General features: G+C 42.1%; 5 protein-coding genes, 1 long non-coding RNA gene, 1 other non-coding gene and 1 pseudogene across 13 annotated transcripts in view; 7 read left to right on the top strand and 1 right to left on the bottom strand.

The window, feature by feature from the left end:
* LOC110500707 (RNA-binding protein 4.1) overlaps window positions 1-8,189 on the top strand; it is an 8,946-nt gene extending 757 nt beyond the window's left edge. Inside the window, exons 2-4 of one of the 6 annotated variants that reach the window (XM_036958156.1) lie at window positions 289-724; window positions 6,194-7,040; window positions 7,509-8,189. In XM_036958156.1, the coding sequence (XP_036814051.1) occupies window positions 313-724; window positions 6,194-7,020 (1,239 nt within the window). In that variant the 5' untranslated portion in view covers window positions 289-312 and the 3' untranslated portion in view covers window positions 7,021-7,040; window positions 7,509-8,189. Of the gene's footprint in view, window positions 1-288; window positions 725-1,043; window positions 1,860-2,099; window positions 4,119-4,904; window positions 5,330-6,193 lie in introns of those variants that run through there. The other 5 variants (XM_021578214.2, XM_021578217.2, XM_021578218.2 and 2 more) reach the window with 5 other exon arrangements.
* A 9,716-nt stretch (window positions 8,190-17,905) lies between these two features.
* On the top strand, window positions 17,906-30,434 carry sf1 (splicing factor 1). Of its 2 annotated transcripts, XM_036958153.1 has the most exons (12): window positions 17,906-18,316; window positions 18,742-18,873; window positions 20,953-21,028; window positions 23,413-23,565; window positions 24,022-24,111; window positions 25,181-25,364; window positions 25,692-25,807; window positions 25,911-26,018; window positions 26,377-26,560; window positions 26,784-27,042; window positions 28,747-28,905; window positions 28,983-30,434. In XM_036958153.1, exons 1-12 carry the CDS (start codon window positions 18,061-18,063, stop codon window positions 29,312-29,314), a joined length of 2,049 nt encoding a protein of 682 aa, XP_036814048.1. In that variant the 5' UTR covers window positions 17,906-18,060; the 3' UTR covers window positions 29,315-30,434. The 2 variants fall into 2 exon arrangements, with proteins under 2 accessions (XP_036814048.1, XP_036814049.1); XM_036958154.1 differs by lacking the exons at window positions 17,906-18,316; window positions 20,953-21,028 and having other exon boundaries at window positions 18,737-18,873.
* On the top strand, window positions 26,176-26,307 carry LOC118943021. Its single transcript, XR_005038757.1, has one exon. It is a non-coding gene; the product is annotated as a small nucleolar RNA SNORA17 (small nucleolar RNA).
* A 3,846-nt stretch (window positions 30,435-34,280) lies between the features above and the next one.
* Window positions 34,281-49,455, top strand: LOC110500703 (glycogen phosphorylase, muscle form). The gene is made up of 20 exons (XM_036958152.1): window positions 34,281-34,758; window positions 36,860-36,961; window positions 37,329-37,407; window positions 37,550-37,653; window positions 37,860-37,991; window positions 40,156-40,267; window positions 40,525-40,607; window positions 40,882-41,025; window positions 41,359-41,451; window positions 41,603-41,749; window positions 43,848-44,011; window positions 44,140-44,254; window positions 44,378-44,479; window positions 44,593-44,740; window positions 44,824-44,882; window positions 45,754-45,895; window positions 46,056-46,263; window positions 46,580-46,714; window positions 46,821-46,887; window positions 47,546-49,455. Exons 1-20 carry the CDS (start codon window positions 34,315-34,317, stop codon window positions 47,696-47,698), a joined length of 2,733 nt encoding a protein of 910 aa, XP_036814047.1. The 5' UTR covers window positions 34,281-34,314; the 3' UTR covers window positions 47,699-49,455.
* A 130-nt stretch (window positions 49,456-49,585) lies between these two features.
* LOC110500705 lies at window positions 49,586-50,320 on the top strand. Its single transcript, XR_002470148.2, has 2 exons — window positions 49,586-49,819; window positions 50,101-50,320. It is a non-coding gene; the product is annotated as an uncharacterized LOC110500705 (long non-coding RNA).
* Window positions 50,321-52,689: 2,369 nt separating this feature from the next.
* Window positions 52,690-57,358, top strand: LOC110500704 (ubiquitin thioesterase OTUB1). The gene is made up of 7 exons (XM_021578211.2): window positions 52,690-52,834; window positions 53,467-53,534; window positions 53,882-53,980; window positions 55,761-55,879; window positions 56,022-56,106; window positions 56,252-56,446; window positions 56,789-57,358. Exons 1-7 carry the CDS (start codon window positions 52,789-52,791, stop codon window positions 56,984-56,986), a joined length of 810 nt encoding a protein of 269 aa, XP_021433886.1. The 5' UTR covers window positions 52,690-52,788; the 3' UTR covers window positions 56,987-57,358.
* A 4,315-nt stretch (window positions 57,359-61,673) lies between these two features.
* LOC110500886 lies at window positions 61,674-62,740 on the top strand (annotated as a pseudogene).
* On the bottom strand, window positions 62,378-69,651 carry LOC110500702 (ependymin). The gene is made up of 6 exons (XM_021578209.2): window positions 69,511-69,651; window positions 69,165-69,199; window positions 66,833-66,961; window positions 64,972-65,161; window positions 64,686-64,779; window positions 62,378-62,895 (listed from the first exon to the last, which is right to left on the bottom strand). The coding sequence occupies exons 1-6, from the start codon at window positions 69,575-69,577 to the stop codon at window positions 62,757-62,759; spliced, it is 654 nt and encodes a 217-aa protein (XP_021433884.1). The 5' UTR covers window positions 69,578-69,651; the 3' UTR covers window positions 62,378-62,756.
* Between the last annotated feature and the right edge of the window lie 1,067 nt (window positions 69,652-70,718).

Genomic DNA, 70,718 nt, shown 5'->3' with positions numbered 1-70,718 from the left:
GAAGCTAGCTGCTAGATGAATATTTATATACAATATTGATAGCTAGCCATGAATGATTAAATGGCAAGTCATCAATGTTAAACAACTGTTTGCTAGTTGGCCTGGTCAGCTAGCTGCGGAAGTAACGTTAGCTAACTAGCTAATGTTACGTCCGATAACTTGATGACGTATTATTCTCTTGCCGTATTAAAGAACGCTTATAATAATAAGTCTACACGTGGTTCTTTAATTAAATCTAAAAATATTTTATATATACTTGGTAAACAAACTGCTTGTTTCCCCTTTCAGGAATAACAACATTCTGATTTGAAGATGGTGAAAATCTTCATTGGCAATCTCGCCTCCGGCACCACGCAGGACGAGCTACGCACTCTCTTCTCCGAGTATGGAAAGATATCTGAGTGTGATATTGTCAAGAACTTTGGCTTTGTGCACATGAAGGACAAAGCCGAAGCGGAGGAGGCCATCAAGAACCTCCACCACTATGAGCTCAACGGGGCTCAGATGAACGTGGAGATGAGCCGTGGCAGACCTAAGTCAACCACCAAGCTGCATGTCAGTAACATCCCAGAGGGTTGCACCAATGAGGAGCTGAAGACCAAGTTTGAGGCTTACGGCCCTGTGGTTGAGGCTGACATAGTGAAGGACTACGCCTTTGTCCACATGGAGTCTGTGGATGATGCCATGGAGGCCATCAGTGGGCTGGACAACACAGCCTTCCAAGGTGAACCCGCAGGCAGAAGAGAGCAGATAGTCTGTGCTTTCCGTAGTTACAGAATACACTTCCTTTTTAGATGGCATAAAGATCGTAACGTGATGCTGAATAGCATTTTGGTTTAATTCTGAGGTCAATTAATAAGTAACGGCAATAAGGTTGAGTCTTTTCCGTGGTTCTTTTATTCGGTTTCAACGTAACAGTGCAGGTGAATCAATTGATGCTAATATATAAGTATTTGCAATAAGAAAATAACTTTAGTCGTTAAGAAGCAGTGGAGCGTGTCAGAAGCCTACCGTCTCATGCGTCTCTTCTCTCTCCTCAAAAGGCAAGCTGATGAGCGTACAACTGTCCACCAGTCGTCTGCGCACGGTCCCGGGAATGGGAGCTCAAACCGGCTGCTATGTCTGTGGGAAACAGGGTCACTGGTCGAAAGACTGCCCTAGCGGCGGTCAGAATGGCGGTAGCTACAGTGACCGCGATGACCGACCCGGGGGTGGCCCAATGAGGGGCCGCGGCAGGGGCTTCCCACGGGGTTTCAGCAGGGGTGGCGGTGGATACCCTAGTGGCTACGGGATGCCCCCGAGGGCTGCGGCATCCGACTACATGGGCGGGCTAGGGTATAGCAGAGCGTCCAGTTACCTGGGGGGGCCTCCCCCTCTGAGCCGTAGGCCTAGCTATGGCTCTGCTCGGGAGTACAGCGCAGATGCCAGGGATCGGTACAGCGGCAGGCTTCCGAGCTCCTATCCTGAGAGGGCATCGGCCTACGAGCGAGACCACTACAGCAGCGTTGACTATTACGAGAAGTACAGAGCACGGCCATACGGCTCAAGCTATTTTGAAGAGCGCCGCCTCGGCTATATCCCACCTCCCCCTCCCCCCTCTTCCTCCCTCTCAAGGCTCTCCTCTAGTATCGACCCGTACGAGCGCCGCCCGCTACCACCACCCTCGACGGCCGCCTCGTACTACTTGCGAGACCGCAGCCCGATCAGACGAGTGGCCGTCGCCTCTGACAGCTATGGTTACGAGCGCTCGCGGCTGTCCCCGGTGTCGTCCTCCAGAAGCTCTTCGTATGCCGTCCCGCGGGCCAGGGACCCCTACACCGATCGGGCACGCTATGCTTACTGAGCCACACACTGCCAAGGTGAGCCAACCAACTAGGAATACTAACCCATTCCTGTGGGTGAGTGTGTTCTGGAATGGTGCGTTCCATTTATTGTAAAACAGGTACTTGATGTTACAGTGGGGACTGGGATACTGTAGACTCGTGTTCATCTTTATATTTCTTCAATGAAGAACAAGAACTAAGACCCCACACACAGTGCTTTTTAAACCGGGAGACACCATCCCATTTCTCAAAGCGAATGCTCTGCTCTTTTTCTAGGTGTGTATGAAATGCCGGACTTTTCCTTTGCTACCATTCCTCCTCCCAGCTGCATGGTTCCATCGAGCTGTGCCGCAAACAAACCTTTCGCGACTCGGAATGTGGTGACGCGAGAGTGACGCGGACGGAAATTGGCGTGTGCATCTTCGTGGCACCGGTGCCGGCAGACGAATAATCCTCTCAACTAACCAATCAGTCCACACCACCCCACATTCTTCCTTTATTTTAGTTGTCAGTTACAGAGCCTGTTTGCTATCGAAAACCACCAGTGTGGCATTTCTACAGTTTGATGTTAATACTAGCTTAATTATACCGGCTTTCAAATCGCTTTGTTAGTTTGTGTGGGTCATGTTTTTTGTGGGGGGATTTTAAACGTGTTTTTTCCTCTCCCCCTTGTGATTTAATATCGTCAAAGCAAATTGGCCTCTGAATTTGCCACATTTTTTATTTGTCGGATTGAGGTGACCGTAGTTAAGAGAAATATTTATCCTTTTTGAGAAATATCTCGTTTTCATTTAATTGGTTTGTTCAACTATTAATTTAAAACTTCATTCCATGTATAGCTCAGTAGTCATTTAACATTTTTTTCCTTATTTAAATCCTCCCCCCCCCCCCCCTCCCCCCCTGGGAAAGCAATGTAAGAGTAGGCGGGTATGAATATTCCCCAGAACAATCTGTGAAATTCATCCACTGGATTTTAGAACGCTTTCATTTTGATAAAGGAGGATAGCCTAAGCAGTAGGACAACAGGATATCTTGAGTTAATATCATTGAGATAGAGGACTCATCTTTGCATCTGTGCCATTATAGCATTTGTGGCTGCATGGGTAGCGCCATTGAGACCCCCATTTTGAGGTAGTCAATTCTCTTTGCAATTGGCTGTTCCCTCCTGATGACCTGGTTGGACACGACTCCCAGCGGGGTCACCAGGAGGGATCAACCAATGAAGTTGGAAGTCCCACCCAGTTGTCTATAATAAAATGGTGGATGCCCTCTGGTGCTGCCCATGCCAGTACAGCTTTTGGCCACTAGAGGCCTCAATCATTCTTTGGTTAATATCTGCTGTCACAACATTGTCATTATCCCAAGACAACATTCCAGCTTTAGAATTATTTTGGGTGTATTTGCAGGGTTAAAAACAGTATGTGCGTTTCCTAACCAAAAATAAGCAATCGGTTGGTACCCATTGGAACAGTGCATGCTTAATACACTTCCAAGAGTAACTATTTTTGCATGATTAGGATGGTCCAGTCTGAAATTCAGATTTAAGAGGCTTGTTTCAACACTCTAAATATTGTTTCTAATAACCCAAGCTTTAATAATCCAAAATGGTCCTCTATTAATGTAATATTTATTTCTAGACATAAACATGTTGAATACAGTAAATAACATGAGCATAACTGGCATTGCTATCAAATCAAACTTTGCTTACTTACATGACATTACCATTGAGATATAATGGGCTCTAGTCTGATCACTTTCTTGGGGTGCCTTAGTCTGCGTTGAGATGGGCAGCCCTATTCTGATATACAAAAAGAGCCAATGTGAAAAGATCTGTGATTGGTCAAATGACAAATTTGTGGAAAAAATATCAGAATTGGGCGTCCTGTCTAAACAGAACATCTGTCTGCTCAGTTCTTATGGGAATTGTTGTAGTTTGTATATTTCCTACAGTCAAAGCGTGTACGTTTTATGCCTTTTATTTTTTAATAAACCAAAATGTATTTTGGTGAGAATCCTCTCTTGAGACATCTGGACTTTTTCCCACATCTATACTTGATAATGCATTGACAATACTTTTCAGATGATACTTATTTAAACCTGATAATGGGTACTAAATCAAGAAAATTAAAGTCATTTTCCATTCGGCCAATCAACAGGTCTGATTTTGAAACCCGATCTGGTTTTGCCTTGTGAGGGGCTGGATAGAGATTATGCCGTAGGTAGCAAACGCCGGCAGAGAGGAGCCATTTCAGCCCTTCGGAAACTGGCATCAACCCAGTGAGTCCATCGTGAAAGGTACGAAGGAACATGTAATCTAGCTAGCTATCCATTTATTTTATGTTAGGCATTGCCGTTGCAACCAGCACAAATATTAAATGCAACTATGTAAAATCATATGACCGTCATGCAACGCGTTTCGGATCTATTGTTAGCGTAGCATGCTCGTTGTGCATGCAGACACAGACGACACAACTTGCTAGCGTTGCCACAAAAGGCAATTACTAGCTTGTCTGCAGTGGTGTCGCTAGTTCTCAAGCACGTTCCAAACGAGTACACGTGCAAAAATATGCTGGTCGCTGAAATTGTTAATGTTGGTTCGCGAGCTGAATGAATGAATGGGCAATGTACAGTTTGTTCAGTTAAGCATAACCTCTGTTGCAAAAACAGCATTGTGATTGGTTAATAACTGGTCCTCCTACTTATGACCCAGTGCATCCACTTAGTGCATTTTTATTTTATTTAACTAGGCATGTCTGTGAAGAACACATTTGTATTTACATAGACGGCCCTACCTAAGAAACTCATTCGGGGCTGGGATTATATATATATATATATATATATATATATATATATATATATATATATATATATATATATATATATATTAGGACAAAACACATGCCAACGACGATGCATACAGAGAGTCCTAAGACACTAGCGTTATTGATCAAACATTTGGTATTTTAATAGGTTACTCACTATACTTTTAAGTTCATAAGACTCCCTGAGCCAATATATATATATTTTTTATATCAAATTATTTCCTATGTCTAATCCTCTTCCATTGTTCATATGCTAAAGTGGGATCATCACCATGGTGAAAATCTTCATTGGGAACTTGTCTCCAGACACCATGGCAGAGGAGCTGCGCTCCCTCTTCTCCCAGTATGGAAAGGTCTCTGAGTGTGACATCGTCAAGAACTTTGGCTTTGTGCACATGAAGGATAAAGCTGAAGCGGAGGAGGCCATCAAGAACCTCCACCACTATGAGCTCAACGGGGAGCAGATGAACGTGGAGATGAGCCGCGGCAGACCCAAAGCCACCACCAAGCTGCATGTGGGCAATATCAACAGCAGCTGCACCAACCAAGAGATGCGGGCCAAGTTTGAGGAGTACGGCCCTGTGGTGGAGTGTGACATAGTGAAGGACTACGCCTTTGTCCACTTGGAGCGTATGGAGGATGCCATGGAGGCCATCAGTGGGCTGGACAACACAGCCTTCCAAGGTGAACTCACACAGGGCTTGGTTGGTCAGTTGCCAGTGTGGTGTAGGTATCCCCCTGGTAATTAGAATGAGTTCTATTCACTCACAAAACTGGTGGGTAACTCATGGATAAATGTAAGTGGTGAAAGAGTAAGGGACAGTCAAGCACTGTCTCAAAATACATCCAAGACGTTGTCCACATTTCCCCCAACTTCAGGCCAGCGTGTGGACTCTAGCTTTGCCTGCATTATTATACCTTTATTTCAACTAGGAACGAAGACCACGGTCTCTTTTACAGCTGGGCCCTACGTATACATGTTTACACATACAGTTTAGGTACAATGATTAAAAAACTACAAGACAAACGAAACGATCACAGATGATACAAAAATTACAAATACTGCAAAAGATTTCATTTACACAGGTTATTCTACTAACAGCACAAAAACTTGCATTCCCTGAAACCGTTACAAGCAATACAAAAATAAAAATGCTCCAATAAATATTTAAAATGGGCAAGGGGGACAAGAGTCTCACGTTCAAGTTTAGTCTGCAGCCTATTCCATAGGCAAGGAGCGTAACAGGAAAAGGCAGCCATACCCAGCTCTGGAAATCGCATGGGACTCGAGTGTAATCCATGCTTGAGACCTGGTTTTAGGAATTATAATTAAAATATTGATGAGTGGTGATAAATAAGAAGGTCATTTACTCGTATGCCTAGAACGTGGAACAATTGTCGGAGTTCACTTTCAGAGGAGTTCCAAGATGAATGTTATGAGGGTGGTGTTCTAATTCATGCCTGGCTTTTATCTGATTCCTTAGAGCATGTGCATAGATGGAACAGTTTGTTGTATCGTGGTAAACTCTTGCGTTTTTCTTTTTTAAGGCAAACTGATGAGCGTGAAGCTTTCGACTAGCCGCCTGCGTACTACGCCGGGAATGGGAGAGAGGACAGGTTGTTATCGGTGCGGGCAGGAAGGCCACTGGTCCAAAGAGTGCCCGCTCGACACTTCGGGCAACTACAGAGAGGGTGCCGAGCCAAGCTCTGACCCTAGGTTCGGCGGTGACTGCGGTTATCACCGGGGCTTGAATTTCGGCGTTCCAGGTTACAGTGGCAGTGATCCAGTTTACAGTGGAAGCTATTCTCCCGCGCACGGCTTTGGCGGTGTGCCCGGGTATGGCAGGGGCGCAGGCTATGAAAGCACATTGAGTTACGGGCTTCCGCCGGGTTACGGAATGAGCGCCGCCGAACGTAGCATGGCACGGGTGTATGCCAGTGAGGCAGCGTACGGAGGCAGCAGCTGGAGCCACGGCGTGGTCCCAGCCTACCCTGTGCGCCGGTCATCGTATGAGGACCGTGATCCGTATGGTGCCGTGGACTTCTACGAGAAGTATCGGGCTCGCCCGTATGGAGCCAGTTATTTCGAAGAGCGCCGGTCTGTTCCTTTGCCCAGCCCACCGTTCCCTTCCTCCTCGGCCATAATGAGGGAGCGCCTGCCTCCCTCTAGCCCCGACCTATACGAGCGCTGTCCTCTCCCTTCTCCACCAGCCCCCCTCTCCTCATCCTACTCCCGCGACCGGAGCCCATTCCGGCGAATACCTACCGAGGCGTACGAGCGCGCGCGCCTCTCCCCGGTGCCCTCCCTCCCCAGAAGATCGGCTTACGACATCCCGCGGGACCCCTACGCCGAGCGGGCGCGATATGCTTACTAACCTTTCTTCCTCCTGTCCAGGTGAGACCTGATTTAGCTTTCATAGGTTAGCGTGATTAAGTTCCCAGGGAACTAGTATTAATGTAAACACTAGGTGTTTTGATAGTTTATTTCCTAGGTAACATCCTAGAAAACGTCAGGTTTTCTGTCTTGACGTAGATTGATAAGACTGATGCCCATCAAGCTTGTTGATCAAATAGAAGAGAATGCGTGCCGTAGAACTTAAATGCATCTTGTGGGTGACCATGTTACTATTTGGTATGCTCTTTTTTCAGGTATCGCGACGGTCAACCGAGCACGAGACTATCTTTGTTTCGACTCACAATGTATTTCGGTTATGGCCCGCAATCGTGGGACTGTGAAAGTGCAGACATTTAGCTTCTCTGTTCGGTATCTGTCTCGTGTGTCAACTGATCGCTTAGTAACGTTTGTATTTCCCCACTAAAAGCAGAATGTACATAGATGTTTTTTTTTTTTTTTTTTTTACAGAAAGAAGTTGATTTGAATGTGAGTCCTGCAGTTATATGAAAAGTAGCACCAGTTGAATCATCCAATGCAGTTGACTCCAGGTAGCAGTTGTATGCATTATTGTGATGAATGCAATAATTTGCTAATTATGTTCTAATTCATTTTAAAACCATCAAAATACATAGGTATTGTGAATGAATGTGTAAATAATACACATCTAATTCTACTATACACCTGAGGTAAGGGCCGCAATGGACAAATGACCAAATCCTGCTTTTTGGCTGAATTGCACCTGTATCAAAAAATCATTCACTTCAAATGTTACAGTATTATTCAAATTATGTGTGAATTAAATATTACACTTTGAATAGATTCTTAGTTTTAGAGCCTTTTTTTTTTTACCCCCCTTTTTCTCCCCAATTTCATGGTATCCAATTGTTAGTAACTACTATAATGTCTCATCGCAACAACTCCCGAATGGGCTCGGGAGAGATGAAGGTCGAAAGTCATGCGTCCTCCGAAACACAACCCAACCAAGCTGCACTGCTTCTTAACACAGCGTCATCCAATCCGGAAGCCAGCCGCACCAATGTGTGGGAGGAAACACCTGGCGACCTTGGTTGCCACCATTTGTCCTGAATGATGATATGAGAAATATTTCTGTCCATCTGTTTCTCAATAAAGTCACTGTCTGAAAAGTTATTGGTCTTTTGATTCATGATTTCTTACCATGTTTTGTCCACCACCCCATTCTTCTTTTGGACGGTAGTAGGTGAGCTTGGAAGGTAGTTGTTTTCCCCCTAGAATGTCAGCAGCAGAATGAACACAACTGCTCACATTTTAGTTTATTGCTCCTCAGTTACTCATACATGATATTGGTAATATTGTCCTGTACACTAGTTAGCACACCTTATAGGTGGTTAATTAAGCAATAAGGATGAGAGAAGGTGTGGTATATGGCCAATACACCACTGGTAAGGGCTGTTCTTACACACAACGCAACGCGAAGTGCCTGGATATAGCCCTTAGTCGTGGTATATTGGCCGTATGCCACTAACCTCAGAGGCGCCTTGAAATCAAATCAAATGTATTTATAAAGCCCTTCGTACATCAGCTGATATCTCAAAGTGCTGTAAAGAAACCCAGCCAAAAACCCCAAACAGCAAGCAATGCAGGTGTAGAAGCACGGTGCCTAGGAAAAACTCCCTAGAAAGGCCAAAACCTAGGACGAAACCTAGAGAGGAACCAGGCTGTGAGGGGTGGCCAGTCCTCTTCTGGCTGTGCCGAGTGGAGATTATAACAGAACATGGCCAAGATGTTCAAATGTTCATAAATTACCAGCATGGTCAAATAATAATTATCACAGTAGTTGTCGAAGGTGCAACAAGTCAGCACCTCAGGAGTAAATGTCAGTTGGCTTTTCATAACCGATCATTGAGTATCTCTACCACTCCTGCTGTCTCTAGAGAGTTGAAAACAGCAGGTCTGGGACAGGTAGCACGTCCGGTGAACAGGTCAGGATTCCATAGCCGCAGGCAGAACAGTTGAAACTGGAGCAGCAGCACTTCCAGGTGGACTGGGGACAGCTAGGAGTCATCGTGCCAGGTAGTCCTGAGGCATGGTCCTAGGGCTCAGGTCCTCCGAGAGAGAGAAAGAAAAAAAGAGGATTAGAGAGCATACTTAAATTCACACAGGACACCGGATAAGACAGGAGAAGTACTCCATATATAACAAACTGACCCTAGCCCCCCGACACAAACTACTGCATCATAAATACTGGAGGCTGAGACAAGAGGGGTCAGGAGACACTGTGGCCCCATCCGATGATACCCCCGGACAGGGCCAAACAGGAAGGATATAACCCCACCCACTTTGCCAAAGCACAGCCCCCACAGCACTACAGGGATATCTGCAACCACCAACTTACCATCCTGAGACAAGGCCGAGTATAGCCCACAAAGATCTCCGCCACGGCACAACCCAATGGGGGGCTCCAACCCAGACAGGAAGATCACATCAGTGACTCAACCCACTCAAGTGACGCACCCCTCCTAGGGACGGCATGAAAGAGCACCAGTAAGCCAGTGACTCAGCCCCTGTAATAGGGTTAGAGGCAGATAATCCCAGTGGAAAGAGGGGAACCGGCCAGGCAGAGACAGCAAGGGCAGTTTGTTGCTCCAGTGCTTTTCTGTTCACCTTCACACTCCTGGGCCAGACTACACTCAATCATATGACCTACTGAAGAGATGAGTCTTCAGGAAAGACTTAAAGGTTGAGACCGAGTCTGCGTTTCTCACATGGGTAGGCAGACCATTCCATAAAAATTGAGCTCTATTTGAGAAAGCCCTGCCTCCAGCGGTTTGCTTAGAAATTCTAGAGACAATTAGGCGGCCTGCGTCTTGTGACCGTAGCGTACGTGTAGGTATGTACGGCAGGATCAATTCAGAGAGATAGGTAGGAGCAAGCCCATGTAATGCTTTGTAGGTTAGCAGTAAAACCTTGAAATCAGCCCTTGCCTTAACAGGAAGCCAGTGTAGAGAGGCTAGCACTGGAGTAATATGATCAAATGTTTTGGTTCTAGGCAGGATTCTAGCAGCCGTATTTAGCACTAACTGAAGTTTACTTAGTGTTTTATCCAGGTAGCTTGAAAGTAGAGCATTGCAGTAGTCTAGCCTAGAAGTAACAAAAGCATGGATTCATTTTCCTGGATCATTTTTGGACAGAAAGTTTCTGATTTTTGCAATGTTATGTAGATGGAAAAAAGCTGTCCTTGAAACAGTCTTGATATGTTCGTCAAAAGAGAGATCAGGGGTCCAGAGTAACGCCGAGGTCCTTCACAGTTTTATTTGAGACGACCGTACAACCATTAAGATTAATTGTCAGATTCAACAGAAGATCTCTTTGTTTCTTGGGACCTAGAACAAGCATCTGTTTTGTCCGAGTTTAAAAGTAGAAAGTTTGCAGCCATCCACTTCCTTATGTCTGAAACACAGGCTTCAAGCGAGGGCAATTTTGGGGCTTTACCATGTTTCATAGAAATGTACAGCTGTGTGTCATCCGCATAGCAGTGAAAGTTAACATTATGTTTTCGAATGACATCCCCAAGAGGTAAAATAAATAGTGAAAACAATAGTGGTCCTAAAACGCAACCTTGAGGAACACCGAAATTTTCAGTTGATTTCTCAGAGGACAAACCATTCACAGAGACAAACTGATATCTTTCCGACAGATAAGATCTAAACCAGGCCAGAACTTGTCCGTGTAGACTAATTTGGGTTTCTAATCTCTCCAAAAGAATGTGATCGATGGTATCAAAAGCAGCACTAAGGTCTAGGAGCACGAGGACAGATGCAGAGCCTCGGTCTGACGCCATTAAAAGGTAATTTACCACCTTCACAAGTGCACTCTCAGTGCTATGATGGGGTCTAAAACCAGACTGAAGCATTTAGTATATATTGTTTGTCTTCAGGAAGGCAGTGAGTTGCTGCGCAACAGCTTTTTCTAAAAAAAATTACAGGAATGGAAGATTCGATATAGGCCGATAGTTTTTTATATTTTCTGGGTTAAGGTTTGGCTTTTTCAAGAGAGGCTTTATTACTGCCACTTTTAGTGAGTTTGGTACACATCTGGTGGATAGAGAGCCGTTTATTATGTTCAACATAGGAGGGCCAAGCACAGGAAGCAGCTCTTTCAGTAGTTTAGTTGGAATAGGGTCCAGTATGCAGCTTGAAGGTTTAGAGGCCATGATTATTTTCATCATTGTGTCAAGATATATAGTACTAAAACACTTGAGTGTCTCTCTTGATCCAAGGTCCTGTCAGAGTTGTGCAGACTCAAGACAACTGAGCTTTGAAGGAATACGCAGATTTAAAGTAGAGTCCGTGATTTGCTTTCTAATGATCATGATCTTTTCCTCAAAGAAGTTCATGAATTTATTACTGCAGAAGTGAAAGCCATCCTCACTTTGGGAATGCTGCTTTTTAGTTAGCTTTGCGACAGTATCAAAAATACATTTTGGATTGTTCTTATTTTCCTCAATTAAGTTGGAAAAATAGGATGATCGAGCAGCAGTGAGGGCTCTTCGATACTGCGCGGTACTGTCTTTCCAAGCTAGTCGGAAGACAATTTTCTGGAAGCTTGCTTCAGAGCTCGGGTATTTTCTGTATACCAGGGAGCTAGTTTCTTATGAGAAATGTTTTTAGTTTTTAGGGGTGCAACTGCATCTAGGGTATTGCGCATGGTTAAATTGATTTCCTCAGTTAGGTGGTTAACTGATTTTTGTCCTCTGACGTCCTTGGGTAGGCAGAGGGAGTCTGGAAGGGCATCAAGGAATCTTTGTGTTGTCTGTGAATTTATAGCACGACTTTTGATGCTCCTTGGTTGGGGTCTGAGCAGATTATTTGTTGCAATTGCAAACATAATAAAATGGTGGTCCAATAGTCCAGGATTATGAGGAAAAACATTAAGATCCACAACATTTATTCCATGGGACAAAACTAGGTCCAGAGTTTGACTGTGACAGTGAGTAGGTTCAGAGACATGTTGGGACAAAACCCACTGAGTCGATGATTGCTCCGAAAGCCTTTTGGAGTGGGTCTGTGGAATTTTCCATGTGAATATTAAAGTCACCAAAAATTTGAATATTATCTGCTATGACTACAAGGTCCGATAGGGATTCAGGGAACTCAATGAGGAACGCTGTATACGGCCCAGGCCTGTAAACAGTAGCTATAAAAAGTGCTTTTTTTTGTAAATTGAAATTTGCTATCGTAAATGTTAGCAACACCTCCGCCTTTGCGGGATGCACGGGGGATATGGTCACTAGTGTAACCAGGAGGTGTGGCCTCATTTAACACAGTAAATTCATCAGGCTTAAGCCATGTTTCATTCAGGCCAATCACATCAAGATTATGATCAGTGATTTGTTCATTGACTATAACTGCCTTTGAAGTAAAGGATCTAACATTAAGTAGCCCTATTTTGAGATGTGAGAGATCACGATCTCTTTCAATAATGGCAAGAATGGAGGAGGTCTTTATCCTAGTGAGATGTCTAAGGCGACCACCGCCATGGTTAGTTTTGCCCAACCTAGGTCGAGGCACAGACTCGGTCTCAATGGGGAAAGCTGAGCTGACTACACTGATTGCTAGTGGCAGACTCCACTAAGCTGGCAGGCTGGCTAACAGCCTGCTGCCTGGCCTGCACCCTGTTTCATTGTGGAGCTAGAGGAGATAGAGCCCTGTCTATGTTGGTAGGTAAGATGAGAGCACCCCTCCAACTAGGATGGAGTCCGTCACTCCTCAGCAGGCCAGGCTTGGTCCTGTTTGTGGGTGAGTCCCAGAAAGAGGGCCAATTATCTACAAATTCTATCTTTTGGGTGTGGCAGAAAACAGTTTTCAACCAATTATTGAGTTGTGAGACTCTGCTGTAGAGCTCATCACTCCCCCTAACTGGGAGGGGGCCAGAGACAATTACTCGATGCCGACACATCTTTCGAGCTGATTTATACGCTGAAGCTATGTTGCGCTTGGTGACCTCTGACTGTTTTATCCTAACATCCTTGGTGCCGACGTGGATATCAATATCTCTATAATCTCTACACTCGCCAGTTTTAGGTTTAGCCAGCACCATCTTCAGATTGGCCTTAACGTCGGTAGCCCTGCCCCCTGGTAAACAGTTTGATCGCTGGATAATTTGTTTTAAGTCTAATACTGCGGGTAATGGAGTCGCCAATGACTAGGGTTTTCAATTTGTCAGAGCTAATGGTGGGAAGCTTCGGCGTCTCAGACCCCGTAACGGGAGGAGTAGAGACGAGAAGGCTCGGCCTCAGACTCCAACTCGCTGCTTAATGGGGAAAACCGGTTGAAAGTTTCTGTCGGCTGAATGAGCGACACCGGTTGAGCATTCCTACAGCATTTCCCTCCAAAACCATGAGAAAGTTGTCCGGCTGCGGGGACCGTGCGAGGGGATCTATAGTAATGTTACTATCTACTTACTGGTGGCACAGACGCTGTTTCATCCTTTCCTACACTGAAATTACCCTTGCCTAACGATTGCATCTGAAGCTGGGCTTGCAGCACAGCTATCCTCGCCGTAAGGCGATCGTTCTCCTGTATATTATGAGTACAGCGACTGCAATTCGAAGGCATCATGTTAATGTTACTACTTAGCTTCAGCTGTTGGAGGTCCTGACGAACCACGTCCAGATAAAGCGTCCGGAGTGAAAAAGTTGATTGAAGGAAATTTTTTAAATATAAACGGTAATTAAAAAGTAAAAACCGTAAAGTTGTCAGGTAGCAAAGTAAGGTTGGCCACAAAACGCACAGCAACACGTCTTATTGCTATTATAAACTGGGTACCTACATAATTAGAGCAGTATAATAAATGTTTTGTCATTGCCGTGGTATACGGTCTGATATACCACGGCAATCATCCAATCGGCATTCAGTGCTCGAACCACCCAGTTTATAATCCACAAATTGGTTTCTGAAAAGGTTCCTTCAGTGTTTGTGCCTCATGGGTAAATCGTGTTATTACATACCATTTGGTTAAGTATACACATGGGTTTGATGATTTGAAATGCTGGCTGTGTAAATAATTATAATAAATATAAAATCAAGAAAAGAATACACACCAACTTGAACTTGGTTTTGCAATATATTGATTTAGTATTTGCAGTACAGTGGTGATCATTTTAATCCTACATGTTTTTGTAAATGTGAAGTTTTTTTCCAAAGCCTTTTTTTCATTTGAATGTATCAATCCAAAGTGACAAGTGAAGTGCATGAACCCTTGGAAAAAGGTTAGTCCAGTGGTTCCCAAACTGTGGGTTGGGACCCACTTGTGGGTCACGGCAGAGGTCCGTGTGGGTCGTGAGATTACCTTTTAGTTTTCTTTTACATTTTCAGGATGGAATAACGTGTTCAGTGTAAACTTAAATGAATCAAATTAAATAGAAAGTAGGTAGAACAGATTATGGACCTATACAGTGCCTTCGGAAAGTATTCAGACCCTTTGACTTTTTCCATATTTTGTTTAACGTTACTGCCTTATTCTAAAATTGATTAAATAAAACAATTCCCTCAGCAATCTACACATTATGACAAAGCAATTCTTGCAAATGTATTAAAAACATACCTTATTGACATAAGTATTAAGACCCTTTGCTATGAGACTCAAACTTGAGCTGTTTCCTGTTTCCATTGATCATCCTTGAGATGTTTCTACAACTTTATTGGAGTCCACCTGTGGATAAATTCAATTAATTGGACATGATTTGAAAAGGCACAAACTCAGCAAAAAAATAAATGTCCTCACTGTCGACTGCATTAATATTTGTATGAACATAAGATTCAACAACTGAGACACAAACTGAACAAGTTCCACAGACATGTGACTAACAGAAATGGAATAATTTGTCCCTGAATAAAGGGATGTCAAAAATCAAAAGTAACAGTCAGTAGGGCCCTAGTCCTCATCCTCTGATCCAACAGGTTCCAGACGTGCTCAATGGGATTGAGATCCGGGCCCTTCCCTGGCCATGGCAGAACACTGACATTCCTGTCTTGCAGGAAGTCACGCACAGAACGAGCAGTATGGCTGGTGGCATTGTCATGCTGGAGGGTCATGTCAGGATGAGCCTGCAGGAAGGGTACCACATGAGGGAGGAGGATGTCTTCCCTGTAACGCACAGCACTGAGATTGCCTGCGATGACAAAAAGTCAGATGATGATGTAACACACCACCACAGACCATGACGAACCCTCCACCTCCAAACCGATCCCGCTCCTGAGTACAGGCCTCGGTGTAACTCTTATTCCTTCGACGATAAACACGAATTCGACCATCACCCCTGGTGAGACAAAACCGCAACGTGTCAATGAAGAGCACTTTTTGCCAGTCCTATCTGGTCCAGCGATGGTGGGTTTGTTCCCATAGGTGACGTTGTTGCCGGTGAGGTCTCGTGAGGACCTGCCTTACAACAGGCCTACAAGCCCTCAGTCAATCCTCTCTCAGCCTATTGCGGACATTCTGAGCACTGATGGATGGATTGTGTGTTCCTGGTGTAACTCGGGCAGTTGTTGATTGACATCCGGTACCTGTCCCGCAGGTGTGATGTTCGGATGTACCGATCCTGTGCAGGTGTTGTTACACTTGGTCTGCCACTGCGAGGACGATCAGCTGTCCATCCTGTCTCCCTGTAGCGCTGTAGCGTCTTAGGCATCTCACAGTACGGACATTGAAATGTATTGCCCCGGCCACATCTGCAGTCCGCATGCCTCCTTGCAGCATGCCTAAGGCACGTTCACGCAGATGAGCAGGGACCCTGGGCATCTTTCTTTTGGTGTTTTTCAGAGTCAGTTGAAAGGCCTCTTTAATGTCCATAGTTTTCATAACTGTGACCTTAATTGCCTACCGTCTGTAAGCTGTTAGTCTTAACGACCGTTCCACAGGTGCATGTTCATTAATTGTTTATGGTTCATTGAACAAGCATGGGAAACAGTGTTTAAACCCTTTACAATGAAGATCTGTGAAGTTATTTGGAGTTGTATAAATTATAAATTATCTTTGAAAGACAGTATTTAACTTGGGTCAAACGTTTCAGGTAGCCTATAAGTGAAGTAATCTGTCTGTAATCAATTGTTGGAAAAATTACTTGTGTCATGCACAAAGTAGATGTCCTAACCGACTTGCCAAAACTAGTTTATTGACAAGAAATTTGTGGAGTGGTTGAAAAACTAGTTTTAATGACTCCAACCTAAGTGTATGTAAACTTCTGACTTCAACTGTATATACTGAGCTCAAATAGGCAAAGAGAAACTTCAGTCCATCATTACTTTAAGACATGAAGGTCAGTCAATCAGGAACATTTCAATAACTTTTAATGTTTCTTCAAGTACAGTCGCAATAACTATCAAGCACTAACATGAAACTAGCTCTCATGAGGACCGCCACAGGAATGTAAGACCCAGAGTTACCTCTGCTGCAGACGATATGTTCATTAGAGTTAAGTGCACCTCATATTGCAGCCCAAATAAATGCTTCACAGAGTTCAAGTAACAGACACATCTCAACATCAACTGTTCATAGGAAACTGTGTGAATCAGGCCTTCATGGTGAAATTGCTGCAAAGAAACCACTACTAAAGGACACCAATAAGAAGAAAAGACTGGCTTGGGCCAAGAAACACGAGGAATGGACATTTGACCCGATGAAATCTGTCCTTTGGTCTGATGAGTCCAAATGTTGCTGTGTCTTTGTGAGACGCAGAGTAGGTGTACAGAGGATCTCTTTATGTATGGTTCCCACCGTGAATCATGGAGGAGGTGTGAGGGTTCTTTGCTGGTGACAGTGTCTGTGATTTATTTAGAATTCAAGGGATACTGAACCAGCATGGCTACCACAGCATTCTGCAGCGATATGCCATCCCATTTTGTTTGCCCATAGTGGGACTATCATTTGTTTTTCAACAGGACAATGACCCAAAACATACCTCCAGGCTGTGTAAGGGCTATTTGACCAAGAAGGAGTGTGATGGAGTGCAGCATCAGGTGACCTGGCTTCCACAATCACCCAACCTCAACCCAATTGAGATGGTTTGGGATGAGTTGGACCTCAGAGTGAAGGAAAAGCAGCCAGCAAGTTCTCAACATATGTGGGAACTCCTTCAAGACTGTTGGAACAGCATTCCTCATGAAGCTGGTTGAGAGAATGCCAAGAGTTTGCAAAGCTGTCATCAAGGCAAAGGGTGACTTTGAAGAATCTCAAATATAAAATATATTTGATTTAACACTTTTTTGGTTACCACATGATTCCATATGTGTTATTTCATAGCTTTGATTTCTTAACTATTATTCTACATTCTAGAAAATAGTTTAAATAAAGAAAAACATTTGAATAAGTAGCTGTGTCCAAAATAAAAAAAATAAAAAGCTGTGTCCAAACTTCTGACTGGTACTTTGCGCATATATAGCGCCTATAATCTTTGAGAATGTACAATCATCAAAATAAAAGCTAGAACATCAGACTCCCATTGATTGTATGTTTGATCATAAGAACACAGCATTAGCCATGTCAAAATGCGTAGAATTGTGTGAAATTATGCTATAAAACATTTTCAGTCACTGCCATTGCAAAATGTTTAGAACTGCATATACATTCTTTGGTCATTGTTTATTTTTTCAGCTCTCAACAGTTATGGTGGATCAAGAAGCAAAAAATTGTAACGGTTGGCAGACATCAACATTCAAGACCCAATCAAAGAGTGTGGCCCAATGATTGTCATGGTGAACGTCCAATCGTTTTTCGGGGAAGTTAAGGAATGGCAGACTGACACTATTCGTTTTAACCAATGAAACGTGGGAACGTTTCTGCTGGCACTGGTCTATACCAATAGTAGAGTTTCGCTGTACAGGTTCTCGGTATACTCCTTTGCGATATTTCGCTGTGCGCCATTTTATGTTCCCCAGCTCGAGTGGAGAAGGTTGTGGATGTCGTTCAATGTAATATTTGTTTATCTATTTACAAGCGTTGGTAACCTACTTTAATTTGATACAACAGAGCACCTTTGGAAATGGCTACGGGAGCGAATGCAACCCCTCTAGGGAAGCTGCACCCGAGTATCGGCGCTAAACGAGGTTTTGATGCTGGGCCTGGTGCGGGGTTAATGCCTCCACCCGGGCCTCCTGTGGCCTTTCCTTCGATACCGAATTTTCAGCCACCAATTCCCAACGTGTCTTTCCCGCAAGCTCACCCGGTGTTTACTGCGGTGGCTGCTTTTCCCACCCCACCACAACCACCCCAAGGTGCCGGAATGCAGCCCCAGTCAGGTAAGCTAGGCTAGCTAGCGAGCTAAACAGCGTGGAGAAAGTCCTTCACAGTGTTGGACTGTGTTGTGGGTTGAGCAGCGAAAGTAGCTTGCTAACACCCCATATTAGCTAGCCAACATTATCGATGTTTCATATGCTGAAATGTATCTAATTATCATTGCAATGCGAAATACACGTAGTACATTAGTAATATGTGCCAAGTGAAGTGAACAGGATTCTAGCCAACGACGTAATTAACGTTAAACACAATATTTGTTATAACTGGTTCAACGTTAACTGGTAATTTAACAATGCACGGTAGTTATTAGTACATCGTATTTTTAACTAACGTTACTTAGGTGTCTGTTTAGGAAATCGTAAATTGTACATTATCAGTCAACATGTATAAGGCCCACGTTGAGAATACCCTCTTTCTCATCTGTCAGACTTCGGTCAGAAAAAAGCCAGGAAAAGGAGCCGCTGGAATAGTGAAACACCCGACCAGAAGACAGTCATTCCTGGTATGCCCACCGTCATCCCGCCTGGACTGACTCGGGATCAGGAGAAGGCCTATATAGGTAACTTGCTAACTTGTCCACTACTATATAACAGAACTGTATTGTACATGAATTTACAAGCTAGTGTTTAGATTTACAGGATTAACTGCCTGGTTCTTTACATGTCCCTGTGAGATCCAGTTGCCTAGTGTTTTTTTTCCCCCTCACGTTCTGAGTATTGAAATGTTATGTATAGTTAATGACATGTTTGCTGAATTTCATCAGTTAGAGCATATTGAAACAGTCCGTGTTGAGTCACTCACCCCACTTTGGGAGACCAATGTCCTGACTAGTGCATAACCACGAAAGGGTTGATTTGCGTTGAAGGTGATTTCAAGTACAGTATTTGCCAATACATAGACAAAACTTTGCAGCTCAAGCTTTGCAACTCAAGCTATAGTGTGGAATCGTATTGCTCTACCTAACAAAATTCAGTATTTTTAAACAACTGAGTATACTAACTTGTGGATGTGGGGTGTAAAAGAAGGCCTTTATCCTAAGGAGTTACAGTAATGTGGTTCTCCTATAGCAATTTTTTTTTTGTGGCATCAAGGTTTGCATACCATTGGACATCCATTAGCAAAAAAGAAAGGTGTCACTGTCCCTTGGCATGAAGGGATTGACCAATGTTGTCCTTGTGACATGCTAAAATTTTACTTAATATCATACATGTGAGTTTAGTGTATGAGCAATGCTACTTAAAGGGCAAAAAGCAAAATACTAATTTCCTGTTCATCCTTTAGAACAGGCACTAATTTGGATGTTTTAAGACCCATTTAGTTTAAGAAACGGTCATCTTGACTCTAAATGCCTTCCAACAGTAGTGTAACACCACCAAACCGGCCTTGGTGCAGCTGGTATTTAATCCTAGATGCCTTTGCCTGCCGTTGTGCCCTTGCGCAAGGCACTTAACCCCTCACACCAACTTCTCCATTGGCGCCCCCTGATCCAACCTCTCCAACCTGTATTGTATGTGTGTCATTTTGGAGGGGTTTGGATAAAGTGGAAGTCAGATTTCAGTTGAGTCTGTCTACATGTCAGTAACAGAATGGGTTATTGATGTTGAGTCATTGTTAATGGTTGGTCTTCCTTGGTATGTAAACATTCATTTGTGCCTGCCTTCTGTTCTTACTTTTTATTTTTCCTTTGTTCATTCACCACAATAACCACACAAGAAGTTCAAAAGGATTTGTTGGAAGCGTGTAAGATGAAATAGCAGTGAAATATCAATTCACAGTGGCTATGTTCATCTCATTTGAATCTTGTCAGGAAGGGGTGGGAGTTTTTGGAGGTTGGGGAAGACTGGTTTACATTTGGTCGTGACTCCTATACAGAAATGTGCATGTGATGAGTGATTTATTTCTGTTCCTTCCTATTTTACATAACCAATAGCTCCTTGGCTGTAGAGCCACTGGTGTGCAGACAGTGACTCTCTATTGGCTCATTGAACTTTATTAATGTTATATTGTGTTAGGACGACTTGTGGATTGAGTTTCCCTATTCTACTAAAGCCACAATTAACTACGATCGTATAACAAAGGTCACATTATTATTATTTATTATTATTATGATAATAATATTACAAATTGAAATGAATCTACATGCATATAATAGGGTTTGGAATGTGGTTATTTTATGCCGGCAGGCATGGAACCCTGCTCTAATGACCCTCTGAAATGTTGCTGTACATATAAGCCCTTCCTTCATTAATGGGATGCCAAATTTTGCATATGTACATAACATCCATGCATATGTAAAACACATCCTGGGGCTTGTTATTTCCTGATGACAGTTCACTTTCCGTTCAATGAATTGGCTCTATAGAGTTTTGCATGGCCATTTTGGTACATCCATTTCCCCTGGAAATGAGGAAGGGTTTTTACTGTTGTAGAATATTTGCTGGAATTCAGAAGTATACTTTATTTCCCTTGTGTTTTAATGTAAATGTTTAATCATTCATTGTAATCGTGTTTTTTTTGCCTCTAAACAAATGAGACGGTGCTCTAATTTAGAATGCACTGTTTCCAGATTAATGTTATGGTGGTAACTGCATTTCTCTCCATCCTTCTTGTTTTTCTTTCCTAACCTGAATTCTTCCAGTCCAACTGCAGATTGAAGACCTGACTCGTAAACTGCGTACAGGAGACCTGGGAATCCCTGTTAACCCTGAGGACAGGTCGGGAAAAGTTTTAAACCCACGAACAGTAACATTTTCTCTACCTTGTTCTTTTGACGCCAAATGTTGGTCTTTGGAAAATTATACATAATTTTCAGAAGATGCTTTAGGTCTTGAAGTGTAGTAGATTTAGTATCCATTCACTAGTGGTAGAGGCATATTGTGACATAGTAGCGTACTTTTCTCAGTTTATATTTTCTTCAGTAGTAAGTACACAGGGATGCCCTACTTCTAGGCTCTTATAGTTATAACTTCCAGGGCGTCTGAAGACTAAAGATTTGACTCTGAATACAGTATTACATTTCAGTGTGACAACCAACCATTTTAAATTGTAATTTTGAAAAAGTGACGAATGATAGAAACCTTTGGGCTCTTTAGTTAAGATAAGGTGTGAAGTTACCATGGGCACCTTTCCGGTTAACTTGGTGTTCTTCAAGTATTTCCAGCTTATGTTTATACCCATCTAAATTAGCCTAATAAGTTTATATTGTTCTTATATTCCTCAATGACTTTCTTAAATGGCATCATTGTCTCCTGACAGATGGTATTATTACTAATCATAAGTCAAAAAACAATTACTCTCATTCTGAATATCAATATAATATATATCCCACTGCATTAGCTGTAACATCTATCTTAATGATGTGCAGTGTCTTATTTTTATTGTGTATGCATCCTGATTTATCCATTCTGTCAACTCAGATGTTGACTGTGTGTGTGCCATTTTGATTATTGATGGAGACATTTTTCTTCAACATTGCAGGTTTGGGTCAATACTTATGAATCTAAGTTAATCTTATTGTTCATTTAGCAGCTTATGGTTGATAATATTTGTAGATTTTAGTGATTGCCAGAATGCATATTTCAGTCTCCTTGACTAGTCGGGTAGCTGTAGGGTATGGGGAGTCTAGCATCTTAAATAGTTCTATAATGATATACTGTTTGCAATTTGAACAACTAGGTCAAGTATAGTTTTCAGTAATGGGTTTCTTTAGGATAACCTGCTTCTGCCAGTGCTTGACATGACAAAAAAACATCCTGATGTGTTTCTCTGGTCTTGGCTCGTCTCGTCAATTCAAGTGGTCCAACCATTGTCAGACTCCACCTGAATCCTGACAAATTAACTTTTAACCGTTGGGTGTTTTTCCATGGTCATTAATGGGTTTTCCATAATGAGGCTTCTGGATCTTCCACCCATGGGGGGGTTCCACAGTATTCCAGGTGGAACTCTAGGGCTCTGGAGGAGAACTCCTCCGATCCTGACTATTCCGGAATGACACAGACCGGCTCTGACACTTTAGTTTGCATAAGCATCTATTATTCCAGCAGGAAATGTCATGTTGTTTTTATGAGTGTGAGATTGATATCTCTTTGTTGGCCACAGTCCCTGTTGTCTGTACTTGACATAGTTTCATTATCTTAATCAGACGTTTCCACAGCAACAGCAAAAAGCTCATCCCAGGACGCTAATAACGTCACTCCTCCACTCCCAACAAATAACGGGAGTGTTTCAGGTTGTCCGCAGTGGAAATTTCAAGATGTATAAAAAGAAACCTTTCCTATACATTTCCTCCTGAATTGTTCATCGACCAGACCTCATTTGTGGGAGAGTGCACAATGAAAAGGGTTAACGTCTAATCATAATTCATTTTCTCTAACCCCAAATTACCCCTTGTCACCTTAACCTTTTTCAAGCACAGAGCCTCTTTAACGCAGCGAAACAGGTTTTCAGGTGTTCCATCCAAGGGGAAGGTATGGACCTGGCTTTAACACCCTCTCCACCTCGGCATCCATTATGGCAGTCTTACTCCCAAAGCCAGCGGTTCCTTTAGGAATGCAACGCTTTTTTAAAAACGTTTGATTTTTTTATTGCCCACCCCTTTCACATTACATCCTGTATGCAGGATTAATTCTGTCCATTTTGTCTAGATAGATTTAGTTGTTGAAGTGGTTGTTGGCCTTTCGGAATAGTTTTTATTACTTATCGCAAGGTGATATGTCCCCATTTTTCAGATGTATATAAAATCCCAGAAACCATTTGGCCAGTCAAATGCTACAGCATTGTAGCAACAAATGTCCCTTTGTGAATGCAGGAAGTAAAGCCAAATAGCTATCACATAGCCATTCCTATGAGAGATGACTTTGTTTTTTCCCAGTGTGACCAACTGCTTACCGTAACCATTGTTTCTCTTGCCTCCCCTTCACTGAGAAGTGGCACGGGGACATGACATTATCAAGTGTACCTTAAAAATAGCTTTTTTGGTAACAATGTTATTCAAGGCTTAGACATAGGGAAACTTGTGTATGATTGTCAATGGTCTTAGTTCTCCCTCCAGTTGGAGATATTAATGGTTGCCTGTCTGTACTCTCTCCCCCTCCCCCAGATCCCCGTCTCCAGAGCCCATCTATAACAGCGAGGGCAAGAGGCTGAACACCAGGGAGTACCGCACACGCAAGAAGATCGAGGAGGAGCGTCATTCCCTCATCACCGATATGGTGGCACTCAACCCTGAGTTCAAGCCCCCCGCTGACTACAAGTATGTGCCCTATTCCCCTATCTACTAACACATTCTTGTTTATTTTGATCCCCATTAGCTGTTACTACAGCAACAGCTGTTTATAGCCTAGTTTCTTCCCACTCCCCTAGAATGTTCTTTCTTATTCCCTGTTTAAATGACACTTCATGGTTGGTCTGAGTTTCAGAACTATTGCTATGTCTTCTGGTTTTAATGACCTCTGAGAACAGCCATGCTTCAAATGTTATTTAGCAGATGTTATTGTGGGTGTTGCGAAGTGCTTGTCTTCCTAGCTCCAACATTGTGGTAGTATCTAACAATACACCCAAATATTTCAGTATTAGGATGAGCGATATTTGAGTGGCTTTGACTAGGATACAGTATATGCATATGAAATGAGAAACTCTTCCCTTTGGCTTGAATGTGTAGAGACTGGGTTGTATCCTTCACTATACTAAACATGAATATCCCCCACAGGCCCCCAGCTACCAGAGTCAACGACAAGGTGATGATTCCACAGGACGAGTACCCAGAGATCAACTTTGTTGGCCTGCTGATTGGACCGCGGTGAGTTACAGGCCTTTACCATAGGGATGGGAGTTTGCCAGGGACCTCACAATATGATATTCTTGCAATTTGATGTTCCAAACATATTGTTCAACATATGTCAAGAGAGCCATGAGAACGAGTTTTGATCAGTCATAGAAATAGAAGTGCTAACACCAAATTGGCACTGTATTTTAAAAAGGATATGGGGAACAAGTTATGAAGGAAAAATACTTTTTATTAAGGTACAGCCAACTAGCGCAACAATAATATTGCGGTATTATGAAAACGATACGATATATCCTCAAATTAATATCCCAATATGTAACTGTATCAATCCCCCCCCAAACCCATAAAAGATGGTTCTATATAATGTTCCTGTTGTAGGTCTATTGGCACATTGGGTTACAATGTATGGGGTTTTGCCTAGAAGTTTCAATGGCACAAGTACAGTGAAATGCCTTAGACCCCAACAATGCAGTAATCCATAACAATGTAATACTACAAATAACAAGGTAGAAAATAAACACACTATATATATATATATATATATAGATATATATATATATATATATATATATATATATATATATATATATGAACACAAAGTAAGCCTACTGTACACAGGGTCAGTTCCAGTACCATATTTACAATGTGCAGGGGGATACTGAATCGATAGAGGTAGATATGTCTAGGGGTAAGGTGACTAGGCATCAGGATATATGGTAAAAAGAGTAGCAGCAGTGTATATGATTGTGTGTGCAAATGGAGTGAGTGTTTGTATGTGAGTTGGAGTATCAGTGCATAGCGTGTAGGGCCCTGTGTGTGTGCATAGAGACGGTGCTAAAATAAGAATAAAATACAAAGGTCAACCCAGATAGTCTGTGGAGCCATTTAGTTAGACATTTAGTTAGCCTTTTGGCATGGAGATAGAAGCTGTTCAGGAGCCTGTTGGTGTCAGACTTGATGCACCGGTACCGCCTGCCGTGCAGAAGCAGAGGGAACAGTCTTGGGTGGTAGCTCAGTAGGTGGTGCTGATTCCTTACTACATCTCACACACATGCTGAGGATATTACTTGTGTCCTTGCAGTGGCAACACCCTGAAGAACATAGAGAAGGAGTGCTGTGCCAAGATCATGATCCGTGGTAAGGGCTCGGTAAAGGAGGGCAAGGTGGGCCGTAAGGATGGCCAAATGCTGCCAGGGGAGGACGAGCCACTGCACGCCCTGGTCACCGCCAACACCATGGAGAACGTCAAGAAGGCTGTGGAACAGGTTGGCCCATCATAACGTCTACTGCAGCCTTTCCCGAACTCGGTCCTCGGGACCCTATGGGGTGCACGTTTTGGGTTTTGCCCCAGCACTACACAGCAGATTCAAAGAATCACCCAATCATCAATATTTGAATCATTTTGTGTTAGGACAAAAAAACTAAACTTGCACCCCTTGGGGTCCCAAGGTCCAGCGTTTGGGAAATGCTGATCTACTGGCTTACCTCTTGTCACTGTCCACTTGTATAATACTATAACTAGCTAGTGCTATGCATTTCTATGTTCATTTGCATACATGTTTAAGGGTTGTCCACTATGGTGTGTCCCGTAGATCCGCACCATCCTCAAGCAGGGCATCGAGACCCCTGAGGACCAGAACGACTTGAGGAAGATGCAGCTGAGAGAGCTGGCCAGACTCAACGGAACCCTGAGAGAGGACGACAACAGGTGAGCCTGCCAAGTTCTGATATCAGCCATTCTGTGGATGTTGGATAATCCCAGGTGCCTGGATAACTGTGCTCACTGCTTCACCCTTCTGTTTCCCCCACAGGATCCTACGTCCGTGGCAGAGCACTGAACCCCGCAGCGTCACCAACACCACCCTTTGTACCAAGTGTGGCGGTGCAGGCCACATCTCCTCAGACTGCAAGTTCACCAGGTAACTTACCAGCTACGTACTCTGTTACATAAATTATTCCTGCTCAGAAATAAGTATTTTTGCACACATAAAATTACTTTGAAATTAGATTAGTCTTATAAGGTACCCAAAATAGTTTTTTGGCTAGCCCAATCTAGTACTAGAGATTATGCAGGAACCTGCCCCTTGAGGCGTTACAGTCCGACTGGAAGTGTTGAGCCTGTGTTGTGAGGGGCGTAGAATGACGGGGCTAGGTCCATGCCGAGGACCTGGAACAGTGGGTACTTGGAGTGATCATAGCTCCGACATAAACACTAAAGAAAATTTCTAGAACAATTTCTAAAAACGTACCATGCATTAAAAGGACCTCTCTCTCCAGCTCCTTTGCTGCGCCCAGGGCCGGTGAGCCCCCCCAGTCTGCCCAGGACAAGGCACGTATGGACAAGGAATACCTGTCCCTCATGGCGGAGCTGGGCGAGGCCCCTGTACCCTCTTCTGGTGGGGGACACTCCAACAATCAGAACAGCGGCCACAACAGAGGCAGCAACAACCAGCCACCGCCGGTGAGTTGAATGTAGTGACTAACACGACCTGAGCTTCAATTGTCTTCAAAAATCTACACATCAAAATAGGCCTTCTGTTCCATGCCAGAGATTCATGGAGACTTCATTGGTTCCTTCGTGGAGTTCAGTTTCATCAACAGACGAGCTTAGACTACATGATATACCGTGCAACTCATGGAATCCCAAAAAGTGCGTTTTGTCTGACTGTATGTTTGTGCTGCAGAGCCGTCCTCCCTGGATGAACTCTGGCCAGTCTGAGAACAGGAACTTCCACAGCATGCACGGAGGCCACGGTGGTCATGGCAACCAACACGGTGGTCATGGCAACCACGGGGGTCATGGAGGTCACGGAGGCCACCACAACTTCCCACCCCCCATGTCCAACATGGGAGGACACCCCATGCCCCCCAACAACGGTATGCCACCCCCGTGGATGCAGCCCCCACCGCCCCCCATGGGCCAGGGACACGGACACCATATGGGTAAGAGAGACACTGATAACACTGATCTTTGTTGTTTTTGCCGGTCTCCGTTTTGTTTTCCCTTTTTGTAAACTGTTTTTGTGGTGTCATGTACACATGAAGCCGTCTGTTTGGTCTTCGCAGTCGAATCAGTTGTAACACCGCAATTGTATCCTGTAGCCCTTTACACTTGTACCTGGGTTGAGAAGGGCAGATTTGGGCACTGATAAACACCTAAATTGGAACGCAATAGCTGTATAGTATACATGCTATACATGGCGTCCGACCTCGGGGTCTCTGCTTCACAGCGCTTTATGGGGTTTTGGCTGACAGCCGTTCTAAACTTGAGAATGGCGCACAACAACAAGTTGGCCCCATCCCTCCTGCTAATTGGGCAACTTTTGGGTGTTTTTTTGTTGTGTGGGGAAAAGGCTGTAAATTATGGCGACAATGTATTTTGAAAGATGAGACTTTGAAGATTATAATAAATACCGCTTTGATGTCATACAAGAAAGACAAAAAACCCGTGAATCCACTTGTGCTCTTCACATTTCCATAACATAAAATTTGCCATATTCAGTGTCAATGTGTTTGATCACTTTGCTTGATGTGTGGTTAAAAGATGACATGTGGTCATACCCTGGGTTGTTCTGAACAGAATGAGCCAGTTAGTCTATTGTGAAGAGAACTCACTGCGACACACTCATGGCTCCTGTCAATGATCACCAAATTTGTTTCCCTGAATTGTATTGTGAAAGCCTAACACTGTAAGATCCTATTTTAGAACTTAACTAGTGATGTTGGCAATAGAACAGGCCTGATGTTCACCAGACCCAGATTTATAATGGACTGTTTTTGAATCGTGAAAACAACAGTAATTGTGTGACTGTGGCGATGCAGGGCTGTGTTCTAATCAAAAGAACCCCAAATGTGGTTCCTGTTGTTCCTCAATGGCACAGCTAGCAGAGCTCAAACCCGCACCTTGTAGTTGACTATTATTATTATTATTATTATTATTATTATTGTTTGTATTACTTTTTAAACGTATTGAAGACTTATTTGAGTCATAAGTGCATTGAAATGACAGGAACTGTGTACACTTTGGAGAGGTTGGATTTTTCAAACATTGTTCAACTGACGACCAAGGTCAGCCTGCATGCACCCGTCACGCTAGAGAGCGATGAGCCAATTAAAGCCCCCTGGCCAAACCCTCTCCTAACCTGGATGACGCTGGGCCAATTGTGCGGCTTCCTATGAAACTGCTGGCCATGGCCGGTTGTGGCACAGCCCGGGAATGAACCCGGGTCTGTAATAATGCCTCTCACTATGCTGCAGTGCCTTAGATCGCTGCACCACTCAGGAGGCCCCCAATTAGACCTTTTACTCAAACCCTTGTAATTCCTTTGTCATGTAGCAGCTTCCCCACATTTTCCAGGAATTTTCTTACGTTATTGAATGTATCCAGAGTGTTTTCAGATTTCTTTATCAACAAATGAGGGGAAAAGTACAGTAAATGGAAAATGCACACAAAAATCAAGTGTGTTTGGATTCAGTCTTGTGTCAGATGAGATGAGATGTTGTCTGTCTTTGGTCTAATAATTAAAACTGTTCCCTTTTTAGATTGCTACTATGTATATTCTGTTTATCTCTTCTGTAAGGAACATTTCCATTTAGGCCCATTCCCACGAGTGTAAAGTGTTTATATTTTCTCTTATTTGTGTTCAGGTCTGTTGCCTCCACCCATGATGCCACCACCACCTCCACCCCCAAACAACCAGCCTCCCCCTCCACCCTCGGGTCCCCTGCCTCCATGGCAACAGCAGGCCCCTCCGCCCCCTCCCACCAGCAGCATGGCCACTAGTGCACCACTGCCATGGCAACAGAGTAAGAACACTAGCATTGAATCAGTGCAGCATGTTATTTCTAGTGTCTCCCACTAACTAAAGTTCTTTCCTCCCCAGATACGACCACAACGTCCAGTCCTGGCACTGGCAACCTGCCCCCCTGGCAGCAGCCCCAACAGTCCGCTGCCTCGGCTGCCCAGCCCCCTCCCCCCATGGGCAACCCCTCCATGGTCCCACCTCCGCCCGGAGTCCAGCCCCCTCTCCCCCCCGGTGCCCCACCTCCCCCTCCTCCCCCACCCCCCGGCTCGGCCGGCATGATGTATGCCCCTCCACCTCCCCCTCCGCCCATGGATCCCTCCAACTTTGTCACCATGATGGGAATGGGGGTGCCAGGCATGCCCCCCTTCGGTATGCCCCCTGCGCCTCCACCGCCACCCCCCCAAAATTAAACACCCACTGAACCTTCTTAAACACAGTCCTGCTTAGCATGCAGAGAAACTCCTCAAACAAGAGGGAGGTGGTGTGGTTGAATTTGTACATTTGCTTAACTTAATGTTTCTGTTAAAGTTGGTGTGTTTGATCACTCTATACGTTCTGTTTTTTTTTTGTGTGTTTTGTTTTAGGCATTTTTTTTATTTTCCAGGGTTTACTCCCTCCATGATTGGTTTATGACTCACTTTGCATACCAAATAACCCACCTCAGACATGTATATGCTTTGGTTTGCCGACTGGACTATGAATGTCCTATTCTCATTCCTTAGTTCTACCTAAAAGTATAACTAGTGTGTTTTTCTGGGTTATAACAGGCTTATAAGCTGTTTGATGGATATTTACCTTGGAAACATTGGTTATGGGGTGATCTATTAAAGTTGAGCTCAAGCTTAGTCGTCATTTTGTCTTCATCTACAGGACATTTTACTGTTCAGATTATCCAGCCAATTTTGTAGGCATGGTAGTCCAAATGGCTTCGGCCTTCATTCATCATCATGTTCCATTCGCTTGCTATTGGTTTCACTGAGCTGAATATTTTTCTGCTGTTTTTCTAATTGAACCCGATGTGAAGTGTAATTGCTCAAATTTCTTGGACTTCGCATCTCCCTCTTGATTATTTTGTCTGAAAAACGGGTCTTTAGTACTGTTTATTATTTTTATTTTTTTAAAGAAAACAACCTGTGCATTTCAGCAGTTTCTGGTGCGCTTTTTCCCAAGACAGTTAATTTAGGTCCATGTGGATGCAGCAGGGAATAGGATTTTGCATCCTACAGCTGATTGGCTTAAGAGCTGCTCTGAGCAACTTAAATTCTAAGGAAGTCTGATTGGATGCTTACTTGTTTTGTTAACAACCTTTCCCCTCCATGCTTGTATTGCTTCAGCAAAATCACAACCCTATTTCAGTTCCCTTTAGTTACTTGAGTTCATGAGGAAAAAAATAAACTGTTAGATGACATTATACAATTGTAATTTTTACTCTATTTTTGGAAATGGTTTGTCAGCCTTGTGTTGGGTCTAGCCTGAATTAATAGTCCTTGCAATGTCGCTTGATTGTTTATTAAACTCATCTTTAACTAATTTTGCAGTCTGTGTTTTGCTCTTCTCTGCCTTGTAAACTGTCTTAGTTCCTCAATGACACTTGAATACAGCTTCCACAGACAATTGTTTTGACCTGTAGTCTAGACAGAAGGCTTGCTGGCTCAGCCTCACTTTAGATAAAAGCCCAGTGGTATAGGCACAGATGGAACAAAGATCCAGATATTTCACTGGATGTTAATGCAAAGCATCTGCTTGGTGTTTCCACTCACTACCAAATATGCTAGTGAGAGGAAGCCCATTGGCGGGCAGTGGGAGAAGATGGAGCGAGATGGATTTTGGCAGATATTCTACAATATTTTTCATTGAAACATTTGATCTCAATACTGTTTTCTGTTCCCAAAACTAGAATCTTATGAACAGTGAACAGGTTTGTGACTTTCCATTTGCAAAAAAAAAAAAGTTTTAAATTGCATTTAGGAGTGCAAAGGCGAATTGAGTAACTGCACACGCACTTCAGAGTAGGCGTTCCAAAATGAAAATATGCAGATAATACTAGAACGCTTCAATTAGATCTCGCTTGCTTGTGCTGGGTTCTGACCCCTCCTTGCTTGTTCTGCCCACTATGGCTAATTTATTCCCATTGGAAACGACAGGCTGTCTTGGTTTAGTTATAAAAAATCTTTGGTATGAGGCTGTTTTCTGTGTACTGCACTACTGCATCCAATAAGTTTTGTTTTACTGTTTTGTCTCCTATGCTCTATCACAGACTTTCGGCTGTGGTAAGGCGAAAGCAACCAACTGAAGTCGGGGAGGTGCATCTACAACAGCCGAAAGTTGGACTCTAATCAAATCAAACAAGTTTATTTGTCACGTGCCCTGAATACAACAGGTGTAGACCTTACAGTGAAATGCTTACTTAAAGGCTCTAACCAATAGTGCAAAAAATATGTGAACAATAGGTAAGGAAATAAAAACAACAGTAAAAAGACGGAAAAAAAGACAGTGGAAAAACAGGCAGCTTAGCCCCAGTGATGTACTGGGCCGTACTCGCTACCCTCTAGTGCCTTGCGGTCGGAGGCCAAGCAGTTGCCGTACCAGGCAGTGATGCATCCAATCAGGATGCTCTCGATGGTGCAGCTGTAGAACCTTTTGGGGATCTCAGAACCCATGCCAAATCTTTTTAGTTTCCCGAGGGGGAATAGGATTTGTCGTGCCCTCTTCACGACTGTCGGTGTGTTTGGACCATTCTAGTTTGTTGATGTGGACACCAAGGAACTTGAAGCTCTCAACCTGGTCCACTACAGCCCCGTCGATGAGAATGGGGGCATACTCTGTCCTCCTTTACATTTCGTCCACAATCATATCCTTAGTCTCGGTTACGTTGAGGGATAGGTTGTTATTCTGGCACCTCCCGGCCAGGTCTTTGACGACCTCCCTATAGGCTGTCTCGTCGTTGGCGGTGATCAGGCCTACTACTGTTGTGTAGTCTGCAAACTTAATGATGGTGTTGGAGTCGTGCCTGGCCATGCAGTCATGGGTGAACAGGGAGTACAGGAGGGGACTGAGAACGTACCCCTGGGGAGCTCCAGTGTTGAGGATCAGCGTGGCAGATGTGTTGCTACCTTACCTCACCACCTGGAGGCGTCCCGTAGGGAGGTCCGGGATCCATGTGGAGAGGTAGGTGTTTAGTCCCAGGATCCTTAGCTTAGTGATAAGCTTTGAGGGTACTATGGTGTTGAACGCTGAGCTGTAGTCAATGAATAGCATTCTCACATAAGTGTTCCTTTTGTCCAGGTGGGAAAGGGCAGTGTGGAGTGCAATAGAGATTGCATCATCTGTGGATCTGTTTGGGCGGTATGCAAATTGGGGTGGGTCTAGGGTTTCTGGGATGTGGTTTTCCAAAAGCAAGGCTCAGATCAGCATGGCAGTGTTGCCATTGTTAATAAGAAATATATTTCTAATGTTGAAATGAACACATCTCCAACCCCGATATCAGACACTCACAAACTGAAATGTGTAGACACTGTACAATCAATTAGTGAGAGAGCATCAAATATCACATTCATTTGTACAGTATAGGCTAAATCCAGTGGTGTAAAGTACTTAAGTACTACTTAAGTATTTTTGGGGGGGGTATCTGTACTTTACTATTGAACTTTTTGACAACTTCCACAACAGTCCTAAACAAAATGATGTACTTTTTACTCCATACATTTTCCCTGACACCCAAAAGTCTGTTACATTTTGAATGCTTAGCCGAACATGAAAAGGGTCCAATTCACACACTTTTTAAAAACTTTTACTTTTAACACTTAGCTATATTTTAGCAATTACATTTACTTTTGATATTTAAGTACATTACAAGTCAAAAGTTTCGATACACCTACTCATTCAAGGGTTTGTCTTTATTTTTAGTGTTTTATAGTGAAGACATCAAAACTATAAAATAACATACAGTGAGGGAAAAAAGTATTTGATCCCCTGCTGATTTTGTGCATTTGCCCACTGACAAAGAAATGATCAGTCTATAATTTTAATGGTAGGTTTATTTGAACAGTGAGAAACAGAATAACAACAAAAAAAATCCAGAAAAACGCATGCAAAAAATTTATAAATTGATTTGCATTTTAATGAGGGAAATAAGAAACAGACAAACTAGACATACAACATAGAATGCCCACTCAGATCACACCCTGACCAAACAAAATATATAAACATACAAAGCAAACTATGGTCAGGGCGTGACAGGTGGCTACTTTGAAGATTCTAAAATATATTTTGATTTGTTTAACACATTTTTGGTCACTACGTGATTCCATGTGTTATTTCATAGTTTTGATGTCTTCACTATTATTCTACAATGTAGAAAATGAAGAAAACCCTGGAATGGGTAGGTGTGTCCAAACGTTTGACTGGTACTGTATATTTAAAACCAAATACTTTTAGACTTTTACTCATGTAGTATTTTACTGGGGGACTTTCACTTTTACTTGAGTCATTTTCTATTAAGGTATCTTGACTTTTACTCAAGTATGAAAATTCGATACTTTTTCCACCACTGGCTAAATCCACCATAGGCTTCGTATGAATCGCGGGCAAGTTTCAGTCACGTATATGGATGGTCACGTTCGCATGGGTCAAACAAACGCCCTTTTCTTTCGCTTATATACAACGTGGCTATTAATAGATTTCATGATCAAATTCCTATAGGGTGGATCATTGGTCCTGGATAATAATAATAACAACAATAATAAGGCTTGGACAGGCAATGCACATCGTTCTTTGAAAACCAGTTGCATGTATTTTGCACCGAGACTGTCCACCACCACCCTGTAAGACATCATGAATAAAGGATCCTCTAATACTGTACAGTGTATACAATCATTTTGTATTGATTAAATAGAATCTTTGTGTTTTCTGCGGAATCGACATGTGATCGAGCTCAGCGAATATTTCGTTGTCCAGAACGAAAGGCATTTCACTGTACTTGTACATGTATCCAGGCAGACAGAATATTCTACCCAAATAACATGCTATACATCACCGCAGTCCCGACAGCTGATAGGCTACATGGCTCACACCCCTCATGTACACTCCTCAATGCCATCATCCCTTCTCAGCTGTTCGAGGGAGGTCTTTTTTTTTTGGGGGGGGGGGGGGATTGGGGGGGTCTCGTTAAATTAATAGTGAATATCCCTCCCTGCATATTGTCATGGTCTGTGCTATTTGGAATCCTTGGGACGTCCGGGATCAAAGGCCATTGGGATTGAAATGGCAAATGGTTAAGGTAAGGGTTAAGGTTAGGATAAGGGTAGGGGTTAGGTTACGGACGTCCTAAGCATACCGTATAGCATTAACCATTATTGTCACGAAGAGGATCAACTGTCAATTGGGCTGGAGGTTCTGTAAGACCCGCCCTATGTGCTCGACAGTTTGTATGTGCGTTTATATATATAACAGTGCAGGTCTGGCATACCAACTCTGGTGTCCACACTTTGACGAGACAGAGGGAGGAAGGAAGGACACACAGTGTGACACGCGAAGCCATCTCCCATCATCCTCGGTTGATATTTGCCTTTCGGATCTACAGTCGCACAATAGAAAATACGCATTTACCAAGATGCCCAAGCCACTGACAGACCAGGATAAGAGGAAGCAGATATCGGTGCGGGGGCTTGCAGGAGTGGAAAATGTTTCAGACCTTAAGACCAATTTTAATCGCCATCTCCACTTTACTCTGGTAAAGGACCGAAATGTGGCGACCAAACGGGACTACTACTTCGCCTTGGCCAACACTGTCCGCGACCATCTGGTGGGCAGATGGATCAGGACGCAGCAGCACTACTATGAGAAAGACCCCAAAGTAAGCAAGCAATATGGTTGCCGCAGTGTCATAGTGATCCCATCCCCTCGCACGCTACTCGGCACGTACGCCTCTGTCAGACTCCGGAAAGTGGGAGGGATGGCTTCCCAGGGAAATATTACTGCGCAGTATGTTCAATGATGCTGAAGTATAGACTAGGGATGCGCTTCAGACGCTCTAGTTACAGAAACGTTATGTTTATAACATGTATTTAAGTAGCCTACCTATTTCATCTGCAATGTAATTATGCGGTGAACATGAGAATGCCGAATTCTGGATTGAGCGCTCCAAAGCCCCTTACAAGTTACATAACCATGTTGTGCATCTCTGGATGAGAACACGACTCAGTAAACGTTTGTCTCTCTCTATTCTAACAGGGAATGCATCTGACGATGCATTGATAGCTGAAATGCAAGCTAGTGCTTGACACTTGTAGAATGACACTAATGCAGCGCACTGTTTAATGGGAGTCAGTCAACTGGTTGTTAACTATGTATTGCGTAAAAGGATAGCCTAGAAGTTGCTGTAACCCAAACCAAATGTTTACATAGTAGCCTAAATACTGTCCAGACACATTATATGTGTTAAATTCTTTTGGAGATGGATATTAGCTGTTAGCTGTTAATTCTATTTTCTATCTCATACATATCAGTGGCACAGAAACAATGATTTATCAATGAATTGAACCAGAACGCACCAGAGGCTCTCTCTGTCTGATCCAATGAAGCTGATAGAACATTGTGTATGACACAATCAGCATCATACCAGTATAGCCACATTCATTATTATGGTTGGTAAGGGAACAAAATAACTGTTATTTTTGTGTGCAGAAGAGCAGATATCATATTGATTGTATGATATGGTAACTTATAACAGAAATATAATTGAAAAGGTCTGCAGTGTCATTAGGCTCATAACTCCTGGCCCTGAGCTACAGGCTTTGAATGACATTCATTTTATTAGTGTCCGGAGGTCAACCTTTATAAAGTCAAAGTCCCTGAGAACATATTTGCCCAATGCCTCCAAACAAATATATTGTAATTTGTGTCCACTAATCCTTAGTTGATAACACCTAGTCATCGGACTCCGGTTCAACTACATTTTTGGTATTTGTACATTTCACATATAAATATGGCTATGTAGGTTACATAAGCAGAAGAACAATACATGCTCCCTAAAGTCATCAAATTTACAACCCACAGTAATAAAATCTGTCCTGTTGTTTTGTGTGTTAATGCAACCCCATCTGCACCAATCTCCCTAGTCGCTCGAACATTTAGGAACTGATCACCAATGCTGCTATATTTATATCCAGGGACTAGATGCCTTTGTCACTTTATCTTAGTCACACTTAATGGGACAGTGGTGCGCTCTGTTTTCAATTTCCACATTTGCATTCCCCCGATTGTCGAAGAACAACCTTTGAGATGTCAAAGGTCAATCAAAGGCTCAGGTGTCAACCCCTCCCAACTATTCATGTAGGATCACGCCACCCTGCTCAACGCTGTTATAGTACTGTAGTGACCTTAGAAATAGTCAAGCAGAAGAGCCATTTCATTTCATAGCTTCAGTGTGAGTAACATACTCCATACATGAATTGGAACGTGAACGATTATATGATGTACAATGTACATTTCCTCTGTATAATGTTGTAATGGGTGGAGACAGGCTGCAGAGAAATATTATACGGACATACAGTAAGTACAGTGTTGATTAATTCGTTAGGATTTCAGGCCAGGAACAGAATGCTGGCACTGTTTTCTGCACTCTTTATATAGGTTGTTATGAGACCTTGGGGTGTACTGAGCGTGCCTTAAAGAAACTAAAATCAGACTCCACTGGCAGGGAGTTCCAAGTGAGTCCAAACACACTCACAATGAGCTGTTGCTTGACTGGTCGCCAAGAATAGCACTCCTGTTGTTGGCAGCACCTGCTCTCTCCCTCTGGCCACAGCCGCTGCCCAAGGGTCATAGACAATGTGGCATTTTCGCAGGGCAACCACATGGGGGCACACTACTGTTGGGTGGCTGAAGGTGTTTAATATTGACACTGTACTGCATTAACTCTCCTTGATGAACCTTCCCCTGCTGTTCCTCTCTAGCGTGTGTATTACCTGTCCCTTGAGTTCTACATGGGGCGCACCCTGCAGAATACAATGGTGAACCTGGCTCTGGAGAACGCATGCGACGAGGCTACCTATCAGGTGAGAGATGGATCGGCCTTAGGCCACTCCTGGACCCTGACAGTGGACCATCATAATTACCTCAACCTAGAACATTGCGTCTGACACACACTGCAGAGGCTATGTAACTGGCACATTGAACATTTATGCAACTGAAAATAAGTGCTTTTTCTCACACTTCATTCAAGATTCAAGGATACTTTCTTATGTAAGAATTTCAGGTAACTTGTCCTTCTCTGAGATGGAACACTGCGCCATTTCCATATATTCAGAAGAAAAAGCTTTTCCTAATACATTATTAATGTAGCTCCATCCTCCCTCATTGTATAATGTATTATAGACTAATGAAGAACTATGAATCTTAACAATTTATCTTCATCTTCATCAGTTGGGCCTGGACATGGAGGAGCTGCAGGACATTGAGGAAGATGCCGGCCTGGGAAATGGTGGCCTTGGACGGCTCGCCGGTGAGTTCCTCCTCCTTGGCTCTCTATTGGTCTACCTCGCTGTTTCCCCCCTAGAAATAGTGTTGCCAACGACAGTGATGCTCAGTGGTCAGGACAACCCTGTCTCACCCCATCTCTCTCGCCCCTCCCCCTGTGCTCTCAGCCTGCTTCCTAGATTCCATGGCGTCTCTGGGACTGGCAGCTTACGGCTACGGCATCCGCTATGAGTTCGGCATCTTCAACCAGAAAATTGTGAATGGCTGGCAGGTAGTTTAACTGGCAAAGTTGACTATATGTATGTATGTCTGTGTCTTTGATTACATGTTAGTCAGTGTAAATAGTCATTTTCGGGGTTGTTGGAGTCATGCGCTTTAGATGGTCAAATTATTTTATGAATAATTTCTCACATTTGCACATATTTGTAAACTAGTCATAGTGAACTCATGAAGCTGTATAATCATGATAATCGACAGGTAGAGGAGGCTGACGATTGGCTGCGCTACGGCAACCCCTGGGAGAAGGCCCGCCCTGAGTACATGCGACCCGTCCACTTCTACGGCAGAGTGGAGCACACCCCCGAGGGTGTGAAATGGGTCGACACACAGGTGAGAGACTACATACAGACGATACAACATAGAAATAGTCATCATTGTGGACGTAACTAAACATTACATGGCACCTCTACATTAACAGGTAGTGTTGGCCTTTCTACATTAACAGGTAGTGTTGGCCCTTCTACATTAACAGGTAGTGTTGGCCCTTCTACATTAACAGGTAGTGTTGGCCCTTCTACATTAACAGGTAGTGTTGGTCCTTCTACATTAACAGGTAGTGTTGGCCCTTCTACATTAACAGGTAGTGTTGGCCCTTCTACATTAACAGGTAGTGTTGGCCCTTCTACATTAACAGGTAGTGTTGGCCCTTCTACATTAACAGGTAGTGTTGGCCCTTCTACATTAACAGGTAGTGTTGGCCCTTCTACATTAACAGGTAGTGTTGGCCCTTCTACATTAACATGTAGTGTTGGCCCTTCTACATTAACAGGTAGTGTTGGCCTTCTACATTAACAGGTAGTGTTGGCCTTCTACATTAACAGGTAGTGTTGGCCCTTCTACATTAACAGGTAGTGTTGGCACCTCTACATTAACAGGTAGTGTTGGCCCTTCTACATTAACAGGTAGTGTTGGTCCTTCTACATTAACAGGTAGTGTTGGCCCTTCTACATTAACAGGTAGTGTTGGCCCTTCTACATTAACAGGTAGTGTTGGCCCTTCTACATTAACAGGTAGTGTTGGCACCTCTACATTAACAGGTAGTGTTGGCCCTTCTACATTAACAGGTAGTGTTGGCCCTTCTACATTAACAGGTAGTGTTGGCCCTTCTACATTAACAGGTAGTGTTGGCCCTTCTACATTAACAGGTAGTGTTGGCCCTTCTACATTAACAGGTAGTGTTGGCCCTTCTACATTAACAGGTAGTGTTGGTCCTTCTACATTAACAGGTAGTGTTGGCCCTTCTACATTAACAGGTAGTGTTGGCCCTTCTACATTAACAGGTAGTGTTGGCCCTTCTACATTAACAGGTAGTGTTGGCCCTTCTACATTAACAGGTAGTGTTGGCCCTTCTACATTAACAGGTAGTGTTGGTCCTTCTACATTAACAGGTAGTGTTGGCCCTTCTACATTAACAGGTAGTGTTGATCCTTCTACATTAACAGGTAGTGTTGGCACCTCTACATTAACAGGTAGTGTTGGCCCTTCTACATTAACAGGTAGTGTTGGCCTTCTACATTAACAGGTAGTGTTGGTCCTTCTACATTAACAGGTAGTGTTGATCCTTCTACATTAACAGGTAGTGTTGGCCCTTCTACATTAACAGGTAGTGTTGGCCCTTCTACATTAACAGGTAGTGTTGGCCCTTCTACATTAACAGGTAGTGTTGGCCCTTCTACATTAACAGGTAGTGTTGATCCTTCTACATTAACAGGTAGTGTTGGCCCTTCTACATTAACAGGTAGTGTTGGCCCTTCTACATTAACAGGTAGTGTTGGCCCTTCTACATTAACAGGTAGTGTTGGCCCTTCTACATTAACAGGTAGTGTTGGCCCTTCTACATTAACAGGTAGTGTTGATCCTTCTACATTAACAGGTAGTGTTGGCCCTTCTACATTAACAGGTAGTGTTGATCCTTCTACATTAACAGGTAGTGTTGATCCTTCTACATTAACAGGTAGTGTTGGCACCTCTACATTAACAGGTAGTGTTGATCCTTCTACATTAACAGGTAGTGTTGATCCTTCTACATTAACAGGTAGTGTTGATCCTTCTACATTAACAGGTAGTGTTGATCCTTCTACATTAACAGGTAGTGTTGGCCCTTCTACATTAACAGGTAGTGTTGATCCTTCTACATTAACAGGTAGTGTTGATCCTTCTACATTAACAGGTAGTGTTGGCCCTTCTACATTAACAGGTAGTGTTGATCCTTCTACATTAACAGGTAGTGTTGGCACCTCTACATTAACAGGTAGTGTTGGCCCTTCTACATTAACAGGTAGTGTTGGCCCTTCTACATTAACAGGTAGTGTTGATCCTTCTACATTAACAGGTAGTGTTGGCACCTCTACATTAACAGGTAGTGTTGGTCCTTCTACATTAACAGGTAGTGTTGGCCCTTCTACATTAACAGGTAGTGTTGGTCCTTCTACATTAACAGGTAGTGTTGGCCCTTCTACATTAACAGGTAGTGTTGGTCCTTCTACATTAACAGGTAGTGTTGGCCCTTCCTTATGACACCCCAGTCCCTGGCTACAGGAACAACGTTGTGAACACCATGAGACTGTGGTCTGCCAAGGCCCCCTGTGATTTCAACCTGAAAGACTGTGAGTTACTTCTGGACTGTTTGGGCTTGTCTGTGTCTGCTTTATTGTTTAAACCTACTGATTAAATTATGCATTAATGAAAATGTTTACAACCTTTGTAACATTATTATCAGTAATCAAATTCAACCATCAGTTTTATTTTCCGTAATCTAATTCAACAATCATGATGTTGATTGTCCTGATGGGAGCTGGAAAACAGTACTAGGCAAGACATTTGAAATGCTAGATGTGACCACAGCATTTTGTTTGTTCTACAGTCAATGTGGGTGGCTATATTCAAGCTGTGCTGGACAGAAACTTGGCTGAGAACATCTCCCGTGTTCTGTACCCCAATGACAACGTGAGTAGAACCCAGTGTTGATTTGAACCTTTATTTAGCCAGACGAATTCTAAGAACAAATTCTTATCGACAATGACGATTCATTGTAACGAATCAATGAGTTTTCCTAATGCTGTCAAAAACATTTCATCCATTTTAAAGTGTTATGTCTCCTGCTCAACATAGACACTGGTTCCTGTAAGAATGAATTTAAGCTGAGTCATCAAAGCACTTCTCTGACAACATCATAATAATAATAGAGTGTGATGGACTGTGGTCCTGTTTTTGACCCCAGTTCTTCGAGGGGAAGGAGCTTCGTCTGAAGCAGGAGTACTTTGTGGTGGCGGCCACTCTGCAGGACATCGTCCGTCGCTTCAAGTCCTCCAAGTTCGGCTCCACTGAGGTTGTGCGCGTTGACCTGTCCACCCTACCTGACAAGGTTAGATGGATACGATAGATAGTCTAGGACGCTAAGTGTATGTTCTAACTGAATTTATGCATCTAAATACCATATAGTCTCCAAACGGCTTTGTTCACCGAGCACACTCCGGTATGATGTCAACGACACAATGTGCTTCCACTTCTGCATTGCTTGCTATTTGGGGTTTTAGACTGGGTTTCTGTATAATCACTTTGTGACATCGGCTGATGTGAAAAGGGCTTGATAAATACATTTGAATGTGAGACTATGTGTTCACATGCAACAGTTTCCTCCCCTAACTGTGTCTTCCAACTGTATTGTCTGATGCCCTCTCCCCGGCCTGTATTGTAGGTGGCCATCCAGCTGAACGACACCCACCCTGCCATGGCCATCCCTGAGCTGATGAGGATCTTGTTGGACACGGAGCACCAGAAATGGGAGAAGGTATAGTGCTGGTCCCCCTGCTAAAGCAATGATACATACAAGTGTAAAGAATACTTACCACAAATGGGGAAATGCTCCTAAATGGATTCACCAAACATTAACCAAAACAATTTCCTTCTACATGTATCATTGTATTTCCCCCATCTCTCAGGCCTGGGACATCTGCACACGTACCTGTGCCTACACCAACCACACCGTCCTGCCTGAGGCTCTGGAGCGCTGGCCCACAGACCTGCTCCAGAACCTTCTGCCCAGACACCTGGAGATCATCTACGAGATCAACCGACGTCACCTGGAGGTAGAGCCAAACACTCCTGTAACATACAGTATTACAGCCATACGAGTGTACGTATACAGGGCACTCCTGTAACACACAGTATTACAGCCATATGAGTGTACGTATACAGGGCACTCCTGTAACATACAGTATTACAGCCATACGAGTGTACGTATACAGGGCATTCCTGTAACACACAGTATTACAGCCATATGAGTGTACGTATACAGGGCACTCCTGTAACACACAGTATTACAGCCATACGAGTGTATGTATACAGGGCAATCCTGTAACATACAGTATTACAGCCATACGAGTGTACGTATACAGGGCACTCCTGTAACACACAGTATTACAGCCATGCGAGTGTATGTATACAGGGCACTCCTGTAACACACAGTATTACAGCCATGCGAGTGTACATATACAGGGCATTCAGAAAGTATTCAGACCCCTTGACTTTTTCCACATTTTGTTATGTTACATCCTTATTCTAAAATGGATGAAATTGTTTTTTTCCCCCTCATCAAATCTACACACAATACCCCATAATGACAAAGCAAAAACAGGTTTTTAGAAGTGTTAGCAAATGTATTAAAAATAAAAATGTCACATTTACATAAGTGTTTAGATCTTTTACTCAGTACTTTGTTGAAGCACCTTTGGCAGCGATTACAGCCTCGAGTCTTGTTGTTAGCTGCAAGCTTGGCACACCTGTATTTGGGGAGTTTCTCCCATTTGTTTTAGGGGAGTTTCTCCCATTATTCTCTGCAGATCCTCTCAAGCTCTGTCAGGTTGGATGGGGAGCATTTCTGCACAGCTATTTTCAGGTCTCTCCAGAGATGTTCAATCGGGTTCAAGTCCGGGCTCTGGCTGGGCCACTCAAAGACATTCAGAGACATGTTCCGAAGCCACTCTTGCATTGTCTTGGCTGTATGCTTAGGATCGTTGTCCTGTTGGAAGGTGAACCTTCGCTCCAGTATTAGGTCCTGAGTGCACTGGAGCAGGTTTCCATCAAGGAGCTCTCTCATCTTTCCCTCAATCCTGACTAGTCTCCCAGTACCTGCCACTGAAAAACTTCCCCTCAGCATGGTGCTGCCACCACCATGCTTCACTGTAGGGATGGTGCCAGGTTTCCTCCAGATGTGACGCTTGGCATTCAGGCCAAAGATTTCAATCTTGCTTTCATCAGACCAGAGACTTGTTTCTCGTGGTCTGAGAGTCCTTTAGGTGCCTTTTGGCAAACTCCAAGCGGGCTGTCAGGTGCATTTTACTGAGGAGTGGCTTTCATCTGGCCTCTCTACCATAAATGCCTGATTGGTGGAGTGCTACAGAGATGGTTGTCCTTCTGGGAGGTTCTCCCATCTCCACAGAGGTATTCTTGAACTCTGTCAGAGTGACCATTGGGTTCTTGGTCACCTCCCTGACCAATGCCCTTCTCTCCCAATTGCTCAGTTTGGCTGGGCAGCCAGCACTAAGAAGAGTCTTGGTGGTTCCAAACTTTTTCCATTTAAGAATGATGGAGGCCTCTGTGTCCTTGGGGACCTTCAATACTGCAGAAATATTTTGGTACCCTTCCCCAGATCTCTGCCTCTACACAATCCTGTCTCGGAGCTCTACAGACAATTCCTTCGACCTCATGGCTTGGTTTTTGCTCTGACATGCACTGTCAACTGTGGGACCTTATATAGACAGGTGTGTGCCTTTCCAAATCATGTCCAATCAATTGAATTTACCACAGGTAGACTCCAATCAATTTATAGAAGCATCTCAAGTATGATCAATGAAAACTTTTTGCAAAGCTTTTTTGCTTTGTCATTATGGGGTATTTAGTGTAGATTGTTCCCCCCCCCCCCCCCCCCCAAATCAATCTAATCGATTTTAGAATAAGGCTGTAACGTAACAAAATGTGGAAAAAGTGAATGGGTCTGAATACTTTCCGAATGCACTGTACATGAGAGAATATACTGTAAACATATATTCACGTGCCTGAGAGGATTAGGAGTTAGCTACTGTAAAAAGCAACAACATATCCCTCAATATTTTCTTCTTCAATGTGATGTAAACAAATGGGTGTGAAGGTAATTGTTTCCAATCCTCTTTCTCCTCCTTCCCTCAGCGCATCGCTAAGCTCTACCCCGGGGACCAAGATCGTCTGCGCCGCATGTCCCTGGTGGAGGAGGGCGACCAGAAGAAGATCAACATGGCCCACCTGTGCATCGTGGGCTCCCACGCCGTCAACGGAGTGGCCCGCATCCACTCGGACATCCTCAAAGCAACCCTGTACGAAGAAACGCTGTTTTAGTTTGTTTTATTTCTCGCTATCCCTAGCCAATATGGTAACCTGTTTTCCCACTGGCCCCATATGTTGAATGGTATTTGATCTATCAATCATTCATTGAGCCCACTAGGTTCAAGGACTTCTACGAGGTGGACCCCCACAAGTTCCAGAACAAGACCAACGGGATCACGCCCCGACGCTGGCTGGTCATGTGCAACCCTGGGCTGGCTGAAGTCATTGCAGAGGTGTGTGGTGGAGTGTAGCTAAAATCATATCCAAAGTGGAGTGACAGTTGGTGCTAGTGTCGCAGTAGTGTCTGAGAAATGATGATTGTAAAAATGGTTATTTCTGTATGTTTGAATGTTCAGAGGATCGGTGAGGATTACATCCGCGATCTGGACCAACTGAAGAAGTTGCTGGCGTTTGTGGATGACGACTCTTTGATTCATGACATCGCCAAGGTCAAACAGGTCAGAACATAACAATCTCTTGAAATATGTTGTCATTTTCATTCGAGTCACCATCTCAGTCTGAGCCAAGGTCCGTACTATAACTCCTAACACTTTACTGTGTCAATCTGTAGGAGAACAAGCTTAAGTTTTCTGCCTATCTCGAGGAGCACTACAAGGTGAAGATCAACCCCAACTCCATGTTCGACGTTCAAGTCAAGAGGATCCACGAGTACAAGAGGCAGCTGCTCAACTGCCTGCACATCATCACTCTCTACAACCGTGAGTGGTCCTCTGTTCTTTTACAGCATTAGTGAGAAACATTATTCTGTCAACCAAGTTGACCTGTCGTCTTTTTCATTCAGGCATCAAGAAGGAGCCCAACAAGAATTGGACCCCCAGGACTATCATGATTGGAGGAAAGGTGAGCCACAATAGATGTTTGATCAAGTCATTAGGATACAGGTTGTACTGCAAAACTCATTGGATATATTTTGTTAGTATTGGGAATTTTCCAGTACATGTGTGCACATTATACATCTTAGAGTAGTAAGCAGAATCAATGCATTCTGTATATGTATCTAGGTCATTAGGCTAAGGGAAGCCATTACCTAGTCCCGTGAGGTTCATTAGACGTGCATTATGAGCATAGGTTTGTATTACTCAAGCACCATTAGACATGCACCTGCATTAGGAGTGTGCGTGTCTGTTTATTTTTGTATCATTGCTATGGTTACGCCACCAATGGAATCTATGCCCTAATGTTTATTTTTGTATCATTGCTATGGTTACGCCACCAATGGAATCTATGCCCTAATGTTTATTTTTGTATCATTGCTATGGTTACGCCACCAATGGAATCTATGCCCTAATGTCTGTGCCAATAAGAAAATGGAAACCAAGCTAAAATGAGTGCAAGGCAAAAAGATATTTGTGGCTAAATGCCAAAGGGGATGAATCATTAACATAAAGAGGAGTTACTATGTGTGTGACGTAAGGATGAAAACTGTATAAAAGGTATGTGCCGAGGCTGGAAAGGCAGTTGGTCCATGGGCCAACTCGGCTTGTTACTTTGTAATAAACTCTTATTTGAATTCACAAATAGAGAAATATGATAGAGAAATATGATTGAGCGAATATTTCCACGACATTAGACTGTCCCACATCAGTTTGAGCTGTTTTACCAACTGCTATGGAGACAACGACCAAAGCTGGCAAGACAGCACAAACAGATCTGTGCCCTCTGTATAAGATTTTGGCATCCATGTGATTTCATATTCTCCATTTTTTCCCAGGCTGCCCCTGGGTACCACACGGCAAAGCTGATCATTAGGCTGATCACTGCCATCGGAGAGATTGTCAACCACGACACTGTGGTGGGAGACCGCCTCAAAGTCATCTTCCTGGAGAACTACAAGGTCACTCTAGCAGAGAAAAGTAAATAGTTCACATACTTGCTGCTTTCTTGGTTTTGTTTATGTTCCCATTGGAGTGTAGTTAAGGGGCTTCCCACTTCTTCCACATACATTTTCTCTCTGCCTTATCTCATCTCTCTGTTTCGGTTTCTCTCCTTCTCTCTCTGTCTCTCTCTCGCCAGTCATCCCTGCGTCCGACCTGTCTGAGCAGATCTCCACAGCTGGCACTGAGGCGTCTGGCACTGGCAACATGAAGTTCATGCTGAACGGAGCGCTCACCATTGGCACCATGGACGGAGCCAACGTAGAGATGGCCGAGGAGGCCGGAGAAGAGAACCTCTTCATCTTCGGCATGAGGGTGGACGACGTGGATGCCATGGACAAGAGTGGGTAAGACAGTGGGGGGGGGGGGGGGGGGGGGGGGGGGGGGGGGTGAATGGATGGACGAAGGGTTCTGATCAGAGATGGTGGAGAAGAAGACATGAGGATTGGCATTGGATGATAGCTTAGGAGAGAACATTTCGGATTACGTGGAAGGATGCTTACTGGGTAAACTTTGGTGGAGAAGCCAAGACGATTTGCATGGTAAAGGATAGAACCGAAAGAGACAGCTTTTTGGATGACTTGGAAGGAAGGATGATAACTGGCATGCATCCCATAATGGATTTAAAAAATATATTCTTTATAAATGTATCCATCTTCCCAGATATGATGCCATGGACTACTACAACCGCATTCCTGAGCTGAAGCAGGCCATGGACCAGATCGCTGGTGGATTCTTTAGCCCCGACCAGCACGACCTCTTCAAGGACATTGTCAACATGCTGCTGCACCATGACAGGTGGGGGGAAGCGCTGAGTCACAACACCCAAATGCGGACACACTGTACTCTACCGTTATACACGCAGCCACACAATGTCTAACCAAGCATGATGTTTGTGTTACAGATTCAAGGTGTTCGCTGACTACGAAGCTTACATCAAATGCCAAGAGAAAGTCAGTGCTCTCTACAAGGTGAGTGTTTCATAGACTGAAAATCTTTTTAATATCAATTGTTTTCTTTATTTTTTTCTTCTTCATTTTTTTTGTATTCTACCCCCAATTTCAATCTCGTTTCATCGCTGCAATTCCCCAACTGTCTCAGGAGAGACGAAAGTCGAGTTATGCGTCCTCAGAAACACGACCCGCCAAACCGTGCTTCTTAACACCCGCCCGCTTAACCCCGAAGCCAGCTGCACCAATGTGTCAGAGGAAACGCTGTTCGACTGACGACCGAGGACAGCCTGTAGGTGCCCGGCCCGCCACAAGGAGTCGCTAGAGCCAAGTATAGCCTCACCGGCCAAACTCTCCCTTAACCTGCTGGGACAGTTGTGCGCCGCCCTTTGGGACTCCTGATCACGGCCAGCTGTGCTACAGCCCGGGATTGAACTTGGGTCTGTAGTGACGCCTCTAGCATTGCGATGCAGTGCCTTAGACCGCTGCACCACTCGGGAGGCCCTGTTTTCTTTATTTTTTGTAAAGTGTATCGAGACTTGTTAAATGCTCTATAAATAAATTGTGACTTGACTATTCCCCAGTCAGTTATAAGAATTTTTACAGATACATAACATAACAGTATTCCTTCCTTCTGCAATGGTTTTAATTTCCCCTCTCTTCCCATCCATCCCAACAGAACCCTAAAGAATGGACCAAGATGGTGATCCACAACATTGCTGGTTGTGGTAAATTCTCTAGCGACCGCACTATCTCCCAGTACGCCCGGGAGATCTGGGGCATGGAGCCCAGCCTGGAAAGGATCCCTGCCCCAGACGATCCTCGCCAATAAACCCCAGGCCTAAAACCAACCTCTGGTTTTTCCACAGCCCCGGCTTCTGGTTTTGCCTCTGGCTGTTCCACAAAAACCATTTTAACTTGAGAAATGGTTTAGAAACCTGAAAGCTCCCTGTAACTAGTACATTTTCATTGTGTCATTTCAGTGTGGTCAGTATTAGTTGATGATTGACTATACATGTAGCAATCCCTGTCCGGCTACGTGTTGGCCAATAACCTGATACCACTTTCAACCTCGACATTCAGCATTCATTTTCTCAATGGGCTAATACAAAATCAGCATTCACCTTCTCAATGGGCTAATACAAAATCAACATTCATCTTCTCAATGGGCGAATTCAAAATCAGCATTCACCTTCTCAATGGGCTAATACAAAATCAGCATTCACCTTCTCAATGGGCTAATACAAATCAGCATTCACCTTCTCAATGGGCTAATACAAATCAGCATTCACCTTCTCAATGGGCTAATACAAAATCAGCATTCACCTTCTCAATGGGCTAATACAAAATCAGCATTCATCTTATCAATGAGCTAATACAAAATCAGCATTCATCTTCTCAATGGGCGAATTCAAAATCAGCATTCACCTTCTCAATGGGCTAATACAAATCAGCATTCATCTTCTCAATGGGCGAATTCAAAATCAGCATTCATTTTCTCAATGGGCGAATTCAAAATCAGCATTCACCTTCTCAATGGGCTACAAATCAGCATTCACCTTCTCAATGGGCTAATACAAAATCAGCATTCACCTTCTCAATGGGCTAATACAAAATCAGCATTCACCGTCTCAATGGGTTAATTCAAAATCAGCATTCACCTTCTCACATGTACCAGCAATGCATAGTCAACTGGCTTGTGCAACATGAATAACATGAATAACACTGTTCACCATCATTTAAGCTAACATGGTTAGAGAATAGACCCTTTAACAGTCAGTGGGGCCAACAAGTAGCTGGAAACCTCACCACTGTCTAATGGTACCAAAACCATGTCTTCCAAGAATGAGACATGGTGGGACATAGAGCCTTATCAAAATAAGCACGTTCTTCTCACATAGACACTGTGATTCTACACTACTGGTTCGGCCTGCCAAGGACCACCTCTTTACTCATATCTGCACCAAATAACCACTCAAGTTGAAGGGACTTGGTTAACATGCGTGATCCTTGATGTTATAAAACTGTTTGCTCAATGTATGTCTGTATGTCGAATGTAGTAATTTGTGCATGTTATTAATGCTTGTGTTTTGGGTAGCCCACACACAATCCTTATTGCTGAAATACTTTCTGCTATAAGCTGCGTTTTGTTTAGAATGATCCCATCAGTAGATCCTCAAAACGTTGTTCCAGTGTTGGAAAATGATCCTTCATATAGTCCAACAAACTAAGCCTTCTCTCCTCCACCTTCTCTGCCTAATACCTCTCTGAGTGACTATAATGCTGCCTTAATAACTAAGCTGTGTCTGTAGTTGTTCAGCCTAAAGTGACCCCTCACTGTTAAGCTGCAAGTCTTTTTTGCTGTTCAGATAAATAACAATTTCTGGTACAATAGTATTTCTCACTGTTTGGAAGTCTTGACTTAGTGTTAACTACTGAATCACTAGTAATTGAGTGTGTCGGGTTGATAAAGATTGCACATGTCCAGTAGTTTTCTTCCATTAGAGAGACTCTAAGCACTTAAAGCTTCAAACTCTGCATTATCTTGTCAATGTGAAACAACAGTCAATAAAGGAGACAAAGTTACAACACTTGTGTGATATTTTGTTACTTTCCAAAATGGCTACATTCACTCATCGCTTGTATGGCGAGATGGTTGTGTGTCTACCAATCAAAACTGAGCAAATTTCTACGCGAAAAGTTTTAAAGATCGTATGACGTAGCTTCCGCCGGTCAGGACTATAAAGTCTCAAACAATGCCAACGCAAAGTACACGCAAAAAACTCACAAACAAGCTAGCCTTATAAACGGATCCTGTTGATGCGGTTGAATCATGTCTGGCCTTCTGCGCGGAATGCTGAAAGTACGGTCAACTGTTGCTTCGAGGACACGTGCAATCAACCAACGAGCAGAGTTATCCAGTAAACCCCCTAAAGACAACATCGGCGCTGCAGTGAGTAGGCCAAATATATTCATAAACCGTTTTGTTATTTTCATGTTCTGTGAGTAGGCAATCGTTGAAGCTAGCCAGCTAGTTCAGATAGTAAGTAGTTGGCTAGCTGATTTCAATTATGCAACGACATTTCAAAATATACTTATCCAAATTATGTTGACTGTTTTAAAATGATGCATTTCTTGCATGCCTTATTATTGGCAATAATATGACTTGCCAACCTGTGTTCTTGGGTGACGTGTATGAATGAGTATGACAGTCTTGCATGCCTCTGTTCACAGGAAACCGCTTTCGTCATGACTATTTTTGCGGTGGCCATACTTGGACCATCCGGTTGGATCCTCGCCAATGTTCAGAACTACCAGCAGCGCTGAACTGTTTCTCGACCACGGTTCTTGGATCATAAGTCAACTGCTGCATTCCTTTTTCTGGCCTATGATGCTTGAACTGAAGTCACAATTACCTTTTGACATTTTATCTCAATAAAAACATGTAATCTAGTGTCTGGTCATTGTTTCAACATTTTTAGTTTAGTGTACATTTGTCGTGAAACGATTTGACCATTTGTCTATATCAAACCGAGGTGTGTGTGGAAAATTGTACATAACCAACTATGTACTGAAGTCCTGGAAGCCAACAATCGGCCATAATTGCACTCCGATGCAGTCCTCCATAGGCATGAACGAAATTCCACAGTATTTATATTAAATTTTACATGTCAAGGACAACGTGGGGACTGTAACAACTTTCTGTAGTTATACTTGAATAAATTATTTGTATATATTAAATGTAGAGATTCATAGCTTTTTTTTTACAATGGTGTGGAGTGCCAAATGTATGTGTGGTGCCTTAAATCATGCCGCTGTCATCTCTGTGTGTGTGTGTATACAGTGAATTTGGAAAGTATCAGACCCCTTGACTTTTTCCACATTTTGTTACGTTACAGCCTTATTCAAAAACATATTAAATTGTTCCCCCCCCCCCCTTCCCAATCTACACACAATATCCCACAATGACAAAGCAAACACTGGTGTTTGCAAATGTGTAAAAAAATCAAATTCTAATTTACAAAGGTATTCAGACCCTTTACTCAGGACTTCTTGAAGCACATTTGGCAGCGATTACAGCCTTGAGTCTGTAACCTGTATTTGAAGAGTTTCTCTCATTCTTCTCTGCAGCTCCTCAAGCTCTGTCAGGTTGGATGGGGAGCGTCAGAGACTTGTCCCGAAGCCACTCCTGCATTGTCTAAGCTGTGTGCTTAGGGTTGTTGTCCTGTTGGAAGGTGAACCTTCGTTCCAGTCTGAGGTCCTGAGCGCTCTGGAGCAGGTTTTCATCAAGGATCTCTCTGTACTTTGCTTTGTTCATCTTTCCCTCAATCCTGACTAGTCTCCTTGTCCCTGCCTCTAAAAAAAACATCCCCACAGCATGATGCTGCCACCACCATGCATCACTGTAAGGATGGTGTCAGGTTTTCTCCAGATGTGACACTTGGCATTAAGGCCAAATAGTTCAATCTTGCTTTCATCAGACTAGGGAATCTTGTTTCTCATCGTCTGAGAGTCCTTTAGGTGCCTTTTGTCAAACTCCAAGTGGGCTGTCGTGCTTTTTACTGAGGAGTGGCTTTCTTCTGGCCACTCTACCATAAAGGCCTGATTGGTGGAGTGCTGCAGAGATGGTTGTCCTTCTGGAAGGTTCTCCCATCTCCACAGAGGTATTCTGGAACTCTGTCAGAGTGACCATTGGTTCTTGGTTACCTCCCTGACCAATGCCCTTCTCTCCCAATTTTATTTTTATTTTTATTTCACCTTTATTTAACCAGGTAGGCTAGTTGAGAACAAGTTCTCATTTGCAACTGTGACCTGGCCAAGATAAAGCATAGCAGTGTGAACAGAAAACACAGAGTTACACATGGAGTAAACAATTAACAAGTCAATAACACAGTAGAAAAAAAAGAGTCCATATACATTGTGTGCAAAAGGCATGAGGAGGTAGGCGAATAATTACAATTCTGCAGATTAACACTGGAGTGATAAATGATCAGATGGTCATGTACAGGTATAGATATTGGTGTGCAAAAGAGCAGAAAAGTAAATAAATAAAAACATTATGGGGATGAGGTAGGTAAAAATGGGTGGGCTAATTACCGATAGACTATGTACAGCTGCAGCGATCGGTTAGCTGCTCAGATAGCAGATGTTTGAAGTTGGTGAGGGAGATAAAAGTCTCCAACTTCAGCGATTTTTTGGCTGGGCAGCCAGCACTAAAAAGAGTCTTGGTGGTTCCAAAGTTCTTCCATTTAAGAATGATGGAGGCCGAATCCATTTTAGAATAAGACTGTAACGTAACAAAATGTGGAAAAAGACAAGGGTTCTGAATACTTTCCGAATGCACTGTATAACCCATTTGCACATGAGCTGACCCAAGTGTTTGAGAATGAGGGCCTACAAAAAAACTAGGGTAGCCTTGTGGTTAAGGACGTTGGTTCAGTAACCGAAAAGTCACTGGTCCAAATCCCCGAGCAGACTAAGTGAAAAATCTGTGACATTCCCTTGAGAAAGATACTTAACTCTAATTTGTCTTGTAAATTGGTCTGATAAATGACAAAAAAAATAATTACAAATATTATATAAAATGTGAAAAGTTTTAAATCTGCACACATTAGTTGCAAGTAAATAATAGATAGTTATTTGAGCCAGGAAACTGATGACCCGTTCTAAATATGTGTTATATCTGTATTTACGTGCATTTGTCAGAGAAAATCACTAGTTGCTGGCTCAGGGAACCAAACAGAACGAAACGGGGCGGGAACTACCTGAATTTGTCCAATAGAAACTATAGTTTTCCGTCTGTTTGGAATAATGATTACAGGATTTACATATAGGTATAGATTGCATCCCTGGACTACTAGTGTAACCCGGAAGTTTAGAATGAGGTCAGAGAGACGAAGGAAATAGAATTCTACAGCTAAAATGGCGGAGGAACAGCAGCAGGAAACAACACAGGGAGAGATGGAGGGTGAGTGACACAACATCAAAACGAAAGATATCTAACCGGCTTCGGCTATTAATGCGTTATTTTTTTATGGAGGTGTGATGTGGCTGTTAGGTAATCTAGTGATGGCAGTTGAGGGACAAGCTGCTTGTATGAATATGAGAAGGGAATGGGGGAGGCCAGCCATAGCATTCCAGTCACACACACAAAGAAACGCATTTTGACCTAGCTATATTTTTTTAGGGAGGATGGAGTAAATACCATTCTTTTTTATGCGACCTAATGAAGGCTCTCACTCACAGTATATTTTTGCCGACTTTCAATTGGTTGTCAAATGTTTATTGACGCCATAACTGAAATTGGATAGTTAGCTGGCTAGCACTAACGTTCGCAAGCTTAGTTAGTTCATCAATTCTAATTGTTCCAAAAATTATGGTCAGACGCTGACCACATCGTTGCTCTTGCACCCCACGTGAACCAACTTCAATACTTATATTTATCAATAGACTGATATGCGATTACAGAATTTGCTTAAACTACATGCCTACTGTCATCAATCTCATGTTGTTGTGGTATAAATTACATAACCAGAACTGGCCTTTTTTTATTTTTTTATTCAATGTTTACAAACTTCTATGGTGTTTTTTCTTCTCTAGCGGGAGGAGTAAACTGCCTCGCTTACGATGAGGCTATTATGGCTCAGCAGGATCGAATCCAGCAGGAGGTGAGAGATTTTATACTTGAATAAACATTGCTATTATGCAGGCTGTTTTTTAATTGGACTGACAAGTCTGATGTGGAAAAGGTTGAACTGCATGCCTTTGCATCACGTGTTTTGGATCACCCAGGCTGTTTAGACAGGCAGCCCAATTCTGGGCCAATCACATTAGATCTTTCCAGTCAGATCTTTTTCAGAGCTGATCTGATTGGTCAAAATACCAATTAGTGGGGGAAAAATATTAGTTTTGGGCTGCCTGTCTAAATGCAGACCCTGTTTTTATATTGGTTTCTATAAATCTGATTCCAAAACGTCTGTGCCTTAACAGTCTGCCTGTCTATTTGACTGTCTAGATCGCAACTAGCATCCCTTTAGTGTCAGACAGACAGGAACTATCAGTGTTGCAGCGAGAGTATGCTGTAGAAGACACCATTTATCAGCTCAAGATCAAGGTAAGTAAACCACAAGAATCTTGTATTACACGATTTGAGTCTGCATGACTTAATACAGGTCCTCTGCAATGTTCCCTCAACTTTTTTGGCACTGAGCAAATTTCCAGTCTGCTGAGTGCAAACGTGAACATTGAAAATTCTGCAACTTCCAGCGCGCGTTTACTGTGAACACTGAGGCTGTACCCGCTTTAAGTTACAGTTTTAACAGTGGCCAAGTAGGCTACTGATCATAATGCAGGCCTTCCAGAGTGGCCTACCATAAGAAACAATGGAGAAAATGCATCCCATAACATTTTAACATGGAAATAGCTGTTCCATCATTCAGCCTACAGTAGCAGCCAATGTGTGGTGTTCAATGCCTACAGTCAAATCAAATTTTATTGGTCACATACACATGTTTAGCAGATGTTATTGCAGGTGTAGCGAAATGCTTGTGTTTGTAGCTCTGACAGTGCCGTAATATCTAACAAGTAATATCTAACAATTTCACAATACTTACAAATCTAAGTAAAGGAATGGAATTAAGAATATGTAAATATTTGGATGAGCAATGTCGGTGGCATAGACTAAGATACAGTAGAATACATTATATACATATGAGATGAGTAATGCAAAATATGTAAACATTATAAAAGTGACTAGTGTTCCATTATTAAAGTGGCCAGAGATTTATAGTCAATGTATATAGGGCAGCAGTCTCTAATGTGCTAGTGATGGCTATTTAACAGTCTGATGGGCTTGAGAGATGTTTTTAAGTCTCCTTTTCAGTCAATGAGACCTTTTGAAGAAGAAAAAACATGATGGGTTTGACATTAACCTGTTTATCCACTGGTACTTCAGACAAGGATGTGACTGAAAATGTTGTTTGATGCAAAGAAACCACTTTACAGAAATACATTATTCCCATACCATTTATTACAGCGAATCAGACAAATTATGCTACCCTCTGCCTATTGGCTACTTAGCTTATTCATCCTGTCTCAAAATACAACACTGCCCCTTTAGGAAGGAAAAAATAAGGTCTTTACATGACTAGCTTTTCAAAGAAGTCTAGAAATGTACACATTTTCTGCTCTTGTTGGAAGCAATCACTCCCCTATTGCTGACTACAAATTATCTATAACTGGACTTAAAACTCAATAACTAGCAAAGGATATGATCAAAATGTGCACATGTGGCCGCTCATGCTGTAAATACTCCAGTTCAAAGTAAATGGCACAGATCCATATATGGCAATGGTCTATTTGCATATAGGCCTACTGGAGCTTTGATTGGTTATGCTGCACTGTTCTCTGTATGGGTTGAGTCGTGCTCAGTAGAATCCTACTCTGATGCTCTCTGCATACAACAACATATCTTGCATAGTTCGTTTTGTTTCGGAATGTTGCATTGAAAGTGGCAAATATTGCATTGATTCAATCACAATTGGGAAACGTTGATAGTGTTAACGGGGAAAACTCTAGAAAGTTGTGTGAAGTTCAGTCTCGTGCTTCTCTCCATGGGATGAAATGTATTTTGCGCTCTGCGTGGCAGGGAACATTGCTTCTCTGTAGCTCAGTTGGTAGAGCAAGGTGCTTGCAATGCCAGGATAGTGGGTTTGATTCCCGGGACCACCCATATGTAAAATGCATGCATGCATGACTAGTGTCTGCTAAATGGCTTATTATAATATTACTGGTTAAATGCTAAAGATCCTTATGACCACATCTATTGAAGGTTCGAAATGGTCACATTACGATTGTATTTACTGTGTATACTCTGTCCTTGTCCCCCCCTTTAGGATTTACACAAAAAATACTCGTATATCCGCAAGACGCGGCCAGATGGGAACTGTTTCTACAGAGCTTTTGGCTTTTCACATCTCGAATCACTGCTAGAAGACAGCAAAGAGCTGCAGAGGTAACGTAGCACTTCCATAGTGCATCTAGATCCTCGATGTTCAGCAAAGCCGACTCTGTAATTCGATAGATGGATGTCCTCTGGTTAGTGTTGCTGCATTAATTGCTACTGAATACCGATGATGCAATGTATGTCGCTGTAGGTTCAAAGCAGTGGCAGCAAAGAGCAAACTGGACCTGGTCAACCAGGGTTTTACAGAGTTCACCATCGAAGACTTCCACAATACTGTGAGTTGCTGTTCTATTATTACACACACTTGAACAACAGTGACAGCACACACACGTTACACATACTGAACATGTTAACAGCTGTTAGTGACATCACATAAAATCATCACTTAACTGACCATATTATTGTTAATTCTTCCCCTAGTTCATGGACCTGTTGGAGCTGTGTGAGAAGCAGCCGGGCCTCTGTGAGCTGCTGGGCTCCTTCAGAGACCAGAGCGTGTCAGACTACATCGTGGTGTACCTGCGGCTGCTCACCTCAGGCTACCTGCAGAGGGAGCACGGCTTCTTCCAGCACTTCATCGAGGGTGGACGCTCCGTCAAGGAGTTCTGCCAGCAGGTGGGTTCCTATTGGGTCGTAGTAGGTATGAAGCGGATGAAAACAGGGTGAAACTATCTCTACTCGCCCCAAAAAAAACACTTGTTGTTCTTGTGCAATTTTTTTGTTAGTGTGTGTTAATAAACACAACGCTGGTTTTAAGGCGAGAAGCTAGATTGAGGATTTGTTTACATATGGCTTTAATTTTGTCTGGTTGTGTGCAATGAGTCAGAACTAGTGTTCCTACATTGTCCTCTTGGGTATGCAGCATGCACATTCCAATGTCTTCATTACTTTTTTTGTCTTGCGTAACAGCGATAACAAGTCAAAACACTTCAATTGTCATCTGTTTCTCTTGTCCAGGAGGTGGAGCCCATGTCTAAAGAAAGTGACCATATCCACATCATTGCCTTGGCCCAGGCCTTGAACGTGTCCATCCTAGTGGAGTACATGGACCGGGGTGAGGGAGGCTCTGTCAACCACCACGTCTTCCCTGAAGGCAGCGAGCCTCGTGTCTTCCTCCTCTATAGACCCGGCCACTACGACATCTTGTACAAATAACAATCTGCTGTTTTAGAGATTCTCCCCCCCCCTTTTCCACTGCTGTAGTGGCAGTGGAGAAATACTTCAACTGCCACGTTGATGCATACGTGTGTACGAAGGTTACACTATTGTATCTGAGAGAGAGAAAAAAAAACTATCACATTATACAGCCCTCTTCTCCCTCCCCTTCACTCCAGTTTCCCCTCATCACAGAAAAGTGAATTAATAAAAAAAAGATTTTCAAAAAATAGCAGTGAATCCAGGAGTATAGAGTTGTACAGTTTTTTTTTTTTTTGGTGGTTGTAAATGTTATCAACTTGCTTTTTTTGTTGGATTATTTTCCTTTGGTCCACTGCGTTTCATGCGTTTTATTAAAGGGATTACATCTTATTTGACTTGTATGTTGATGTATTTGTCACTCGTCTGGTATTGTCACAGTTCAGCGGGCATAGCAGCAATCTGAAATGTAGTATTTGAGTAACTTCCGTGTGTATGTAATGTCCTTATCTGTCTGTGCGTCTGTCACATAGTACCAGTCACAAGTTTGGACACACATACTCAAGTTTTATTGTTTTACTATTTTCTACATTGTAGAATTTAATAGTGAAGACATCAACTATTAAATAACACATGGGAATCATGTAGTAACCAAAAGTGTTACACAAATCAATATATTTTTCTATTTTAGATACTTAGTAGCCACCCTTTGCCTTGACAGCTTTGCACATTCTTGGAATTCTCTCACCTCAGGCTACTTCCTGTGTGGCGCAGCGGTCTAAGGAACTGCATCTCAGTGCAAGAGGTGTCGCTACAGTCCTTGGTTCGAATCCAGGCTGTATCACATCCGGCCGTGATTGGGAGTCCCATAGGGTGGCACACAATTGGCCCAGCGTCGTACGGGTTTGGCCGGTGGTAGGCCGTCATTGTATAAGAATTTGTTATTAACGGACTTGCCTGGTTAATTTTGAATTTAAAATGAGGTAGTCACCTGGAATGCATTTCAATTAACAGGTGTGCCTCGTTAATTTGTGGAATCTCTTTCATTAATGCGTTTCAGCCAATCAGTTGTGTTGTGACAAGGTAGGGGTGGTATACAGAAGATAGCCCTATTTGGTAAAAGACCAAGTCCATATGGCAAGAACAGCTTAAATTTGCAAAGAGAAATGACAGTCTTTTAAACATGAAGGTCAGTCAATCTGGAAAATGTCAAGAACTTTGAACGTTTCTTAGAGTGCTGTAGCAAAAACCATCAAGCGCTTTGACAACTGGCTCTCATGAGGACTGCCAAAGGAAAGGAAGACCCAGAGTTACCTATGCTGCAGAGAAGTTCATTAGAGTTACCAGCCTCAGAAATTGCAGCCCAAATAAATGCTTCACGGAGTTCAAGTAACAAACATTTCAACATTAACTGTTCAGATGAGACTGTGAATCAGGCCTTCATGGTCGAATTGCTGCAAAGAAACTACTACTAAAGGACACCATTACGAAGAGACTGGCTTGGGCCAAGAAACACGAGTAATGGACATTAAACCGGTTGAAATCTGTCTTTTGGTCTGATGAGTCAAAATGTGAGATTTTTGGTTCCAACAGCCATGTCTTTGAGAGATGCAGAGCAGGTGAATAGAGGATCTCTGCATGTGTGGTTTCCACCGTGAAGCATGGAGGAAGAGGTCTGGTGGTGTGGGGTGCTGTGCTGGTGACACTGTATGATTTATTTAGAATTAAAGGCACACTCAACCAGCATGGCTACTACAGCGATATACCACCCATCTGGTTCGCGCATAGTGGGACTATCATTTGTTTTTCAACAGGACAATGACCCATAACACACCTCCAGGCCGTGAGAGATATTTGACCAAGAAGGAGAGTGATGATGCTGCATCAGATGACCTGGCCTCCACAATCACCCGACCTCAACACAATTGAGATGGTTTCGGATGAGTTGGACCGCAGAGTGAAAGAAAAGCAGCCAACAAGTGCTCAACATATGTGGGAACTTGATTTGTTTAACACTTTTTTTGGTTACGACATGATTCCATGTGTTGTTTCATAGTTTTGATGTCTTCACTATTATTTTACAATGTAGAAAATAGTAACACTAAAGAAAAACCCTTCAATGAGTAGGTGTGTCCAAACTTTTGACTGGTACTATACAGTTGAAGTAGGAAGTTTACATACACTTAGGTTGGAGTCATTAAAACTCGTTTTTCAACCACTTTGCAAATTTGTTGTTAACAAACTATAGTTTTGGCAAGTCGGTTAGGACATATGCTTTGTGCATGACACAAGTAATTTTTCCAACAATTGTTTACAGACAGATAATTTCACTAATAATTCACTGTATCACAATTCCAGTGGCTCAGAAGTGTACATACACTAAATTGACTGTGCCTTTAAACAGCTTGGAAAATTCCAGAAAATTATGTCATGGCTTTAGAAGCTTCTGATAGGCTAATTGACATAATTTGAGTCAATTGGAGGTGTACCTGTGGATGTATTTCAAGGCCTACCTTCAAATTCAGTGCCTCTCACCTCAGGAAAAAAAAAAAACTCCACAAGTCTGGTTCACCCTTGGGAGCAATTTCCAAACGACTAAAGGTAAGAATAAACACCATGGGAACTTGTCATACCACTCAGCTGTCATACCAGTCAGGAAGGAGACGTGTTCTGTCTCCTAGAGATGAATGTACTTTGGTGTGAAAAGTGCAAATCAATCCCAGAACAACAGCAAAGGACCTTGTGAAGATGCTGGAGTAAACTGGTACAAAAGTGTCTATAGCCACAGTAAAACAAGTCCTATATCAACATAACCTGAAAGGCCGCTCAGCAAGGAAGAAGCCACTGCTCCAAAACTGGCATAAAAAAGCCAGACTACGGTTTGCAACTGCACATGGGGACAAATATCGTACTTTTTGGAGAAATGTCCTCTGGTCTGATGAAACAAAAATAGAACTGTTTGGCCATAATGACCATCGTTATGTTTGGAGGAAAAAGGGGGAGGCTTGCAAGCCGAAGAACACCATCCCAACTGTGAAGCACGGGGGTGGCAGCATCATGTTGTGGGGGTGCTTTGCTGCAGGAGGGACTGGTGCACTTCACAAAATAGATGGCGTCTTGAGGAAGGAAAATTATGTGGATATATTGAAGCAACTTCTCAAGACATCAGTCAGGAAGTTAAAGCTTGGTCGCAAATGGGTCTTCCAAATGGACAATGACCCCAAGCATACTTCCAAAGTTGTGGCTTCCACTATTGTTCTGACATTTCACATTCTTAAAATAAAGTGGTGATCCTAACTGACCTAAGTCAGGGAATTTTTACTACGGTTAAATGTCAAGAATGGTCTAAAACTGAGTTTAAATGTATTTGGCTAAGGTGTATGTAAACGTCCGACTTCAACTGTATATATATATATATATATATATATATATATATATATATATATATATATATATATGTGTGTGTATCGAAAACAGAGTATATAGAAGTGCCTCCACAGTACTGCATACTTGTTTACATTGGTTGACGCATGTGCAGCCGTCCACCACTGCGTACACAGTATGTAGCTACAGGAGCAGTGAGATTTTAAACATACTGACAATCTAGCCAAGGAGGTTAGGGAAATGAATCACAACATCACGTGTGCGGCACCAATCCAGTCTAACAAGTATGTCTCCATTTCTTTCTGTTTCGTAAAATAAGTTGATGCAACCTAGACGCTAACACATTCAATTTGACCTCTGGCTTCTAGCTAAATACTGTTAGCTACCTTACTTGCTATCTATTCAGATATTTCTGTTGAGAAAGTCAGTCAGAAGAGCTGTCAGGTGACCTGCCCCCTAACAATGTGCCTCTTAGCAACCAATCAGGGCCCAGGTCACACAGGCCAGAGAGCGTTTGAGAGGCTGGTTTATGTTACCCCTAGACCACGTGTCAAATTTATTTCACAGGGGCTGAGTGTCTACAGGTTTTCGATTAGTACGGAACTCCCCTCACCTGGTTGTCTAGGTCTTCATTGAAAGGAAAAACAAAAAACCTGTCACTCAGCCCACCATCGAATGAGTGTGACACCCCTGCCCAAGACTCTCAGGCTCCGGTAGGGAGAGGAGTGTACATCTTGAAAGGGTTGTGAGATAATAGTTACCAGCAGGGAATTTGTGACAATAGTTTTAACCATGTTTTGAGGCTGTATAGTGTTTGTTTACGTTTCCTTTACAAACATTGGAGTGAAACAAGCTTATATTTTGGGTTCTGATGGGGTACAACAGTTGAACTAAGCTCATGAGGCATTTATAAATTATCCTTCAAGAATCAATGGGCACATTTCATTAATTCAAAAGTCCAACAATGGATGAAGCAACTGTAGATTGCCCCTTTAAGTTAGGGTTTCCCAAACTCGAATCTGCCCCCAATGCATGTTTCGTTTTTTGCCCTAGCACTACACAGCTGATTCAAATAATCAAAGCTTGATGATGAGTTGGTTATTTGAATCAGCTGTGTAGTGGTAGGGAAACTCTGCTTTAAGGGTTTATAAACTGACATGATGAAAATGATATAATACTGCCAGTATGTTTTAGTTTTCTCCCTGACATTCACCTTTCTGTCCCTACTAATTTATCAACAACATGGACGAAAAAGCAAAATGGGACCGATTCTACACAGAAAACAAAAGCTAGACCTTTGAATGGTTCTTTGATTTTGACATAATCCGGCACTTCATCCTGCCCATGCCGCATTCCCAACTCGGATGCCTTACTAAGCGTCCTCGACATGGGCTGTGGTTCCTCTGGCCTAAGACCCTGCATACACAAAGACTCTCCCTGGCCAGTGCAGATGACCTGTGCTGACATCTCCCCTATTGCTGTGCGCCTAATGGAGGAACACAGAGCAACCAACGCCATGCAACCTCAGAATCCTTCCTCAAAGCTGGACGTAGTTCTGAGAGCCTGGACCTCATTCTAGACAAGTGTACCATAGATACCTTGCTGCAGTCTAGGGAATGGGGAGCCAAGGTCAGCCAGGTGCTAAAGCAGTACCTGGAGGCATTGAGGAACTCTGGGTCTCACCTCCGGTTTTCAGACGATGACCCTGATGCCAGGATGTTGTGGTTGGAAAAAGAGGGCTGGGAGCCAGGGGTGATGGCTGCCAATGTGGGAGTGCAGGAGGTGGAGGAGCTAAGGGGAGTGACATATTACTGCTACCACGTTAACCCGTCCTGTAGCACAGTAGCTAGTTGGTTGTTGAAGTCTGTCTTGTTCCATTGCAGTATAGTCAGTATAGTATAATAAGTAATTTCTTGATACAACTGACCGAGTCTCTTATCTGGACGTTTCTTTCTATGTCTACACAATATGAAGAGGTCTTGTGAAGTGCTAGCTGTCCACTATACTATGAAACTATTACTGTATTTATTTAATTGGACCTTTATTCAACTAGGCAATTCAGTTAAGAACAAATTCTTATTTACAATGACGGTCTACCCCGGCCAAACCCTAACCCGGACTGTAGACTTGCCTTTGAAAAATAAATTATTCAGAAGGACAGTTCAATGCAAGAAATTAACGTTTGCGATGGTAATGTGTACATATAATGCTCAGTGTAACTGACTTGTAACATGGTCAGTAGTCGATTTATTTTTGTAACTTGTGTTTTACCCCTTTTTTCCTACACTAACACAGTCCTTTTTTATATTTATGAATTCATTTGAAAAAAAAAACGGCTTTTTATCTCAGGTTAAAAATAAGCAATAGTTGTGTGAAATTCTCATAAGAAAATGAAAGACAATGTCCTTTAGGAATATTTTGTAAGGTTTTTGAAAATGCTGTAGAAGTTGGCAGCCTCTTCAGTCTCATCCAGTAAAGCGCCCTGACAGAATTTAGGAGGGAAGAACTCCAGGGGGTCCAGGATCCCAACGACAATGTTGAAGAAGCTGTGAGTAAAAAAAATGAAAAAATTATATATTTATAACATAATGGATATCTGTAGATTTAACAACAGTCAAATCCATGCTTGAGGGGAGTTATGTGTTAATAATTCATAATGCTTTTATTATACAATTATGGATTCTATGTTTCCATAAGTTTCACACAAGTGAAATTAAGACATTCTTTTGATTGCTTTCAGGAACACATAATGGACTGAGGAAGTTTCTCAGAACGAGGATATGGAACAAAGACTACATAGACCATGTCTTGATGTCAAATATGACACTACACACGTGTGTGTGTGTGTGTGTTTTATATATATATATATATATATAGTACCAGTCAGAAGTTTGGACACATCTACTTATTAAAGGGTTTTTCCTTAGTTTTACTATTTTCTACTTTGCAGAATAATAATGAAGACATCAAAACTACAAAATAACACATATGGAATCATGTAGTAACCAAAAAAAGGGCTAAACAAATCAAGTTCCCACATATGCTGAACACTTGTTGGCTGCTTTTCCTTCACTCTGCGGTCCAACTCATCCCAAACCATCTCAATTGGGTTGAGGTCGGATGATTGTGGAGGCCAAGTCATCTGATGCAGCACCATTACTCTCCTTGGTCAAATTCCCCTAACACAACCTGGAGGTGTATTATGGGTCATAGTCCCACTATGCGTGAACCAGATGGGATGGCGTATTGCTGCAGAATGCTGTGGTAGCCATGCTGGTTGAGTGTGCCTTTAATTCTAAATAAATCATAGTGTCACCAGCACAGCACCCCACACCATCAGACCTCTTCCTCCATGCTTCACGGTGGAAACCACACATGTGGAGATCCTCCGTTCACATACTCTGCATCTCACAAAGACATGGCTGTTGGAACCAAAAATCTCACATTTTGACTCATCAGACCAAAGGAGAGATTTCCATCAGTCTAATGTCCATTACTCGTGTTTCTTGGCCCATGCCAGTCTCTTCTTATTATTGGTGTCTTTTAGTAGTGGTTTCTTAACAGCAATTCGACCATGAAAGCCTGATTCACGCAGTCTCTTCTGAACAGTTGATGTTAAGATATGTTTATTCCTTAAACTCTGTAAAGCATTTATTTGGGCTGCAATTCCTGAGGCTGGTAACTCTAATGAACTTCTCTGCAACAGAGGTAACTCTGGGTCTTCGTTTCCTTTGGCGGTCCTCATGAGAGTCTGTTTCATCATAGCCCTTGATGGTTTTTGTGACTTCACTCAAAGAAACTTTCAAACTTCATGTCTTAAAGTAATGGTGGCCTGTCATTTCTCTTTGCTTATTTGAGCTGTTCTTGTCATATTATGGACTTGGTCCTTTACTAAATAGGGCTATCTTCTCTATACCACCCCTACCTTGTCACAACACAACTTATTGGCTCAAATGCATTAAGAAGGAAAGAAATTCCACAAATGTACTTTTAACAATGCACACCTGTTAAGTGAAATGCATTCCAGGTGACTACCTCATGAAGCTGGTTGAGAGAATGCCAAGATTGTGCAAAGCTGTCATCAAGGCAAAGGGTGGCTACTTTGATGAATCTCAAATATAAAATATATTTTCATTTGTTTAACACTTTTTTGGTTACTACATGATTCCATATGTGTTATTTCATAGTTTTGATGTCTTCACTATTATTCTACAATGTAGAATATAGTACAAATAAAGAAAAACCCTTGAATGAGTAGGTGTGTCCAAACCTTTGACTGGTACTATATACAAAAACTGTCATATTTAATTCACTGCCCAATAATAGACACACTAACCTTGAAAGCATCCAGCCGGTCTTGTCCGTGTAGTATGCAGAGCTGACAGGTATGCATCCAAACTCAGTGAAGGTACTCACCCACTTGTCTTTACCTGGTGATGAAATTGATCCAAAGTCAGAAAGCCACAATCAGGGAGTAGAAATGTGATTTGAGAACAGAATCACAAATCTGAATTGCCATGCAACAAATAGTTGCTAGGAATGTTTCTTGGTATTCCCTCGGAGAGAGGAAGGCCACAAATAAGAGGCAAATATTGAACAAACTGCCTTGTCCATTTCCTTACCACTTGGGGTTGCAACTTCTCCATACCAGGTGTTGACCAGCAGACCTTGTCCTGGACCAGAGGAGCTCCCTAAGATCACCTGGCCCAGCAGAGCAGCATCGGCAGGGATCTCCATAGGGTGGAAGTCCTCCCTTTTCAGCCTCTCCTTCTTACAGGTTTTGTTCCTGTGGTTAATCGTATACATGACACCCTGGGAGAAGTCAGAGGAAAAGCTGGTTTGTATGATGTTTGAATTGCAACATTTACCTGGAGCTAACTCTGCAAATAGCACTGCTGGGTGATATAAAAGTCATAATCAATCAAACAATAATACTCTTAGCAAAAATGTTTCTTTAATTTACTATCTGTAGATTTGATTTGATTTGGATCTCTTTTCGTCCCCATTTGGACTCATCTTCCAGGAGTCCTTAAACATTCAAATACAATTTAGAATACGAACACATTTTCACATATAACACACTAGTACAAACATACATGATATACTAACATAATAACCCAATGAATACTGAATCTACAAAATATTGATTCTTCATCTACTATAGTCCCACAACATGGGACTATATTTAAATGGTTTTAAAATAATGTTTAAATGTATATATTGAAAGGTTTCTGGTTTGCTCAGATAATTTATTCAATTTCTTTATTGCTCTAAATTGAAATGTTATTTTGCCTATTTCTCTTTTCTGTCTAGATAATGCATAGATGGTGGACAATCTATTCCTAGTATTTACGGAATGTCTGTCTCTTACCAAATTAATTTTGTTGTGAATAGAACTTGGCTGTTTTAAATTATGTATATTATGAAATAAAATAAGCATGTTTTTTTTCAATTACCTTGTTGATTGATGACCAACCAAGAACACTACGCATGACTGCAACAGAAGAACCATATCTCCACCTTAAAACAATCCTTGCTGCTTTGTTCTGTGCAATCTGCAGTCTCCTAACTTCACTTGATGATGCATTTCCCCAGACCACAGAACAGTAGTTCACCTGATTCTCAATTAATACTTGTGTTATTTGCTTAAGAATTTTTCCTGGTAAATATTTAGCTATCCTTCTGATTATGCATGCTGTTTTAATAATTATTTTACATAGATAATTATTTGAGACGACCATGAAGAGCAGTTGTCTAGCTGCACTCCCAATAGGTTGGTTTCTGCCACTTCTTCAATTTGAACTCCTCCCATACTTAATTGTATCCCATGCTGTTTTGGAAACTATGAGAATAGAACGATTCAGAACTTTTGTGAAACATCACGGCACAGTTGAAAAATAAATGACAAATATAAATCAAAACGGGATGTTCTTCAGCTATAGATGGGAGGGGTTGAAGTTAGCTGAAGTGTGGGACTGAAAACAAACAAAAGATAACTATTGTAAAATATACTGTGTCCGTAAAATACAGTATGTATAAACTCGAAGTAGAAGCCTGCTTGTTGTTGTCCATTAGTTTACTCCAATTAGGGGAGGGGTGGTAGGGTTAGGTGAAAATACATAATATATCTATATATTTACTAAATAAATATCTAAGGGATTGAAAATGATGCAGACAATCACATTGATTGAAGCCACAATCTATCTGCAATATTAAAGCTGCTCTACCCCCCACCACCCCCCAAAAAACTAACAAAAACAAATTCTGAAAACCGTTACATTAGACAAAATTAAGACGTTTTAATATGAAAAATCGTAAATTACAGCTCACTTTGAGCAAATTTTGGAATTTGCAATTAACTCGATTAAAAACACTTTATCGTTTGACAGCCCTAGCATGACTGGGATTTTGGTGTACCGGTATGTTGAATAAATGGCTGCTATTGTGAATACATGGTTATTGTTGTGAATAAGTGTTTGTTACCTCTCTGAAGAGCAGAAGGGCATCAATGCCGAATGTCTTGTTCTCATAATAGCCAACCTCCTTGAAGCGGATACGCTTGAGCATCGCATCATAGGTGTATTTTGCATTTGCATAAAACTTCTCATTTGCCTGAAAGGACAGGAGTGTGACAGGGATTATTATAGCAGAGTATATCATTATTATAGCAGAGTATATCATTATTATAGCAGAGTATATCATTATTATAGCAGAGTATATCATTATTATAGCAGAGTATATCATTATTATAGCAGATCATATCATTATTATAGCAGAGTATATCATTATTATAGCAGATTATATCATTATTATAGCAGATTATATCATTATTATAGCAGATTATATCATTATTATAGCAGATCATATCATTATTATAGCAGAGTATATCATTATTATAGCAGATTATATCATTATTATAGCAGATTATATCATTATTATAGCAGAGTATATCATTATTATAGCAGCGTATATCATTATTATAGCAGAGTATATCATTATTATAGCAGAGTATATCATTATTATAGCAGATTATATCATTATTATAGCAGATTATATCATTATTATAGCAGAGTATATCATTATTATAGCAGAGTATATCATTATTATAGCAGAGTATATCATTATTATAGCAGAGTATATCATTATTATAGCAGATTATATCATTATTATAGCAGATTATATCATTATTATAGCAGAGTATATCATTATTATAGCAGATTATATCATTATTATAGCAGATTATAACATTATTATAGCAGAGTATATCATTATTATAGCAGAGTATATCATTATTATAGCAGAGTATATCATTATTATAGCAGAGTATATCATTATTATAGCAGATTATATCATTATTATAGCAGATTATATCATTATTATAGCAGATCATATCATTATTATAGCAGAGTATATCATTATTATAACAGAGTATATCATTATTATAGCAGATCATTATTATAGCAGATCATTATTATAGCAGAGTATATCATTATTATAGCAGATCATTATTATAGCAGATCATTATTATAGCAGAGTATATCATTATTATAGCAGAGTATATCATTATTATAGCAGATCATTATTATAGCAGATCATTATTATAGCAGATCATTATTATAGCAGATCATTATTATAGCAGATCATTATTATAGCAGAGTATATCATTATTATAGCAGATCATTATTATAGCAGATCATTATTATAACAGAGTATATCATTATTATAGCAGAGTATATCATTATTATAGCAGATCATTATTATAGCAGATCATTATTATAGCAGAGTATATCATTATTATAGCAGATCATATCATTATTATAGCAGAGTATGTCATTATTATAGCAGAGTATATCATTATTATAGCAGATTATATCATTATTATAGCAGAGTATATCATTATTATAGCAGATTATATCATTATTATAGCAGATCATATCATTATTATAGCAGAGTATATCATTATTATAGCAGATTATATCATTATTATAGCAGATTATATCATTATTATAGCAGATTATATAATTATTATAGCAGATCATATCATTATTATAGCAGAGTATATCATTATTATAGCAGAGTATATCATTATTATAGCAGATTATATCATTATTATAGCAGATTATATCATTATTATAGCAGAGTATATCATTATTATAGCAGATTATATCATTATTATAGCAGATCATTATTATAGCAGAGTATATCATTATTATAGCAGATCATTATTATAGCAGAGTATATCATTATTATAGCGGAGTATATCATTATTATAGCAGATTATATCATTATTATAGCAGATTATATCATTATTATAGCAGATCATTATTATAGCAGATGATATCATTATTATAGCAGATCATATCATTATTATAGGAGAGTATATCATTATTATAGCAGAGTATATCATTATTATAGCAGATCATTATTATAGCAGATCATATCATTATTATAGCAGAGTATATCATTATTATAGCAGATCATTATTATAGCAGAGTATATCATTATTATAGCAGATGATATCATTATTATAGCAGATCATATCATTATTATAGCAGAGTATATCATTATTATAGGAGATTATGTAATAATTGCCATATTAATACAGTATTTGCTTTCCTTTTTTATTTGCTTTGCTTTTTTGTGACCAAATTAATATTTTTGATTTTGTAATTTTACAAGACAGGATATCAATATATATACTTTTTATATTTACAGCCATATTTATATGTCAAAATATTCCTTCTGGTATTATCATCATGGGAACTCCATAGCCATGTATTCCCGCCTACTGTGGAGAAACAAAGCACAGACTTACCACAGAGAGGGCTCCGGTCAGAAGAGGGGGAGACCCTGAGAGAGGGAGGTGTTTTATAAGTGAATTATTTATCAATTTTCATGTGTTAAATGCACAATTTAGCCGTAAAAGTGGACCTATACACTATAAACATAGAGGAAAACAACTTTTCCAGCTCTGCTCTGCCTACAGTACAAGTAGTGTACAGTACAGGTGTTAAATCAGGGTTATACTGTACGCAGTGGCTAATCTTTGACTGGAGAAGGCATTCATAACACTGCAGCAATTAGGTTTACTACTCAATTTACAACACAATTGCTCTCTCTCTCTCTCTCACACACACACACATACTCTTTATTTTACTTACTGCATGTATGAGGTACCTGAGCCAGGCAGCCCATTACAAGGCACATCAACAACACGAAGGTCCTCATGCTTCCAAATGTTCCACACACTCACTCACACACACCAATAAGCAGACTGACTGCTGCAGGAGCGCTTAGTCACTTCCTTATAAACAGTACGAAACTGAGGCTCCAGATCCTAGGGCCAACACTGGATTCAGGTTTTCCTTTTCACCAGAGAGGCCCAGAAACCTCTGTCCTATGAGACCAAAGAATAATATGTTGCCATAGGCCAGGCTAATGCTGCATTCATAACAAAGTGGGAAGTGGGAATTTAACTGAGAAAAATCCACAATGCAACAACAAAGATGTATTTATAAAATACATCTATGAATATGTTTTTTGGACACTAAAATTAGTTTACAAGCATGATAGCTGTACTTTTAGTTTAAGGTTTACACAACTTGTGGAATCAGCGTTTCTCAACGAGTTCGAAAGCACGGTAACAAAAAAACAAAAGCATGGTATTTACAACTTCACAACTGGTAAAGATGGCATTTTATATGGCTTTTATGGTGTGATAGGTACGTTTCTACAAAAAATACTTGTTTGTGTCACAGTTGGTCGGTGGCACCCATATTGAGGAGAACGAGCTCGTGGTAACGGGTGGAGTGGAATCAGTGAAACGGTATCAAACAAATCAAACACATGGTTGGATGCCATTCCATTCGCTCCATTCCAGCCATTATTATGAGCCGTTCTCCCTCAGCAGCCTCCACTTTGGACGTACTGTTAAGGCAGGTGCTATTGTACCTGTTTCCCTCCAAGCAAATGAGCTGGTGCCACAAACTAATAAAAACAATCATTTTGATTGTGTAAATAAACTTGATCGGTATCTCAAAGTCCACCCAACTGTAAGTACTGTATTTCAGGGCTTGTTATCTAAATAACCATTGTTGAAGGAGGAAGCTAGTAAAGCCTGTAATGGTCAGGAATAAAACAGGTCACGAGTGCTAATAGCAACATCTGTGACATCACGGTCATATGATCTCGAGAAGGTGGGCGAGTCACCTGATGCAAGGAGCTAGACCATCTGAACTTATACCTCGTGAATATTATACAAGCCATCCTGGGTTGTATTCATTAGGGCACACAGCTGAAAGTGTTTTACAATGTTTATGCAACAGAAAACAAAATGAGCGTTTCTTATTGGACAAGTCTAAGTAGTCCC

This window comes from Oncorhynchus mykiss, chromosome 21 (genome assembly GCF_013265735.2).
Source record: "Oncorhynchus mykiss isolate Arlee chromosome 21, USDA_OmykA_1.1, whole genome shotgun sequence".
NCBI lineage: Eukaryota > Metazoa > Chordata > Actinopteri > Salmoniformes > Salmonidae > Oncorhynchus > Oncorhynchus mykiss.
The sequence above is the reverse complement of the archived record's forward strand: the minus strand, read 5'-3'. Positions and strand labels throughout refer to the sequence as shown.

Coding starts and splice junctions, on each gene's coding strand:
- sf1 (XM_036958153.1), top strand. CDS start 18,061: ATGGCTACGGGAGCGAATGCAACCCCTCTAGGGAAGCTGCACCCGAGT. Junction 23,566..24,021: donor AAGCCCCCCGCTGACTACAA/GTATGTGCCCTA, acceptor TATCCCCCACAG/GCCCCCAGCTACCAGAGTCA. Junction 24,112..25,180: donor GGCCTGCTGATTGGACCGCG/GTGAGTTACAGG, acceptor GTGTCCTTGCAG/TGGCAACACCCTGAAGAACA.
- LOC110500702 (XM_021578209.2), bottom strand. CDS start 69,577: ATGAGGACCTTCGTGTTGTTGATGTGCCTTGTAATGGGCTGCCTGGCT. Junction 69,200..69,510: donor TCAGGTACCTCATACATGCA/GTAAGTAAAATA, acceptor TCCCTCTCTCAG/GGTCTCCCCCTCTTCTGACC. Junction 65,162..66,832: donor CCCTTCTGCTCTTCAGAGAG/GTAACAAACACT, acceptor GACTTCTCCCAG/GGTGTCATGTATACGATTAA.
- LOC110500703 (XM_036958152.1), top strand. CDS start 34,315: ATGTGCTCGACAGTTTGTATGTGCGTTTATATATATAACAGTGCAGGT. Junction 34,759..36,859: donor ACTATGAGAAAGACCCCAAA/GTAAGCAAGCAA, acceptor GTTCCTCTCTAG/CGTGTGTATTACCTGTCCCT. Junction 37,408..37,549: donor TGGCCTTGGACGGCTCGCCG/GTGAGTTCCTCC, acceptor CTGTGCTCTCAG/CCTGCTTCCTAGATTCCATG.
- LOC110500704 (XM_021578211.2), top strand. CDS start 52,789: ATGGCGGAGGAACAGCAGCAGGAAACAACACAGGGAGAGATGGAGG. Junction 52,835..53,466: donor AACACAGGGAGAGATGGAGG/GTGAGTGACACA, acceptor TTTCTTCTCTAG/CGGGAGGAGTAAACTGCCTC. Junction 53,535..53,881: donor AGGATCGAATCCAGCAGGAG/GTGAGAGATTTT, acceptor TTGACTGTCTAG/ATCGCAACTAGCATCCCTTT.